This window comes from Salvelinus namaycush, unplaced genomic scaffold (genome assembly GCF_016432855.1).
Source record: "Salvelinus namaycush isolate Seneca unplaced genomic scaffold, SaNama_1.0 Scaffold26, whole genome shotgun sequence".
NCBI classification, from domain to species: domain Eukaryota; kingdom Metazoa; phylum Chordata; class Actinopteri; order Salmoniformes; family Salmonidae; genus Salvelinus; species Salvelinus namaycush.
The window spans coordinates 387,898-459,986 of NW_024059452.1; the positions used below are offsets into that span (position 1 = coordinate 387,898).

At 41.6% G+C, this 72,089-nt stretch overlaps 2 protein-coding genes, 1 long non-coding RNA gene and 1 pseudogene across 3 annotated transcripts; all 4 read left to right on the forward strand.

The window, feature by feature from the left end:
- Window positions 1–15,618: 15,618 nt before the first annotated feature.
- Window positions 15,619–16,846, forward strand: LOC120039199 (zinc finger protein 135-like; the record flags this gene model as incomplete). Its single annotated transcript, XM_038984693.1, has 1 exon — window positions 15,619–16,846. A coding segment is annotated over one exon (1,071 nt), but the record flags the coding sequence as incomplete, so codon positions are not given.
- A 4,141-nt stretch (window positions 16,847–20,987) lies between these two features.
- Window positions 20,988–24,416, forward strand: LOC120039201. Its single transcript, XR_005475329.1, has 3 exons — window positions 20,988–21,039; window positions 23,694–23,777; window positions 24,368–24,416. It is a non-coding gene; the product is annotated as an uncharacterized LOC120039201 (long non-coding RNA).
- Window positions 24,417–26,928: 2,512 nt separating this feature from the next.
- Window positions 26,929–29,929, forward strand: LOC120039208 (annotated as a pseudogene).
- A 16,403-nt stretch (window positions 29,930–46,332) lies between these two features.
- On the forward strand, window positions 46,333–58,475 carry LOC120039209 (zinc finger protein OZF-like). The gene is made up of 2 exons (XM_038984699.1): window positions 46,333–46,431; window positions 57,121–58,475. The coding sequence occupies exons 1-2, from the start codon at window positions 46,333–46,335 to the stop codon at window positions 58,255–58,257; spliced, it is 1,236 nt and encodes a 411-aa protein (XP_038840627.1). The 3' UTR covers window positions 58,258–58,475.
- Window positions 58,476–72,089: the final 13,614 nt, after the last annotated feature.

A 72,089-nucleotide genomic window follows, 5' to 3' on the forward strand; every position in this document is an offset into this window, starting at 1 on the left:
TGTTATGTATAATAAGGAGAGGATGTACTAATTTTTGTATTCAAAAATCATTTTGATGCACTATGAGAGAAAGAGGCGACGATTCGCAGAACATATGGGCTCTACAAATATTTTATTTATTTTTGGATGCAGATGCAGGATGCAGAGAGTGAATTCTGCTTAATTAAAACTACCTGATCTCCAAAGTCCACGTCTATAGTCTCAATCAACCACACACAACGCAGAGTTACAGCCGTGTAGTACAGCACCGGTTACATTGGTGCCTTCTAGACCCGGATTCATCGTTGATCGACGTCAGCTCAATCACAGCGGCGAGGCTGCTCTAGAGACTACTTATATCATTGAGGTACTCTTGCCGCCTTGTGGCAAAAAGAGGAACTACAGTCTATTTCCTGTTTAGTTTTTTCTTACAACGATGTATTGAGAGCGCTGTTTATAGTTAACCAACCTAGAAGTGTGTTCATCAACAGTCATTTTAACGTAACTTTTAGTGGTTTAGTGGCATGGAATCTTATAATGGTGATGAACCCAAATCCACTGCTGGGAGGGGGAGGTTTTTCTCATACTCTGATCAAACCCCTGTAAAGCATGTAAGTGCAGGAGGTTCCCCCATGTTTTGCTCTGCAAAAAAATGTGGATGAAAGCCCTTCATCGAGTGTTAATCCAAACGCCCCTGTAGATGGTCTAGCTGAGCCGGTCACTCAGCTAGCCCGGGAAACAGGGAGCTCCATTAGGGAAGAACTACAGAGGGGCAGCTCCAGTACTTATGAGCCACCAGTAAGTACAGAGAAGAGGAACCTCCAACATATATATACATATCCAACATCCAACAAAAGGAACCTCCAACATATAGAGGAGATAGTACAGACAAATGCTCCATTCATGAATGGGAGGAGTTGATGAGAATATTCTGCACCATGCTACTGTGATCCTAGCTGCTCCTGTACCATCCTACTGTGACCCGATCTGCATCATCCTACTGTGACCCTATCTGCACCATCCTACTGTGACCCTTTCTGCACCATGCTACTGTGACCCTATCTGCACCATGCTACTGTGACCCTATCTGCTCCATGCTACTGTGACCCTATCTGCTCCATGCTACTGTGATCCTATCTGCACCATGCTACTGTGACCCTATCTGCACCATGCTACTGTGACCCTATCTGCACCATGCTACTGTGACCCTATCTGCACCATGCTACTGTGACCCTATCTGCACCATGCTACTGTGACCCTATCTGCACCATGCTACTGTGACCCTATCTGCACCATGCTACTGTGACCCTATCTGCACCATGCTACTGTGACCCTATCTGCACCATGCTACTGTGACCCTATCTGCACCATGCTACTGTGACCCTATCTGCACCATGCTACTGTGACCCTATCTGCTCCATGCTACTGTGACCCTATCTGCTCCATGCTACTGTGACCCTATCTGCTCCATGCTACTGTGACCCTATCTGCACCATGCTACTGTGACCCTATCTGCACCATGCTACTGTGACCCTATCTGCACCATGCTACTGTGACCCTATCTGCACCATGCTACTGTGACCCTATCTGCACCATGCTACTGTGACCCTATCTGCACCATGCTACTGTGACCCTATCTGCACCATGCAACTGTGACCCTATCTGCACCATGCTACTGTGACCCTATCTGCACCATGCTACTGTGACCCTATCTGCACCATGCTACTGTGACCCTATCTGCACCATGCTACTGTGACCCTATCTGCACCATGCTACTGTGACCCTATCTGCACCATGCTACTGTGACCCTATCTGCACCATGCTACTGTGACCCTATCTGCACCATGCTACTGTGACCTTATCTGCACCATGCTACTGTGACCCTATCTGCACCATGCTACTGTGACCCTATCTGCACCATGCTACTGTGACCCTATCTGCACCATGCTACTGTGACCCTATCTGCACCATGCTACTGTGACCCTATCTGCACCATGCTACTGTGACCCTATCTGCACCATGCTACTGTGACCCTATCTGCACCATGCTACTGTGACCCTATCTGCACCATGCTACTGTGACCCTATCTGCACCATGCTACTGTGACCCTATCTGCACCATGCTACTGTGACCTTATCTGCACCATGCTACTGTGACCTTATCTGCACCATGCTACTGTGACCCTATTTGCACCATGCTACTGTGACCCTATCTGCACCATGCTACTGTGACCCTATCTGCACCATGCTACTGTGACCCTATCTGCACCATGCTACTGTGACCCTATCTGCACCATGCTACTGTGACCCTATCTGCACCATGCTACTCTGACCCTATCTGCACCATGCTACTCTGACCCTATCTGCACCATGCTACTCTGACCCTATCTGCACCATGCTACTCTGACCCTATCTGCACCATGCTACTGTGACCCTATCTGCACCATGCTACTGTGACCCTATCTGCACCATGCTACTGTGACCCTATCTGCACCATGCTACTGTGACCCTATCTGCACCATGCTACTGTGACCCTATCTGCACCATGCTACTGTGACCCTATCTGCACCATGCTACTGTGACCCTATCTGCACCATGCTACTGTGACCCTATCTGCACCATGCTACTGTGACCCTATCTGCACCATGCTACTGTGACCCTATCTGCACCATGCTACTGTGACCCTATCTGCACCATGCTACTGTGACCCTATCTGCACCATGCTACTGTGACCCTATCTGCACCATGCTACTGTGACCCTATCTGCACCATGCTACTGTGACCCTATCTGCACCATGCTACTGTGACCCTATCTGCACCATCCTACTGTGACCTTATCTGCTCCATGCTACTGTGACCCTATCTGCTCCTACATCATGCCAATGACCTGGGAGAACAGGACACCACCCTGTAACTCTTTTGAAGTCCGATCTCGTACATTCAAGTACTTCTCTGCTGCTGCTGCCACCACATCTATTTTCTGTGATTTACATTCCATTTCCGCGGTACAGTTGATAAGCATTGCTATGAACGCTAAGCCAACCTTACTGAAGCATATCACTCATTGACCTACAGTATCCCTCTGTACTGGTACAGATCTACTACTCACAGGGATCCTCTCAGAATCCCTCACCCTTGATACATCCTCTACTTTCTTCACTGCCTCAGCATATGACACCTTCTGCACTACTCTGACCCTGGACCGATGCACTAACTTCTTCTTCTCTGATATAATGACGTTCACACAAAATGTGAAGTCCAATCCAAATCACATCCCATACTCTGACCACCTCAACCTACTTCTCTTGCACCGGACACTTCAGATCCCCTCGCAACATGATCACCCCTACAGTTGGCACACAACTTTATACACTGAAACGACACAATCCTCTGTCCCATGCCCTCCGGCCCACGTCCCATCATGTACTGTCAATGGAGACAAGTTGTTTTTTGTTGTTTTTTGTTGTTGTTGTAAGGAGCCAAACTTCCGATGCGTTCAGGTCATGTTCATGTCACGTGACACTCACACATAATGTAGACGTAGTGTTCATGTCACGTGACACTCACACATAATGTAGACGTAGTGTTCATGTCACGTGACACTCACACATAATGTAGACGTAGTGTTCATGTCACGTGACACTCACACATAATGTAGACGTAGTGTTCATGTCACGTGACACGGACACATAATGTAGACGTAGTGTTCATGTCACGTGACACTCACACATAATGTAGACGTAGTGTTCATGTCACGTGACACTCACACATAATGTAGACGTAGTGTTCATGTCGTCACATGTTAGTTTAGATAAACAGCCCTGTCCTTAACACAGCCTCCATTTACCCTCGCCTTATGCCCTTGGGGGAATCCCCACGGCCATCTTTGCCGTCGTTCTAAACAATTAGCCAATCAAGAGAAGTTGTCAATGTAAGGCCCTCAGCCCTCGTTTCTGAACGAGTGTGTTCACACCGGGGCCTGTTCACTCCGGGGCCTGAAACCACCCATAATTCAGTTCACGTTGATTGTACATCCGCTAAGAAAAGTCTCCTTAAGCTTAAAACCAACATCAATATGGAGAAATACAAGTGTAAGTAAAAACTAATGGAAATACAGTGCATTCGGAAAGTATTCAGACCCCTTGACTATTCCACGTTCTGATTAAATTGAATTGATGAGCGAAAAAAACAAACAATCTACACATAATACCCCATAATGACAAAGCAAAAACAGGTTTTTTGAATTTTTTTCAAATGTATAAAAAAAAAGACAATATCACATTTACAGTATTCAGACCTTTCAGTCAGTACTTGTATGAAGCACCTCTGGCAGCAATTACAGCCTTGAGTCTTCTTGGGTATGACGCTACAAGCTTGGCACACCTGTATTTGGGGAGTTTCTCACATTCTTCTTCGCAGATCCTCTCAAGCTCTGTCAGTTTGGATGAGGAGCATCGCTGCACAGTTATTTTCAGGTCTCTCCAGAGATGTTCGATCGGGTTCAAGTCCGGGCTCTGGCTAGATAATAATAGATAACTCTCTGTTATTATCTATGCATAGTCACTTTAATAACTCTACCTACATGTACATATTACCTCAATTACCTCGACTAACCGGTGCCCCCGCACATTGACTGTGTACCGGTACCCCTTGTATATAGCCTCAATTGTTATTTTACTGCTGCTCTTTAATTATTTGTTACTTTTATTTCTTTAGGTATTTTAGTTCCTCCTAATGCAAGACAATGCTAGACCTCATGTGGCTGGCCCACCGCCAGTTCCTGCAAGAGGAAGGCATTGATGCTATGGACTGGCCCGCCCGTTCCCCAGACCTGAATCCAATTGAGCACATCTGGGACATCATGTCTCGCTCCATCCACCAACGCCACGTTGCACCACAGACTGTCCAGGAGTTGGCGGATACTTTAGTCCAGGTCTGGGAGGAGATCCCTCAGGAGACCATCCGCCACCTCATCAGGAGCCTGCCCAGGCGTTGTAGGGAGGTCATACAGGCACGTGGAGGCCACACACACTACTGAGCTTCATTTTGACTTGTTTTAAGGACATTACATCAAAGTTGGATCAGCCTGTAGTGTGGTTTTCCACTTTAATTTTGAGTGTGACTCCAAATCCAGACCTCCATGGGTTGATAAATTTGATTTCCATTGATAATTTTTGTGTGATTTTGTTGTCAGCACATTCAACTATGTAAAGAAAAAAGTCTTTAATAAGAATAGTTCATTCATTCAGATCTAGGATGTGTTATTTTAGTGTTCCCTTTATTTTTTTGAGCAGTGTATAAGGAACAAACATAACATGGTGTCAGAAGTGGGATTCTCTCACCGCCAGAGGTCTACCACAAGACAATCCACATGATCTTCGAGCACATTCCAGGAGTGGAGACTATGATGGATGACATCATCGTCTGGGGGTCCACAAAAGAAGAACACGATGCGAGAGTGAGGCAAGTGCTGGACCTGACACGGAAAGTCAACCTAAAACTAAACAAGGACAAATGCGAGTTTGGTGTGAAAACACTTACCTTCGTGGGATATGTACTTTCAGAGGACGGAGTCAAACCAGACCCGAGGAAAACATCAGCCATCAACAACATGGAGCGCCTGAAGAACAAGGACAATGTGAGACGCTTCATGGGCATGATCACCTACCTTGCAAAGTTCATACCTCAACTGTCAGCACAGTCCGCTCCACTCAGATGTCTCCTGGAACAGAAAAAGGAATGGGAATGGTCCCATGAACAGGAAAACTGCTTCAAAAACATAAAGAAGACAATCCCAGAAGAGCCAGTGCTCAGGTTCTATGATCCAGAGAAAAGCACAAAGATTTCTGCAGACGCGTCACAGTTTGGCCTGGGAGCAGTTCTTCTGCAACAGCATGACGACACATGGCAACCCGTCGCTTATGCGTCCAGAGCCTTGACAGGCGCAGAGACAAGGTATGCACAAATAGAGAAAGAACTACTGGCAAGCACATACGCTTGCGAAAGGTTTCACCAATACGTCTACGGACGAGACTTCGAAGTAGAAACCGACCACAAACCATTGGTGTCAATCATGTCTAAGCCACTGAATGATTGTCCAATGAGAATCCAGAGAATGTTGATCAGACTGCAAAAGTATGATGTGAAGATGATCTATACCCTGGGAAAGTTCATGTTCGCCGCCGACACTCTTTCTCGAGCAGTCGTCAAGAAGAAGAGCTTCGACACACAGAAAAACACTGAGATTCAGGCCTACGTCGACATGATCGTGGCATCACTTCCTGTGTCTTCTGAGAGAATGAAGCAGATCAAAAGAGAGACCGCAGCTGACCAAACAATGACAGAGTTGAAAGAAACAACACTGATAGGATGGCCTGCACAGAAAAACAACTGTCCAAGGAGAATACAGGATTACTGGATGTGCAGAGCAGAGCTCACCGTTGTGGATGACATAGTGTTCAAAGGCAACAAGATTGTCATTCCCATGACACTACGCAAAGAAATGCTACAGAAAATACATGAGGGCCACTTGGGTGAGGAAAAATGCAAACGAGGAGCATGAGAAGTAATGTACTGGCCAAGAATGAACCAGGAAATCAGCCAGACCACTGCTTCATGTGAACTGTGTTTGACCTACAGGCCAAAGCAGCAAGCAGAGCCGCTAATGCCTCATCCAGTACCCAACAGACCCTACTACAAAGTTGGAGTTGACCTTTTTGACTGCAATGGCAAAAGTTACATTGTTGTTACCGACTACTACTCAAACTACCCTGAAGTAGCAACACTGCCAACTACCTCCAGCAAAGCTGTAATCACCTACCTGAAATCAGTCTTTGCAAGACATGGGGTTGCGTATGAACTGTACTCGGACAATGGCCCGCAGTTTTCAAGTTCTGAATTCCGATCGTTCGCTGACGACTGGGGATTCCGACACAACACCTCCAGCCCCAACTACCCAAGGTCCAACGGCTTAGCAGAGAGTTCAGTCAAAATTGTCAATGGTCTGATAAAAAAAGGCACACGATGGAAAGGAGGATTTCCTAAAAAATCTGATCTACCGCAGCGCACCGCTGCAGAACTGACTTTCACCTGCACAAATGTTGATGGGACGTCGCATCAGAACCAACCTACCCATCCATGAGGACTTGGTAACACCCAGAGGTGCTCACAAAGTCAAACTCGCAAAGGAAAAACAGAAAGACAAACAAAAACAGCGACACGACAAAAGTGCAAGACACTTACCTGAACTGAAACCTGGAGATCATGTACAACTCCGAGACATCACTACAGGAACCTAGATGCAGCAAGGGTGTGTGCAGAGAGAAGTTGCACCGCGATCCTATGAGATCCGAACGGAGCATGGATCACAACTGAGACGAAACAGAGTGGATCTAAGGCTGAAGCCATTCACTCAAGGGACTGAGGATCATCAGGAGGATACTGCAGAAGCGTCAAATGCCTTTAGAAATGGACAATTCAGTCAGAACACCCTGACTGACAATGAACGCTGTCCAACTGTTTCAGGAAGCACTTCAGCAGAATGACCAAAAAGCACTGTCAGAGCCCCTGAAAGGCTGATTAAGAATTGTTAAAAAAATACTAAAAAATACAAAAAGGGGCACCTGGACTGAATGTTTTGTTAATGTGAAAAAAAATAGACCCACAATAGATTATTGTTGGACAGACTATATTTAGTTGAAAAACTATTTTATTTTTAAGGAATAAAAATTGGGGGAAAGAAATGTGTGTTATTGAAAATTGCATGTTATGCAGGTTGAGTAAACAAATGTGATGTGACGTGTGTAGTTACATAGAAAGTAGTTTTCTCTTTAAAGGAAAGAAGATGTGTTGTTACGTGTTAATAACATTTAGACTACGTTACCCAGCAGGCTATGCGGGCACGGGAGATGGTTAAAGAATGCCTTGCATGGCTAAACATGGAGTTTTCTAGCTGAAGTATATGTTCATTAAAAGTAGTTAAACCTACGCCCCGGTTTGTCATTATATAAAGAACAAACATAACATACAGCAGGTCTCCTACAGGGCGGGAAGTAGTTGAAGGAACGAGGGGAGCTGTGGAAGCTATGGCAGTGGATGCCCCGCAGCCTGTAGAGATTCAGGAAGTAGTTCTCCAGTTGAGAGATACTGATACAATGATTGTAACGAAGGTGGATTGTGTGGCATTTATTACGCAGGTGATTAATTGTAGTGCCCAAACGAACAAAACGTTTAAGAAACTGGATATAATTGTATGTGCGGCTGAAAGGTTTTTGTAATTTACAGCCGAAGTATTTCAGGGAATCCTGACTGAAGACATTCCTCACTCCCAGGCCCCTGAGACTGTATATGGATGTGATTTGGATTGGACTGTGACAGAAGGAGTGAGAGAGTTTTTTGATTGATCTATTTTCGTATTTTGTCTGATGTCGTTTCCCCCGCTTTTCTGGAATGGACATTACTGTTTCCCCCGCAGTTCACTAACTGTACAGTAGGTGGACACATACACATTATATGTGTGTCAACGAAACAGGAACTTCCGGGCAAGCGCAAGCCATTCTTCAGAATAAAGAAAGCGCCAGAACTCTTGATGTTACTATGATACCTTTTGTCTCCGTTTTAAATGTATGGCTACGGGTATATAATAGCGTGTTCAAACGTTGGAAAGAACATGTCATAACATTCTATGTAACAAATCGGTATCAGCACGTTTGGTGAAGGTTTTAATTGTATGTGGGTTTTTTTCTGTCAAACCGAGTGAGTGAAGAACGTTATAAAACTTTTATAAGTCACGTAAGTTAGCTACATTCTTTGGGTTTGTCTGAGTGAATGTACGAGATCTCGTCAAGTAAACTAAATAAACAACATTTATTTGAGATTTCTGAGTTCGTTTGACGTGTTATTGGTTTTGTATAGACGTCATTGGCGTCAACGGACTTCAGTGCAAGCAGTGCGGGTGCATGAGAGAGTGAGACAATTTCACTGTTGCACTACTGGTGTGTGTGAGCGTGTTGGAGTGTCAGTGTAGATAGAATATGTGAGTGTCCATATAGCCAGTGCAAACAGATAAGTAATTAACGGGGTCAATGCAAGTAGTCTGGGTAGCCATTTGATTAACCGTTCAGCAGTCTGATGTCTTGGGGGGTGAAGCTGTTCAGGAGCCTTTTGGTCGCAGACTTGACTTGGCGCTGAATGTATCAGTTGTCTACGTGTGTACTAATATTCAGACACATTCCGTTATTTCTATATTTATCTATAAATGTTAATATGGTGTGAACTGGAAATACAATTGGTTTCTGATTAAAATAATACAGTGAGGACAAGGTTATTCAGGAAAATAGCACAACGTACTGCCTAAAACATACTGCAACCTTGTAATAGTTGGTTTTTGAGTCATTTATTTTAATTTAGGATATCTATAGGTTAAGTGCACTAATGTTGTGTAATTTAAAGTTTGCACTTTGTCTAATAGGAAATTATTTAATGTTTTGTCAATGCTTAGCTACCTGATCTATTGAAATTATATCATTAATAATATATATATTTAGAGAATAAAGAAAGTGCCAGAACTGTCAAGAAAATAACTTTTGTGTCCGTTTGTCTTTATTACTACAGGCCGACTCAGATTAAGTCTGAGGCCGGTAACATCAACAGTGAGGACAAACCCATCCTGCCACTCTCCTTCCACACTGAGTCCAAACCTACAGTCACTTGGTCCTGATTGTGACAGTGGAGCCCAGTTTGCACTGCAGGATCCAGAGATGGCATCAGTGAAGCTGGAGGACTGCAGTCAAACACTGGAGCTGAATGTCAACATTAAAGATGAAGAAGAAGAGGAAGAGAAGATTAGTACAACTGTTAGTCATGGTAAGAGCAGGTTCTCTCTATAAGTTATCTTCATAAATTAGACCTCCATAAGTTATGACCCAGTCTATTGCTAGGTTGAATTCTGTAATTCTGACATCACACATCCCTGAAAACCTCAAGACTTCACAGCGAGGCAAAACATTTTAAAACTTGTAACGCCTGCCTTTGCCCACACATTGTCTCAAAAACGTTGAAAATGTTTAATACCCAATCACCAAGTTAGGCATACCTCATTTCAAAATAGGCCATGGCATCATCAATGTCAATATTGAATTATAATTTGTTTGCTGCACAGAATATCAGATCTCAACAACGATTGGAGAAGTGATGAACATAACCAGTAGACTAACACATCCTGATGATTTATATCTGATACATATATATTTAATATTTTATATATCAAGTTGTAGAAACATCTCAAGGATGATCAATGGAAACAGGATGCACCTGAGCTCAATTCAAAAGTTTGGGGTCACTTAACACCAGTCTCAACGTCAACAGTGAAGAGGCGACTCCGGGATGCTGGCCTTCTAGGCAGAGTTGCAAAGGCCAGTTTTATTGCTTCTTTAATGAGCAGCACAGTTTTCAGCTGTACTAACAAATTCAAAAAGGGTTTTCTAATGATCAATTACCCTTTTAAAATGATCAACTTGGATTAGCTAACACAACATGCCATTGGATCACAGGAGTGATGGTTGCTGATAATGGGCCTCTATACGCCTATGTAGATATTCCATAAAATATCTGCCGTTTCCAGCTACAATAGTCATTTACAACAATAACAATGTCTTCACTGTATTTCTGATCAATTTGATGTTATTTTAATGGACAATCAATGTGCTTTTCTTTCAAAACAAGGACATTTCTAAGTGACCCCAAACGTTTGAACAGTAGTGGATATTTAATATTTTTTATATATCAAGTTGTAGAAACATCTCAAGGATGATCAATGGAAACAGGATGCATCTGAACTCAATTTTGAGTCTCTTGTTTTTCTGTTTTTTATTTTTATAAATTTGCAAAAATGTCTAAAACCTGTTTTCACTTTGTCATTATGGGGTATTGTGTGTAGATTGCTGAGGATATATTTTATTTAATTTTAGAATAAGGCTGTAACAAAACAACATGTGGAAAAAGTCAAGGGTTCTGAATACTTTCCGTGGGCACTGTCAGACCCCTTCCCATTTCTTCCATTTTGGTACGTTACAGCCTTATTCTAAAATTGATTACATGTTTTTCCTCGTCAATCTACACACAATACCCCATAATGACAAAGCCAAAACAGGTTTTTAGAAATTCTTGCAAATGTAAAAAAAATAATTGATAAGAATTGCTTATTTACATACATTTTCAGGCCCTTTGCTATGAGATGATCCTTGAGATGTTTCTACAACTTGGAGTCCACCTGTGGTAAATTCAATTGATTGGACATGATTTGGACAGGCACACACCTGTCTATGTAAGGTCCCACAGTTGACAGTGCATGTCAGAGTAAACACCAAGTCATGAGGTGGAAGGATTTGTCCGTAGAGCTCCGTGACAGGATTGTGTCGGCACAGATCTGGGGACCGGTACCAAAACATTTCTGCAGCATTAAAGGTCCCCAAGAACACAGAGGCCTCCATCATTCTACAATGGAAGAAGTTTGGAACCACCAAGACTCTTCCTAGAGCTGGCCACCCGGGCAAACTGAGCAATCGGGGGAGAAGGGCCTTGGTCAGGGAGGTAACCAAGAACTCGATGATCACTCTGACAGAGCTCCAGAGTTCCTCTATGGAGATGAGAGAATCTTCCAGAAGGAAAACCATCTCTGCAGGACTCCACTAATCATGCCTTTATGGTAGAGTGCCCAGACGGAAGCCACTGCCTAGTAAAAGGCACATGACAGTCCGCTTGGAGTTTGCCAAAAGGCACCTAAAGGACTCTGACCATGAGAAACAAGATTCTCTGGTCTGATGCAACCAAGATTGAACTCTTTGGCCTGAATGCCAAGTGTCATGTCTGGAACTAACCTGGCACCATCCCTACGGTGAAGCATGGTGGTGGCAGCAGCTTGCTGTGGGGATGTTTTTCAGCGGCAGGGACTGGGTGACTAGTCAGGATCAAGGGACAGATGAACGTAGCAAAGTATAGAGAGATCCTTGATGAAAACCAACTTGAGAGCGCTCGGGACCTCAGACTGGGGTGAAGGTTCACCTTCCAACAGTACAACGACCCTAAGCACACAGCCAAGACAACGTGGGAGTGGCTTCGGTACAAGTCTCAATGTCATTGAGTGGCCCAGCCAGAGCCCGGACTTGAACCCGATCAAACATCTCTGGAGAGACCTGAAAATAGCTTTGCAGAGACGCTCCCCATCCAACCTGGCAGAGCTTGAGAGGATCTGCAGAGAATGGGAGAAACTCCCCAAATACAGGTGTGCCAAGCTTGTAGCTTCATACCCGACAAGACTCAAGGCTGTAATCGCTGCCAGAGGTGCTTCAACTAACTATTGTGTAAAGGGTCTGAATACGTACGTAAATGTAATATTTCAGTTATTTCTAAAAACCTGTTTTTGCCCTGTCATTATGGGGTATTGCGATGTCATTATGGGGTATTGTGATGCCATTATGGGGTATTGCGATGTCATTATGGGGTATTGTGATGCCATTATGGGGTATTGTGATGCCATTATGGGGTATTGTGATGCCATTATGGGGTATTGTTTGTAGATTGCTGAGAAGAAAAAAAACGATTTAATCAATTTTAGAATAAGGCTGTAATGTAACAAAACGTGGAAAAAATCAAGGGGTCTGAATACTTTTCGAATAAATTGTAGATCTTATTTCATGCTACTGAGACTTGGATGGCACCAGTATTGCCAGCATTTGTTTTATTCACTGGGTTATCTGGAGTGATCAGAGAGTAGACTAGGGAAGTGGAGTAGACAAACTGCCAGTGTTTTTGAAGTTATATGAAATGAGTCTGTGTAGTTACTAACTCTTGTGATAGTGAGTGGAGGATGATATAGCTCATCATTTTCACGACTTTTGCCTCTTTTTAGTTTTTGACTCCTACCCAGTTTTAGAATCGTTTTTTCCCCATTCCCATACAGCCTACTGAAATGAATACATACACTACCGTTGAAAAATCTAGGGTCACTTAGAAATGTCCTTGTTCTTGATAGAAAATTACTTTTTTTCCCTCCATTAAAATAACATCAAATTGATAATTAATACAGTAGACATTGTTAATGTTGTAAATGACTATTGTAGCTGGAAACGGGGGATTTTTTTTATTGGAATATCTACATAGGTGTACAGAAGCCCATTATCAGCAACCATCACTCCTGTGATCCAATGGCATGTTGTGTTAGCTAATCCAAGTTGATCATTTTAAAAGGCTAATTGATCATTAGAAAACCCTTTTGCAATTATGTTAGCACAGCTGAAAACTGTGGTTCTGATTAAAGAAGCAATAAAACTGGCCATCTTTAGACTAGTTGAGTTTCTGGGTCATTTGTCGGTTCGATTACAAGCTCAAAATGGCCAGAAACAAAGACCTTTCTTCTGAAACTCGTCAGTCTATTCTTGTTCTGAGAAATGAAGGCTATTCCAGGCGAGAAATTGCCACGAAACTGAAGATCTCGTACAACGCTGTGTACTACTCCCTTCAAAGAACATCGCAAACTGGCTTTAACCAGAATAGAAAATGGAGTGGGAGGCCCCGGTGCACAACTGGGCAAGAGGACAAGTACATTAGTGTCTAGTTTGAGAAGCAGACGTCTCACAAGTCCTCAACTGGCAGCTTCATTAAATAGTACACGCAATACAACAGTCTCAACGTCAATTGTGAAGAGGCAACTCCGGGATGCTGGCCTTCTAGACACTATTCTGGTTAGAGAATGTTTGCGCTGTTCTCTGAAGGGAGTAGTACACAGCGTTGTACGAGATCTTCAGCCGTTTCCAGCTACAATGGTCATTTACAACATTAACAATGTCTACACTGTATTTCTGATCAATTTGACATTATTTGAATGGACAAAAAATGTGCTTTTCTTTCAAGAACAAGGACATTTGTAAGTGACCCCAATCTTTAGAATTCATTAATTTATTTCACCACTAATGGTAGTGTATTTATTTGTATATATTTTTTTTTAAATTACCTTTATTTAACTTCCTTAGCATACTGGTTATTGTCCTGAATTTCAGATGACTGATGTGCCCAAAGTAAACTGCCTGTAAACTGCCCAGAAGCTAGGATATGCATATACTAGATAGCATTGGATAGAAAACACTCTGAAGTTTCTAAAACTGTTAAAATAATGTCTGTGGGTATAAAAGAACTGATATGGCAGGCGAAAACCTTAAGGAAAATCCATCCGGATTTTTTTGTTGTTGAGGTCACAGGTTTTTTTCAATGCTTGCCAATGGGATATACAAATAGATAGGACCCAGATTGCAGTTCCTATGGCTTCCACTAGATGTCAACAGTCCTTAGAAAGGGTTTCAGGCTTGTTTTTTGAAAAATTAACAAGTATTTGTAGTTTTTCCAAGGTGTCCCCCATTTAGAAAAGTAGTCATGTTGCGCGCATCAACGAGAGTGCACTCTTCGTTATTTATTTTCGCTATTGAACAGACTATTCTCCGTCTTAAATATGATTGTTTATTTAGATATTAGAATACCTGAGGATTAATTAGAAACATCGTTTGACTTGTTTGGACGAACTTTTCCGGTCACTTTTTGGATTGGTTTGTGTGCATGTTGAACGAGTGAATTACTGAATCCAGCGCGCCATCTAAACTGACATTTTTGGGATATAATGAAAGACTTTATCGAACAAAACGACCATTCATTGTGTTGCTGGGACCCTTGGGATTGCAATCAGAGGAAGATCTTCAAAGGTAAGTAATTTATTTAATTGCTGTCTGTGATTTTGTGACGCCTGTGCTGGTTGAAAAATTATTTTGCCATGGGGCGCTGTCCTCAGATAATCGCATGGTATGCTTTCTCCGTAAAGCCTTTTTGAAATCTGACAATGCAGTTGGATTAACAAGAAGCTTTTAAATGATGTAAGACACTTGTATTTTCATGAATGTTTAATATTTCGATTTTTGTATTTTGAATTTCGCGCTCTGCAATTTCACCGGGTGTTGTCGTAGGTGTCCCACTAGCGTTTGGACATGCGCCCAAACAGGTTAACTAGGCAAGTCAGTTAAGAACAAATTCTTATTTTCAATGACTGCCTAGGAACAGTGGGTTAACTGCCTTATTCAGGGGCAGAACGACAGATTTTTACCTTGTCAGCTCGGGGATTTGATCTTGCAACCTTTCGGTTGCTCTAGCTACCCGATATGACCAGAAGAGGAATGGTCACCGCTCTGAGCCTGGTTCCTCTCTACGTTTCTTCCTAGGTTCCTTCTTTCTAGAGAGTTTGTGGCCACTGCTTCTACATCTGCATTGCTTGCTCTTTGTGGATTTTAGGCTGGGTTTCTGTTCAGCACTTTGTGACAACTACTGATGTAGAAAGGGCTTCATAAACTACATTTCATTGACATGTATATCACACCAACTGACTGGTTCTTCTGATTTTCACACAGGATACCATGTTGAGACATTCTCTACATCCAGAGAGCAACAGCAGGAAGATCACAGAGCTACGAGGTCTCACCACTGCCCACATTGTGAGGAGATTTTCCCATTTCTATCAAAGCTAAAAATACACCTAAGAAAACACACAGGAGAGAAACCTTATTCCTGCTCTGACTGTGTGGCGAGTTTCTCTCAACTTTCCGACTTAAAATCACATGAACGTATACATACAGGGGAGAAGCCTTACGTCTGCCCTGACTGTGGAAAACGTTTTAAAACATACGCTCAGCTAAAAGTTCATCAGAGAACACACACAGGAGAGAAGCCGTACGTCTGCCCTGACTGTGGAACTAGTTTCTCTACACTTTCCAACTTAAAAACACATGAACGTATACACACAGGAGAGAAGCCTTACGTCTGCCCTGACTGTGGAACTAGTTTCTCTCACCCTTCCACCTTAAAATCACATGAACGTATACACACAGGAGAGAAGCCTTTCTTCTGCTCTGACTGTGGGGCGAGTTTCTCTCAACGTACCAACTTAAAAAGACACCAACGTAAACACACAGGAGAGAAGCCTTACGTCTGCTCTGACTGTGGAAAATGTTTTAAAACATTATATGAGCTAAAATCTCATCAGAGAACACACACAGGAGAGAAGCCTTACGTCTGCCCTGACTGTGGAACTAGTTTCTCTCACCCTTCCACCTTAAAATCACATGAACGTATACATACAGGGGAGAAGGCATACTCCTGCTCTGAATGTGGAAAATGTTTTAAAACAGCAACTGAGCTAAAACTTCACCAGAGAACACACACAGGAGAGAAGCCTTTCTTCTGCCCTGACTGTGGAACTAGTTTCTCTCATATTTCCAACTTAAAATCACATGCACGTATACATACAGGGGAGAAGGCATACTCCTGCTCTGAATGTGGAAAATGTTTTAAAACAGCAACTGAGCTAAAACTTCACCAGAGAACACACACAGGAGAGAAGCCTTACTTCTGCTCTGACTGTGGAATTAGTTTCTCTCAACTTTCCAACTTAAAAATACATGAACGTATACACACAGGAGAGAAGCCTTACTTCTGCTCTGACTGTGGAATTAGTTTCTCTCAACTTTCCAACTTAAAAACACACCAACATATACACACAGGAGAGAAGCCTTACTTCTGCTCTGACTGTGTAAAATGCTTCAAAACATCAACTCAGCTAAAAGGTCATAAGAGAACACACACAGGGGAGAAAAAAGTTAATCAGAGAACACAGGCCTGAGAGAAGCCTGCTTACGTCTGCTCTGACTTTTGGGTGAGTTTCTCTCACCATAGAAACTTAACACACCAATGTATAGACTATAGACGTCGAGCCAAAGGCTGCGTGTTTGAATCTCATCAAGGAGGACTTTAGCATTTAGCTAATTAGCAACTTTGCAACTTCTTACAAATTTTTAGCTATGTTAGCATGTTAGCTTAGCATGCAACTACTTAGCATGTTAGCTAACCTTTCCCCTAAACCCATTTAACTCTACCTTAAACCCCTCACCCCTAACCTAGCTAACGTTAGCAACAACAAATTGGAATTCGTAACATATCATACATATTACAAGTTCGTAACATATTGTATGAATAGCAATGCGTAACATAACATATGAATTGTAATTCTTAACATCTGATATGTCCTACAAGTCGTATTATACTGAACAACAATCTAAACGCAACAATTTCAAAGATTTACAGTTCGTATAAGGATGTCAGTCAATTGAAATAAATGAGGCCCTAATCTATGGATTTCACATGACTGGGCAGGGGCTCAGCCATGGGTGGGACTTTGGAGAGTATAGGCCCACTTGGGAGCCAGGCCCAGCCAATCAGGATGACTTTTTCCCCACAAAAGGTCTTTATTACAGACAGAAATACTACTCAGCCCCCTCCCAGACAATCCTGCAGGTGAAGAGGTCCTGGGCTGCCGTGGTTACATGTGATCTGCAGTTGTGAGGCCTGTTGGATGTACTGCCAAATTCTCTAAAAGGACTTTAGAGGTGTCTTATGGTAGAGATATAAATATTGAGTTCTCTGGCAACAGCTCTGGTGGACATTCCTGCATTCATCATGACAATTGCACATTCCCTAAACTTGAGACATATGTGACATTGTGTTGTGTGGCCTTTTATTGTCCCCCAGCACAAGGTGCACCTGTGTAATGATAATGCTGTTTTATCAGCATCTTGATATGCCACACCTATCAGGTGGATGGATTATCTTGACAAAGGCTGAAATGCTCATTAACAGGGATATAAACAAAGTTGTGCACAACATTTGAGAGACATTAGCTTTTTGTGCATATGGAACATTGCTGGATTTTTTTATTTCAGCTTATGAAACCAAGACTTTAAACATGTTTAGTTTATATTTTAGTTTATTTACTGTGATAGTCCAAACATACTAAATGGAGTGGCACTGGTGTTTTTTGTATAATATAAAACGTTTTGCTCTGAGACCAGATTGTCCCTCTGCAGTATTCTGTGGGAAGGAGCTAGTATACCCTTTTTAATTGTTTTTATTGAACCTTTGTTTAACTAGGCAAGTCAGTTAAGAACAAATTCTTATTTACAATGGTGGCCTAGGAACAGTGGGTTCAGATTTTTACCTTGTCAGCTCGGGGATTCGATCTAGCAACCTTTTGGTTACTGGCCCAATGCTCTAACCACTAGGCTACCTTCCACCCCTAACATGTATCAGATATAGATGGTGTGATGATCACTTTTCACCATTAGTTTGGGGGGGATTGTTTTACAACTTTATTTAATGATACACAGTTTATGAAATGAATACATGTGTTTATTCATTATCTTTAAAGCTAGATGAGTTATTTTAGTTACTGATCATGAATGTGTTTGGATAACTGCATTGAATCAAACTTTATTGATCTACCAATGAAAAATAAAGTTACATGAATATGTACTGGTCAACCTCTTCTTCTCTTTAGTATTCAGTTCTTCATATTAGATCTGACAGTATGAATGGTTCTTATGGTTGTATTCGGTTCTTCATATTAGATCTGACAGTATGAATGGTTCTTATGGTTGTATTCAGTTCTTCATATTAGATCTGACAGTATGAATGGTTCTTGTGGTTGTATTTAGTTCTTCATATTAGATCTGACAGTATGAATGGTTCTTATGGGCTGAGTGCCTGGAGTGTTTTTGTATGACTACAGTCAGGAGTTCTCTCTGACCCTGTGATGTCACCAGCACATTAAGTACATTCATCTTAAGATAGCCAGGTGAGACAACCACATATCACAGTAAATACATTTCTCCTCAATTAGTCAGTGTCACATTATTATTTGTATTTTGGGGGGGGGGGTATTCTTTAAAGACGTAGGGTTTCAGACCTTTTCGGGCAGATGGGCAGGGACTCTGCTGTCCTAGCATCAGAGGGAAGCTGGTGCCACCATTGGGGTGCCAGGACAGAGAAGTGCTTAGACTGGGCTGAGAGGGAGCTTGACCTCCTGTAGCAGTGGGACGGCCATGAGACCAGAGGTGGCAGAACTGAGTGCTCAGGTTGGGATACAGGGTTTGAGCATAGCCTGAAGGTAGAGATGGGGCTGTTCTTCTTGCTGCACCGTAAGTAAACACCATTGTCTTGTAGTGGATGTGAGCTTCGGCTGGAAGCCAGTGGAATGTACGGAGGAGCAGGGTGACATGGGGGAACTTGGGAAGGTTAAACACCCAGATGGACTGCAGTGTTCTAGATAAGTTCAGTGGCGACCCATCATTCAGGGCAGGTGAGCCACCTGTTTTGAGCCCCACAGTTTTAGCGATAATGTGAGGGAAAAAATGATCTGTTAGCAAAAAATGTTAAAAACCCCCCACATATAATTGAGTTATTGATAAAGCCGCATACAAACATGGTCTCTTTTTTGTTTTCTTGAGTAAGGCAGCTCCAAAATGCAGGTCTTTCAGCCTAGCTCATTGCTTTCTGTGGAGGTGGGGCAACCCAGCAGAAAATACGGAGCTTTGCGCCGTGATTTGCTCAGTGTTCTGTCATTCATGGGGACAATACAACACTGCCAAGCCTAAGGGTAGAACTTGAAAATTCAAGCCCCGTGGGTGCTGCCATAGAGTTACATTAGAAGTGCCCATCCAAGAAGGCTCAAGGTCATTGTACACAGATAAAATAACGTCAAATCATGTGATATCTACAGTCGCTTTGATTGGACTGATCATGTCAACATCATACTTTCAAAATCTGAGCTAGCAGTCATCATCATGAATCAAGTCGACAATCTACTGGCAAATCCTTTTTAGTCTTTGTCATATGAAGAGAAATAATGAGAAATTATAGATTAAACGTATCGGTTCTCATCGGCCATTGGACATAAACATTACAAAACAAGTTGGAAATTGCAAATTCAACAATGAGTGGTTTGTCAAGGAATCAGTGGCTAACTGCAAGCTTTGCAAAGCAATCATTAGCCTGCTATTCAGTGGAGTGGCTGTGTGGTCTCAAGTCTAAGATTAAGGGGCTCTTTTCCCAGTTTAAAATTGTAAACATTTAACATAACGTCTGAGGCTGCCAGAGGGAAGAATAATTGATGACAAACGAACGCTCAACACCCCTTGACTACGGCCGGTGTCAGTAAACTTCGGCAAAAAAAGCGTAATGAAATTGTTGCCTTTAGCTCAGTTAAAGTCACCAATGCTTTGGATAACATGAACACAGCCTAACCAGCTCTGCTAAGGCAAGTAAAATGGTCAGAGTTCTCTCATTTGTAGTGGAAGTAGCTAGCAAGCTAGCCAATGTTAACCAGTTAGCTTAAATGCTTGACTGCCGTTGTGAGGTCAGAACGCTTGAATCAACCCTACTCCTCCGCCAGAGCGTCCAGTGTGGCTCTGAACGCTCCGAGAGCGATACGAACTGACAATCTGACAACGCTCTGAATTTACGAACGCCCAAGCACACTCTGGCACTCCAGATTAAATTTAAGATCACACCCATCATTTACAAACAAAGCATTTGTGTTTAGTGAGTCCGCCAGATCAGATGCAGTAGGGATGCGTGAATTGAACAATTTTCCTGTCCTGCTAATCATTCAACATCTAACGAGTGCTTTTGGGTGTCAGGGAAAATGTATGGAGTAGAAAGTACATTATTTTCTTTCGGAATGTAGTGGAGTAAAAGTAGAAGTTGTCAAAAATATCAAAAGTAAAGTACATTTACCCCCAAAAACTACTTACGTAGTACTTAAAATATTTGTACTTAAGTACTTTACACCACTGATTGCAGTGAATACTGACTGAAGATGTTCCTCCCTACGAGGCCCATGAGACTGTGTAGGGATGTGATTTGAATAGGACTGTGACTGAAGGAGTGGGATGTTTTTATTTTTGTATTTTGTTTTGATGTCGTTGCTTCTGCAATGGACATGTATTTATTTCTACAGTTTACTAACCGTACAGTAGGTGGCGGTAGACACGTTATATTTGTGTAAATGTCAGTATACCAGAGAAGAAGATGACGATGTTGCACTGTCGTAGAGAGGGAACAGGAAGTTCCGGGTAGAAAACGACTGAACTGTGTTATGTTGATAGTGGTTGTGTCCGTTTCAACTGTATTATTGTAGGTATGTAATAGCACGTTTAAACTTTCTAATGTCGAAAGAATAAATAATATGCTAGGTAACAAATCAAATCCGTCAAGGTATTATCACGTTTGGTAAAGGTTTTAATTGTATGTGTTATTTTGGGGTCAAACCGAGTGAGTGAAGAACGTGATTAAAAAAGATTTTACAAGTCACTTAGGTAGACTTTGGGTTTGTCTGAGTGTATGTACATAATTTCGTCAAAGTAATTTCATAAAGATTCCACTTTTTTGAGTTCGTTTTAACACGTTCTTGGTTTTGTGTGAAATGTTGTTTATGAGCTGGTAAATAGCCTCGTCCGAACCGTCCTGATCTCGCGAGTTTACATACACTGTTTCGTTATTAATGTAAGCTCGCGAAATCAGGATGGTTCGGAAGTCAAATGGCGGCGTCAACGGTTTCGGTCGTCTCTCTAGGCCACAGGTGTCAAACTCATTCCACGGGGGGCCGAGTGTCTGCGGGTTTTCGCTCCTCCCTTGTACTTGATTGATGAATTAACATCACTAATTAGTTAGGAACTCCCCACACCTGGTTGTCTAGGGCTTTATTGAAAGGAAAAACCAAAAACCTGCAGACACTAGGCCCTCCATGGAATGAGTTTGACACCCCTGCTCTAGGCGTTTGCTCGTGGTGAAATGGCGACACGAGGCTGTGTGATGGAGTGTCAAAATAGAGGGAAGCTAACTGAAGTTATCCTTCACCATTTGGAGAGTGTGTCCAACTGCATGGAATGGCGTCGATTAATGCGGATGAATCGGAGCACGTATCAAACTCATTCCATGGAGGACCAAGTGTCTGCGGGTTTTCGCTCCACCCTTGTACTTGATTAATTAATTAATGTCACTAATTAGTAAGGAACTCCCCTCATCTGATTGTCTAGGTTTTAATTGAAAGGAAAAAAATAAAACCCGCGGAGACTCGGTCCTCAATGGAATGAGTTTGACACTCCTGAAACAATGGAAATGGAGAGAGTTTGAGAAGCAACAGCTGTGCTGGAATGCGATCAATGTGGGGGACAGTTGTGATGATACGGAGCGGGAGGATGAGGGCCTAGTATGTGAATGGTCTGTAGTGGAAGAACAGAGATAATGGTACTGGAAGCAGTGGTGCATGTAGTATAGAAACTCTAAAGAGGCCCAAGGTAGGGAGCTAGAGTAATAATGTGTCACAGTGGAAAGTTGGGATGGTGTTTGAGGAGACAACAGGGCCTCATTTACACCCTATCTGATAAACCAAGGCCATAAAAAGAGAGATGAAGTTAAGATGGTAGATTGTTAATATCATGTGCTAGTCAGGTTCAGCAAGGGAAGATTCTTCAATTGGAAAATCATAATGGGACGAAGCTCAGAAGCCATGACCCTGGAGCTTATGCTAAATTGAAAGGAGTAATCTGAGGTCCCAATATCTATGTCCATGGATGATATTGTTAAAGAACATGTGAAGGAGACAGTGGTTGAAGCCTAAAGGTTGATCAGTAGGAAAGAGGGTTAAAGAAGTGAAAGCTTATCAGTGCTGTTGAGGTTTGAGAAGGTTTTGTCTGGAAAAGTACAGAATAGGATTCCTTAGCTTCCATGTCAGAGAATTTGACCCAGCCTCATCAATCAACCAATCAAATGTATTTATAAAGCCCTTCTTACATCAGCTGATGTCACAAAGTGCTTTACAGAAACCCAGCCTAAAACCCTAAACAGCAAGGTGTAGAAGCACAGTGGCTAGGGAAACCTCTCTAAAAAGGCCAGAACCTAGGAAGAAACCTTGAGAGGAACCAGGCTATGAGGGGTGGCCAGACCTCTTCTGGCTGGAGATTATAACAGAAAATGGCCAAGATGTTCAAATGTTCATAGATGACAAGCAGTGTCAAATAATAATAATCACAGTGGTTGTCGAGGGTGCAACAGGTCAGCACCTCAGGAGTAAATGTCAGTTGGCTTTTCATAGCCGATCATTCAGAGTATCTCTACCGCTCCTGCTGTCTCTAGAGAGTTGAAAACAGCACGTCTGGTGAACAGGTCAGGCTTCCATAGCCGCAGGCAGAACAGTTGAAACTGGAGCAGCAACGGAGAATCATCACGGTGTTTTTAAATGCCAAAGAATGGGACATGTAGCTGTTGAGTGAAAATATGTGCCAAGTGGCTGGTCCTGTAGTAAGAGGACCTACTGTCAGACTGATGGAGCTTCCATGGCTGGTCCCGTAGTAAGAGGACCTACTGTCAGACTGATGGAGCTTCCATGGCTGGTCCCGTAGTAAGAGGACCTACTGTCAGAACTGGTCTTTCTACTAGTCCTGACATGGTTTCGAGGGCTGTTCAGAAATCTTGCACCCATAAATACGCTGTGACAAAGGATACTTTAATATTGAATAAAATATACTTCATAGCTTTCATTGGTAAGGTTATCAACAACTTGGATTGTGTAAAGCAGAAATACCAGGTTGAAAATTATCTTGTAAACTGCAGCAGAGTTGTTGGGGGTAACAGATGTTACTGTCGGTATGGTTTTTGATAAGCTGGATAACCTGGGGGTGGATTGTTTCAGCATGATATAGACCCCAATGTGGGGGTGTGGGAGGGTTTTTGGGGAAGGGGAGGGTGTGGTAGAAGTTAATAAGGATTTATTGGTTTATTTTCTTTGTACAGAATTAGACAGACATGGACCTTAAATGTTTGTTTGCGGACCGCCATGATACCATAGGAGGTCTGCATCAACGGACTTCAGTACAGGTAGTGCCTCATCAGAGAGAGAACATTTCAGTTGCTCTACAGTTTTGAAGCTGAATGTAATGATTATCAGTCCTTTACATGTGTACTAATATTCAGACACATTCAGTTGTTTCTATATTTATCTATAATTCAGGGTTTTCACACGGGGCTTCAAGTAAATAAATATTAGTGATTGAAAAAGTACTTAAGTCCTTGAATTTGACTTGCCACTGTACGATCCCTGATAATTCTTACTATGGTGTGAACGGGAAATACAATTGGTTTTTGTGAGTGAAATAATACAGTGAAGACAAGGTTATTCAGGAAAATAGTACATAGTGCTGCCTGAAACATACTGCAACCTTGTACTAAATGGTTTTTGACTCTTATGTGAATTTAGGAAATCTACTATAGATTAAGTGCTCTTATGTTGTGCAATTTAAAATGTGTACTTTGTGTCTAATGTGAATGAATGTTTTATCAAGGATTAGCTACCTGATCTACTGAAATTAGATAATTGAACAAGAAAAGAGAGAAAATATTTTTACAGAATAAAGTGCCAGAACTGTCAAGAAAATAACTTTAGTGTCCGTTTCTCTTTATTACTACAGGCCGACTCAGATTAAGTCTGAGGCCGGTAACATCAACAGTGAGGACAAACCCAGCCTGCCTCTCTCCTTCCACACTGAGTAGAAACCTACAGTCACTGGGTCCTGATTGTGACAGTGGAGCCCAGTTTGCACTGCAGGATTCAGAGATGGCATCAGTGAAGCTGGAAGACTGCAGTCAAACACTGGAGCTGAATGTCAACATTAAAGATGAAGAAGAAGAGGAGGAGAAGATTAGAACAACTGTTAGTCATGGTAAGAGCAGGTTCTCTCTATAAGTTATCTTCATAAATTAGACCTCCATAAGTTATGACCAGTCTATTGCTAGGTTGAATTCTGTAATTCTGACCTCACACATCCCTGAAAACCTCAAGACTTCACTGCGAGGCAAAACTTTGTAAAACTTGTACGCCTGCCTTTGCCCACACATTGTCTCAAGAACGTTGAAAATGTTTAATACCCTCAATCACCAAGTTAGGCATACCTCATTTCAACATAGGCCGTGGCATCATCACTGTCAATATTGAATTTTATTTCTTTGCGTTTTACCAGTGAAATGACCAAGCTGTTTCTGCATGCCAATCGTTCGATCTCAATCAATTTCATGGGATTATGCATTTAAATCTTCTTGAATTACTGTTTGGTAAGCAAATTAGAGCAGATGGTGTTAAATTATATAGACTTCCTGTATTTTGTTTTAATCAAAGCACATTCTGCCTAATGGCGCGCTGTTGAGTTTGAGACGATTCAGCAAACCATTCTAAAATCTCGTAAGAAATGAGGTGTTGTTTTTGTTGTAACAGTAATGTTATGCTATAATATTTGGTTATGTGGACTACTAATTAATCATTAGGTGATCGTCCAAGACATTGATCTACCTTTACTAAACAAACACCATTGTGGCGGCTCATCACTCTTGCAGCACTACACCCCTGCAGTCTGCTGCACCGAACTAGTGATTGATACTCACCTAGCCTACTCTTTTGTCTCACACAACATTTGGTGATGCAGAAACGAGAGAACATGTTTGGCTGTTTTTATGGAAATCTGGGAATATTTGGCCAAGGAAACATTTCTGGTTGGTCTCAAGGAATGTCACACAGGGAGACTTTTTAAAACAGGATTGAGTGAAGTAGCAGCTAATGCTCATGGAGAGCCTCACAATGATTATTATTAACCTTTATTTAACTAGGCAAGTCAGTTAAGAACAAATTATTATTTACAATGACGGCCTACACCGGCCAAACCCGGACGACACTTGGCCAACTGTGCGCCGCCCTATGGGACTCCCAATCACGGCCGGTTGTGATACAGCCTGGAATCTAACCAGGGTGTCTGTAGTGAGGCCTCTAGCACTGAGATGCAGTACCTTAGACAGCTGTGCCACTCGATAGCTCATAAGTATGATGAAATTCCATCATCTTTCAGTCTAATAGGGCTATTTACTTCCTTTTGTAGCTCTTCACCAGCTCTTGTATGTTTATTGTACATAAATATAAACACAACATGCAACAATTTCAATGATTTTACCGAGTTACAGTTCATATAAGGGGCGGCAGGTAGCCTGGTGGTTAGAGCGTTGGGCCAGTAACCGAAAAGTTGCTGGATCGAATCCCTGAGCTGACAAGGTAAAAATCTGTCGTTCTGCCCCTGGACAATGCAGTTAACCCACTGTTCCCCGGAAGGCCATCATTGTTAGTAAGAATTGTTCTTAACTGACTTGCCTAGTTAAATAAAGGTTAAATCTAATTTAAAAAAAATATATATATATATAATAAGGACATCAGTCAATTGAAATGAATTAGGCCCTAACCTGTAGATTGCACGTAACTGGGCAGGGGTGCAGCCATGGGTGGGCCTTGGAAGGCATAGGCCCACCCACTTGGCAGCCAGACCCACCTCAGGTCCTGGGCTGACGTTGTTCCACGTGGTCTACGATTGTGAGGCCGGTTGTACGTACTGCCAAATACTCTAATACGACGTTGGAGGCAGCTTATGGTAGAGGGACGCTGTGTACTACTCCCTTCACAGAACAGCGCAAACTGGCTTTAACCAGAATAGAAAGAGGAGTGGGAGGCCCCGGTGCACAACTGGGCAAGAGGACAAGTACATTAGTGTCTAGTTTGAGAAACAGACGTCTCACAAGTCCTCAACTGGCAGCTTAATTAAATAGTACACGCAAAACAACAGTCTCAACGTCAACTGTGAAGAGGTGACTCCGGGATGCTGGCCTTCTAGACACTATTCTGGTTAGAGCCAGTTTGCGCTGTTCTGTGAAGGGAGTAGTACACAGCGTTGTACGAGATCTTCAGCCGTTTCCAGCTACAATAGTCATTTACAACATTAACAATGTCTACACTGTATTTCTGATCAATTTGACATTATTTGAATGGACAAAAATATGTGCTTTTCTTTCAAAAACAAGGACATTTGTAAATGACTCCAATCTTTAGAATTTATTCATTTATTTCACCACTAGTGGTAGTGTATTTATTTGTATTATTATAAAAAAAATTACCTTTATTTAACTTCCTTAGCATTCTGGTTATTGTCCGGAATTCCGGATGACTGACGTGCCCAAAGTAAACTGCCTGTAAACTGGCCAGAAGCTAGGATATGCATATACTAGATAGCATTGGATAGAAAACACTTTGACGTTTCTAAAACTGTTAAAATAATGTCTGTGACTATAACAGAACTGATATGGCACGAAAATCCACCCGGAATGTTTATTTTTTGAGGTCACAGGTTTTTTCAGTGCTTGCCTATGGGATATACAAATAGATAGGACCCAGATTGCAGTTCCTATGGCTTCCACTAGATGTCAACAGTCTTTAGAATGGGTTTCAGGTATTTGTAGTTTTTCCAAGGTGTCCCCCATTAGAAAAGTAGTCATGTTGCGTGCATCAACGACAGTGCGCTCTTCGTTATTTATCTACGCTATTAAACACACTATTCTCTGTCTAAATATTAATGTTTACTTAGATATTAGAATACCTGAGGATTAATTAGAAACATCGTTTGACTTGTTTGGACAAACTTTACTGGTAACTTTTTGGATTCGTTTGTGTGCATGTTGAACGAGTGACTTACTGAATCAAGCGCGCCATCTAAACTGACATTTTTGGGATATGATGAAGGACTTTATCGAACAAAACGACCATTCGTTGTGTAGCTGGGACCCTTGGGATTGCAATCAGAGGAAGATCTTCAGAGGTAAGTGATTTATTTAATTGCTGTCTGTGATTTTGTGACGCCTGTGCTGGTTGAAAAAGTATTTTGACGTGGGGCGCTGTCCTCAGATAATTGCATGGTATGCTTTCTCTGTAAAGCCTTTTTCAAATCTGAAAACGCAGTTGGATTAACAAGAAGCTTTTAAATTATGTAAGACACTTGTATTTTCATGAATGTTTAATATTACGATTTTTGTATTTTGAATTTTGCGCTCTGCAATTTCACCGGATGTGGTCGTAGGTGTCCCACTAGCGTTTGGACATGCGCCCAAACAGGTTAACGAGGCAATTCAGTTAGGAACAAATTCTTATTTTCAATGACGGCCTAGAAACAGTGGGTTAACTGCCTTAGTCAGGGGAGAACAACAGATTTTTACCTTGTCAGCCCTGGGATTCAATCTTGCAACTCTTCGGTTGCTCTAACCACTAGGCTACCTGTCAACCGGTATGGCCAGAAGAGGACTGGTCACCGCTCTGAGCCTGGTTCCTCTCTCGGTTTCTTCCTAGGTTCCTGCTGTCTAGGGAGTTTTTTTTGTGGCCACTGTGCTTCTACATCTGCATTGCTTGCTCTTTGGGGATTTTAGGCTGGGTTTCTGTTCAGCACTTTGTGACAACTACTGATGTAAAAAGGGCTTCATAAACTACATTTGATTGACATGTATATCACACCAACTGACTGGTTCTTCTGATTTTCACACAGGATACCATGTTGAGACATTCTCTACATCCAGAGAGCAAAAGCAGGAAGATCAGAGAGCTAAGAGGTCTTATCACTGCCCACATTGTGAAGAGATTTTCCCGTTTCTATCAAAGCTAAAAATACACCTAAAAATACACACAGGAGAGAAGCCTTACTCCTGCTCTGACTGTGGAAAATGCTTCAAAACATCAATGGTGCTAAAACTTCATCAGAGAACACACACAGGAGAGAAGCGTTATTCCTGCTCTGACTGTGTAAAACGTTTTAAAACATAAAATGAGCTAAAAGCTCATCAGAGAACACACACAGGAGAGAAGCCTTACGTCTGCTCTGACTGTGGAACTAGTTTCTCTCAACTTTCCCACTTAAAATCACATGAACGTAGACATACAGGTGAAAAGCCTTACGTCTGCTCTGACTGTGGGGCGAGTTTCTCTCGTCTGGGCACCTTAAAAACACACCAACGTATACACACAGGAGAGAAGCCTTACTCCTGCTCTGACTGTGGAAAATGCTTCACAACGTCAACTGATCTAAAAGTTCATCAGAGAACACATACAGGAGAGAAGCCTTACTCCTGCTCTGACTGTGGAAAATGTTTTAAAACATCAAAAGAGCTAAAAGTTCATCAGAGAACACACACAGGAGAGAAGCCTTTCGTCTGCTCTGACTGTGGGAAATGCTTCACAACATCAACTGATCTAAAATTTCATCAGAGAACACACACAGGAGAGAAGCCTTACTCCTGCTCTGACTGTGGAAAATGTTTTAAAACATCAAATAAGCTTAAAGTTCATCAGAGAACACACACAGGAGAGAAGCCTTACGTCTGCTCTGACTGTGGAACTAGTTTCTCTCAACTTTCCAACTTAAAATCACATGAACGTATACATACAGGAGACAAGCCATACTCCTGCTCTGACTGTGGAAAATGCTTCAAAACATCAACTGTGCTAACAGTTCATCAGAGAACAGACACAGGAGAGAAGCCTTATTCCTGCTCTGACTGTGGAAAATGTTTTAAAACATCAAATAAGCTTAAAGTTCATCAGAGAACACACACAGGAGAGAAGCCTTACGTCTGCTCTGACTGTGGAACTAGTTTCTCGCAACTTTCCAACTTAAAATCACACCAACGTATACATACAGGGGAGAAGCCATACTCCTGCTCTGACTGTGGAAAATGCTTCAAAACATCAACTAAGCTAGAAGTTCATCGGAGAACACGTACAGGAGAAAAGCCTTACTCCTGTTCTGACTGTGGGGTGAGTTTCTCTCGACTGGATACCTTAAAAACACAACAACATATACATAAAAGAGAGAAGCCATACCCCTGCTCTGTTTGTGTAAAATGCTTCAAAAATCAACCGAGCTAATAGTTCATCAGAGAACACACACAGGAGAGAAGCCTTATTACTGCTCTGACTGTGTAAAATGCTTCACAACATCAACTAAGCTAGAAGTTCATCAGAGAACACACACAGGAGAGAAGCCTTACTCCTGCTCTGTGGAAGGGTGGGCGTGTAACTCAAACTTCTAGCCAAAGGCTGCTGTGTTTAGAATCTCGTCAAGGAGGACTTTAGCATTTTAGCTAATTAGCAACTTTGCAACTACTTACTACCTTTTAGCTATTACTTAGCATGTTAGCTTAGCATGCAACTACTTAGTATGTTAGCTAACCTTTCCCCTAAAACCATTTAACCCCTCACCCAGCTAACGTTAGCAACAACAAATTGGAATTCGTAACATATCATACATATTACAAGTCCGTAACATATTGTATGAATAGCAATGCGTAAAATAACATAAAAATTGTAATTCGTAACATACGATACGTCCTACAAGTCGTATTATACTTAACAACAATCTAAACGCAACAATTTCAAAGATTTATAGTTCGTATAAGGAAATCAGTCATTTTAAATAAATGAGTCCCTAATCTATGGATTTCACATGACTGGGCAGGGGCTCAGCCATGGGTGGGACTTGGGAGGGCATAGACTCACTTGGGAGCCAGGCCCATCCAATCAGCATGAGTTTTTCCCCACCAAATGTCTTGATTACAGACAGAAATACTACTCAGCCCCCTCCCAGACAATCCTGCAGGTGAAGAGGTCCTGGGCTGCCGTGGTTACATGTGATCTGCAGTTGTGAGGCCGGTTGGATGTACTGCCAAATTCTCTAAAAGGACGTTAGAGGTGACTTATGGTAGAGATATAAATATTGAATTCTTTCCTGCAGTCATCATGACAATTGCACATTCCCTGAACTTGAGACATCTGTGACATTGTGTTGTGTGGCCTTTTATTGTCCCCCAGCACAAGGTGCACCTGGGTAATGATAATGCTGTTTTATCAGCATCTTAATATGCCACACCTGTCAGGTGGATGGATTATATTGACAAAGGCTGAAATGCTCACTAACAGGGATATAAACAAAGTTGTGCACAAGATTTGAGAGACATTAGCTTTTTCTGCATATGGAACATTGCTGGAATGTTTCATTTCATCTCATGAAAACAACACTTTACATGTTTAGTTTATATTTTCATTAAGTTTATATTGTTAGGCCAATGTAATGTAACCTAACATACTAAATGGAGTGGCACGGATGTTCTTATAATACGTTTTGCTCTGAGACCAGGTTGTCCCTCTGCAGTATTCTGTGGGAATGAGCTAGTAGACACTTCTTAAAAAAACACAAGAACTTTTGAACTAGGCAAGTCTGTTAAGAACAAATTCTCATTTACAATGATGGCCTAGGAACAGTGGGTTAACTGCCTTGTTCAGATGCAGAATAACAGATTTTTACCTTGTCTCCTCGGGGATTCGATCTAGCAACCTTTTGGTTACTGGCCCAACGCTCTAACCACTAGGCTACCTTCCGCCCCTAACATGTATCAGATAGAGATGGTGTGATGATCACTTTTCATCACTAGTTTGGGGGGATTGTTTTACAACTTTATTTAATGAGACACAGTTTATGAAATGAATACGTGTTTATTAATTGTCTTTAAAACTAGATGAGTTATTTTAGTTACTATTCATGAATGTGTTTGGATAACTGCATTGAAGCAAACTTTATTGATCTGCCAATGAAAAATAAAGTTACATGAATATGTACTTGTCAACCTCTTCTTCTCTTTAGTATTCAGTTCTTCATATTAGATCAAACAGTATGATTGGTTCTTATGGTTGTATTCAGTTCTTCATATTAGATCTGACAGTATGAATGGTTCTTATGGTTGTATTCAGTTCTTCATATTAGATCTGACAGTATGAATGGTTCTTGTGGGCCTAGTGCCGGGAGTGTTTTTGTATGACTACAGTCAGGAGTTCTCTCTGACCCTGTGTTGTCACCAGTACATTAAGTACATTCATCTTAAGATAGCCAGGTGAGACAACCACATATCACAGTAAATACATTTCTCCTCAATTAGTCAGTGTCACATTATTATTATTATTTGTATTAGTATTTTGAGGGGATACTCTTTAAAGACGTAGGGTTTCAGACCTTTTCGGGCAGATGGGCAGGGACTCTGCTGTCTTAGCATCAGAGGGAAGCTGGTGCCAGGACAGAGAAGTGCTTTGACTGGGCTGAGAGGGAGCTTGACCTCCTGTAGCAGTGGGACGGCCATGAGACCAGGGGTGGCAGAACTGAGTGCTCGGGTTGGGATACAGGGTTTGAGCATAGCCTGAAGGTAGAGATGGGGCTGTTCTTCTTGCTGCACCGTAAGTAAACACCATTGTCTTGTAGTGGATGTGAGCTTCGACTGGAAGCCAGTGGAATGTACGGAGGAGCAGGGTAACATGGGGGAACTTGGGAAGGTTAAACACCCAGATGGACTGCAGTGTTCTAGATAAGTTCAGTGGCGACCCATCATTCAGGGCAGGTGAGCCACCTGTTTTGAGCCCCACAGTTTTAGCGATAATGTGAGGTAAAAAATGATCTGTTTGCAAAAAATGTTAAAAACCCCCCACATATAATTGAGTTATTAATAAAGCCGCATACAAACATGGTCTCTTTTTTATTTTCTTGAGTAAGGCAGCTCCAAAATGCAGGTGTTTCAGCCTAGCTCAGTGCTTTCTGTTGAGATGGGGCAAGCCAGCAGAAAATACGGAGCTTTGCGCCGTGATTGGCTCAGTGTTCTGTCATTCATGGGGACAATACAACACTGCCAAGCCTAAGGGTAGAACTTGGAAATTCAAGCCCCGTGGGTGCTGCCATAGAGTTACATTAGAAGTGCCCATCCAAGAAGGCTCAAGGTCATTGTACACAGATAAAATAACGTCAAATCATGTGATATCTACAGTCGCTTTGATTGGACTGATCATGTCAACATCATACTTTCAAAATCTGAGCTAGCAGTCATCATCATGAATCAAGTCGACAATCTACTGGCAAATCCTTTTTAATCTTTGTCATATGAAGAGAAATAATGAGAAATTATAGATTAAACGTATCGGTTCTCATCGGCCATTGGACATAAACATTACAAAACAAGTTGGAAATTGCAAATTCAACAATGAGTGGTTTGTCAAGGAATCAGTGGCTAACTGCAAGCTTTGCAAAGCAATCATTAGCCTGCTATTCAGTTGAGTGGCTGTGTGGTCCCAAGTCTAAGATTAAGGGGCTCTTTTCCTAGTTTAAAATTGTAAACATTCAACATTGGCCGTGCTGGCAATGAAGCTTGATTTGTGCCGCGCTCAAAACAACTTAACTCGGTACTGCAACATCTGACTTGAGTGAGTTCAAGACAACTGGGAACTCGGGGGGAAAAACAAGCTACGACTGAGAAAATAGGTTTTAAACTTTCATCCAACTCGGAATTGTGAATTGGGAACTCGGGCCTCTTTCTACAGCTACGACCTGAAGATCACTGACGTCATATTTTTTTTTGCTGAGTTCCCAGTTGTCTTGAAAGCACCATAAATCCAGAGAATGCCAGAGTTTGATGATAGAGTTTGATGACAAAATATGCCCACAAAGGACTGCAGTGCCTCCTTCTTGTTCAAGTGAGCACAACACAAGAAGTTGAGTCCAAAAATGTCTTGTCTGCTGCTGCATAAATCAAGTAACATGCCAGGGAGATGTGTATACTGTAGCTAAGAAAGTAATACTAAGTGTTTGTTGTGTTTTAAGATGTCAGTAGCCCATGTGCCTCACCCTAATAATTTGGTCTATTTTCACCTATTAATTTTGCCCACTGTTCTGACTTGGTGGTTCACATGTAGCCTATAACCTGTTTTATAGGAATATAATCATTGAATATTGTAAGGGTTTTCATTGTCTGCTTATATGCCCCTTTATTTATCCTACGGTTCTGACTTGGTGTACAATGCACTGTAAGAACGACCCATGTTCTGAATTCTGTTTCTTTGCATTTCAAAAGGGCTGTACAATAGGTATATTGACTGTCCATCCTAGCTCGCTCATTAATGTCTTAATCGAAATTACAGATGGCCTCTTATCCGCTTTTCGTCCCCTTATGCCATAGTTTGTACATCTCAATTGTCAGTAGAAATCACATTTGTTTAAGTAAGCCAGCCATGTTTTTTTTAAAGCAGTAAATGAGGCTGAATGAACTTTTCGATGCCAGACAAGGCTCTGTTGATAGCCAGGTGTAGCAGTGGTAAGTTGTTGGGTCAGCTTTATGTGGGACCTAGCAGTTTGTGGGCACCGTTATTGTGCAATTAATGTATTGTTTAGTATTGTGTTGTGTAGTGGCTTTGCTGGCATGCATCCCACTTTTTAATTTAATCATTATTAAACTAGTCAAGTCAGTTAAGAACAAATTCTTATTTACAATGACAGCCAACCCTGGCCAAACCCGGACGATGCTGGGCCAATTGTGCGCTTCCCTATGGGACTCACAATCACAGCCGGATGTGATTCTGCCTGGATTCGAACCAGAGACTGTAGTGATGTCTCTTGCACTGAGATGCAGTTTCTTAGACAGCTGTGCCACTCAGGAGCCCTTAAAAGGTTTGCGCCCAACGTGGGGCAGGAGTTTGACGGCAGAAGCAGGGAGTCCGGCCAACAGAGATTTGAGAAATGTTTTGGTACTCTTCCCCAGATCTGTGCCTCGCCACAAACCTGTCTCGGAGCTCGACGGACAATTTCTTTGACCTCATTGCTTGGTTTTTGCTCTGACATGCACTGTCAACTGTGGGACCTTATATAGACAGGTGTGTTCCTGTTCCAATCATGTCCAATCATTTGAATTTACCACAGGTGGATTCCAGTCAAGTTGTAGAAACATCTCAAGGATGATCAATGGAAACAGGATGCACTTGAGCTCAATTTTGAGTCTGAGAGCAAAGGGTCTGAATACTTTTTATATTTTTTTATATATATTTTTCTTTTTATAAATTTGCTAAAAAATGTGCTTTGTCATTATGGGGTATTGTGTGTATATTGATGAGGGGTAAAAAATGCATTTAATCTATTTTTGAATAAGGCTGTAACTTAACAAAATGTGGAAAAAGTCAAGGGCTCTTATATAATGCCCTGCATATGCTTTAAACTACAGATGTAAGGTTCTGAAATGGTAAACACAATGACATAATGGAAAATGCATGTCCAATGGTTATCTCTGTATTAGTATTATCCACATTAAAACACCTAGGAAGAGCAGTGGTTATCTCTGTATTAGTATTATCTTTGTATTACCAACATTAAAACACCTAGGTAGAGCAGTGGTTCTCTCGGTATTAATATTATCTTTGTATTACCCACATTAAAACACCTAGGTAGATCAGAGAGGACAGAGCATGTGGCTTTGTAACACACAGGTGTTTCATCTCCACACTGGGATGATTTTAACAGTGCAACGCCACACAGGCCTCATGCCTCTCAGGTAGGAGAGTACCAGCAATAAATGAATAAAAAACACAAAACTAATAAAGGAGCACACAGTGACCAACAATATATCCCTGGTGACAATACTTTCAACTGGCTCAGCTCACTGTTACAATACAGCACCACCAAATTCCATTTATTAAGTAACCATCTGTCTTATGTAACCATAAAAACATAATATATCACACTGTTTTGAGAGTCCAGGATTTATTTTTACTATGTTACATCTAGTCTATGAGACGAGGCTGCACCTTGACCTACATTATAAACACGCAGATCAAGAGGTGTGTTTTCCCTTCAGCATCTGCATGTGGCATAAGCTCACCCACCTCACAGCTTGAATCTAAAATAGTTCATAACTTTGGCTGTCAGTGATGGGAAAAAATCGGACTCTTAAGGCAATTACTTGAATAATTCAATGGATTTTTTATTTACAAACTTGATAACCAAATTGTCTTTTAAAAAAAATGTGACTTCGCTATGGGGCCATCAATGGGAATTGGGCCCTTCTTCAGCTGAACTGCAGTACGGAAAATGCCCTCTGAGCACAGTGGAAAGCATGCTTATAGACTGGAAGCCTGACCCCTTGATCCGAGAAGGGTGTAATTGCAGACCGCAATTAGGGCCGTTCTCTGATATCGGGTGTTTCATGATATCAAGTTTACACCAATTGATGCTCCCCATTCGTCCGTGGCCATTTCTTTTGCGTTGGGGACAACAGTTGTTGACAAACGTAGCATTGTAGCTAAACCTAACCTTAACCTTTTTCCTAACCTTAACCTCAGTCTCCTAACCGCCACGTCAATTATCCTAACCTGCCACTAATTATCCTAACCTGCCACTTTAATTATCCTAACCTGTTATGTATGCTATGTGTATGCTATGTGCCTAGTTAAATAAATACTTTTTTCCCCCCATCAAATATTCTCCATCAGTTTCATAACACCGGAACTGACCAATGGCATATATCAATTGTTTTTATATCAGGGAACATCCACATCAAGAAACTGTACGGTAGGTCTCCTACTGGGAGGCGCAGGAAATAGTTGAAAGAGGGATTGGTGCTGAGGAAGCTATGGCAGTGGATGGCCAGCAACCTGTTGAGATTCATAATGTCGTTTACCAGTTGAAGGATACCGATTGTAAAGATTAATTGTATTTGCGGCTGAAAGGTTTTTGGGAGTTCAGGAATTGACATTGGAAGCATTGCAGGCAGTGGTGGAAAAAATACCCAATTGTCATACTTGAGTAAAAGTAAAGATACTTGAGTCCTTTCCTATCAAGGTAAAAGTGAAAGCCACCCAGTAAAATACTACTTGAGTAAAAGTCTAAAAGTATTTGGTTTCGACATATACATAAGTATCAAAAGTAAATGCAATTGCTAAAATATACTTAATCATCAAAAGTAAAAGAATAAATAATGTAATAAATAAAACCCTACTCCTCCGCCAGAGCGTCCAGTGTGGCTCTGAACGCTCCGAGAGCGATACGAACTGACAATCTGACAACGCTCTGAATTTACGAAGGCCCAAGCCCACTCTGCCACTCCAGATTGAATGTAAGATCACACCCATAATTTACTAACAAAGTATTTGTGATTAGTGAGTCCGCCAGATCAGATGCAGTAGGGATGCGTGAATTGAACAATTTTCCTGTCCTGCTAATCATTCAACATCTAACGAGAACTTTTGGGTGTCAGGGAAAATGTATGGAGTAGAAAGTACATTATTTTCTTAAGGAATGTAGTGGAGTAAAGTAGTTGTAAAAAATATCAAAAGTAACGTACAGATACCCCAAAAAACGACTTATGCAGTACCTAAAATAATTGTACTTAAGTACTTTACACCACTGATTGCAGGGAATACTGACTGAAGATGTTCCTCCCTACGAGGCCCATGAGACTGTAGGGATGTGATGTGAATTGGACTGTGACTGAAGATGTTCCTCCCTACGAGGCCCATGAGACTGTGTAGGGATGTGATTTGAATAGGACTGTGACTGAAGATGTTCCTCCCTACGAGGCCCATGAGACTGTGTAGGGATGTGATTTGAATAGGACTGTGACTGAAGATGTTCCTCCCTACGAGGCCCATGAGACTGTGTAGGGATATGATTTGAATAGGACTGTGACTGAAGATGTTCCTCCCTACGAGGCCCATGAGACTGTGTAGGGATGTGATTTGAATAGGACTGTGACTGAAGATGTTCCACCCTACGAGGCCCATGAGACTGTGTAGGGATGTGATTTGAATAGGACTGTGACTGAAGATGTTCCACCCTACGAGGCCCATGAGACTGTGTAGGGATGTGAATTGAATAGGACTGTGACTGAAGATGTTCCTCCCTACGAAGCCCATGAGACTGTAGGGATGTGAATTGAATAATACAGTGACTGAAGGAGTGGGATGTTTTCATTTATCTATTTATGAATTTTTTTTTATGTCGTTGTTTCCGCAATGGACATGTATTTCTTTCTACAGTTTACTAACCGTACAGTAGGTGGCGGCAGACACGTTATATTTATGTAAATGTCAGTATACCAGAGAAGAAGATGACGCTGTTGTACTGTCGTAGTGTGGAACAGGAAGTTCCGGGTAGAAAACGACTGAACTGTGTTATGTCGATAGTGGTTGTGTCCGTTTCAACTGTATCATTGTAGGTATGTAATAGCACGTTTAAAGTTTCTAATGTCAAAAGAATATATGATATGTAACAAATTCGTCAAGGTATTATCACGTTTGGTAAAGGTTTTAATTGTATGTGTTATTTTGGGGTCAAACCGAGTGATTGAAGAACGTGATTAAAAACAATTTTACAAGTCACATAGATAGACTTTGGGTTTGTCTGAGTGTATGTACATAATTTCGTCAACGTAATTTCATAAATATTCCACTTCTTTGAGTTCGTTTTAACACGTTCATGGTTTTGTGTAAAATTATGTTTATGAGCTGGTAAATAGCCTCGTCCGAACCATCCTGATCTCGCGAGTTTACATACACTGTTTCGTTAATGTAAGCTCGCGAGATCAGGATGGTTCGGACGATGCTCGTCAAATGGCGGCTTAAACGGTTTCGGTCGTCTCTCTAGGAGTTTGCTCGTGGTGAAATGGCGACATGAGGCTGTGTGATGGAGTGTCAAAATAGAGGGAAGCTAACTAAAGTTTCCCTTCACCATTTGGAGAGAGAAGTGTTGATAAAACATTTACTGGAGACAGGAGATCAAGTTGAGACATAGGACGAGGTGGATTATGGTTTAATTAAGGCAATTTATTCAAGGTATAGATATCTGGCAATTCGTGCAGCACGGCCCCTTTCTGTCTGATTCTTATGGAATCGTCGGAGAAGAGACCTCTAAACATGTTGTGCTGATTATATATGCAACAAGTAAAGTAGGTTGATCTTGTAGTCTGGCCTTCCGATTGGTCGATCTGGGTCGTAGGTAGTCTTGTTCGGCCTGATGTCGACGTTCCGTTGGCTCCCAACACAGTTCTTTGTCTTTTAGTCCCAACCCTGAACATAGTGTGTGTGTGGGGTTGTTTTAACAGATTCCTGTTCATGGGGGAGGGGTGTGTGTGTGGGTCTGTGGCTGTTATCTGATGAGAACAACATGTGTGGGGAAGAGAGGGGATGGGTGCCTGTTGTGTCAAGTATAGCTTGTGTTGAGAATTTTGTTATAACAAGTTTCCAGTATCTATTACAATTTCTTACAAATCCCCCTCTTCACGTCTTTATAGACGTGACATAAAAGTAAAAAACAAACCTATGGGATAAAATTTGTCAGAAGACAAATTTTTAATTCCCTCTCTTCACGTCTCACAAGAGACGTGACATAAAAGTAAAAAACAAACCTATGGGATAAAATTTGTCAGAAGACAAATTTTTAATTCCCTCTCTTCACGTCTCACAAGAGACGTGACATAAAAGTGTAAAAGACAAAGCTATGGGATAAAATTTGTCAGAAGACAAATTTTTAATTCCCTCTCTTCACGTCTCACAAGAGACGTGACATAAAAGTTTCTTAGTCCTCAAATAGATAGACAGGTCCAGCTTCCCCATCAGCAAGCAAGTGGAACATTTGGGCCCTTTCCTGATTAGGGTCTATGGCGGCAGTGATAACACGGCTAGCAAGCGTGCGCGCACATGGAATGCAACAGCATCCACAAAGTACAAGAATAGCCGCACAAACGGAAATAGATACCAGGACAGAGGAAACCAGCGTCTTATATTTACCAAAAGCATCCATCCATGAGTCCCACATAGAAGTGTCCACTCCAGAATGTTGTTTCATCTTACCATTAAGGGTACGAAGTCCCTCCAATGCTACAGTCAGACTCCCATCCGTAGCTGTGTTATTGGGAATGAAAGTGCAACACTGCTCACCAAACATGGCACAGACTCCCCCTCTTTCTGCCAGGAGCATGTCTACTGCAATACGATTTTGGAAGGTCATAAGAGAGGTTGCCGCCAATTGGCCATCCAAAGCCTCAAAGCCTTGTTGAGTCCAATTTCCTAGTTTCTGAACATTAAAATGAATGTAATTGATTCAGCCCACATTTTTATTAACTGTGCACCACCAACAAACAAAAGATTCAAACCCAGCTGCCACTTGGTCCACCAGTTTATATTCATCTGGCACCCCCTAGGGACACCAATAGCATCAATGTAAGTTGGGTCGTAAATGAGCAAGGACCAAAAAGGAGACCACTCCAATATCTACACCTGGAGTGGCCAATCACACATTAGTAACCAAAAAACGAGAATATGTTAAACCCTTAGGTCCATCCCTCTATACAACCTGTACCAGGTGGGCTCGTCGCCACCCGGGAACTTCAAACCTTCACAACAGGGAGGACAAACATCACTTTTTATTCATTCGACAACCTCTTCTACAGCCAACCAAGGGTCCTCCTCTGTCAGGCCCACTCTCCTGCGAAAGCTTGATTCCGTATCAGCCTCTCCAACTGGAGCATCAAGCAACGGCATCATACCAGAGGTCCTTGCCACATCTGTAACAGACTTCTTCGAACAAGGTATGATACAGGCAGCACAGCACATGAGCATAAGAAAACCAACAACAACTAGTCAGAAATCCAGTAACCATCATTGTAGTGTACTTACCAAACCAACCACACAGCCAGGGGAACAGTCCACTCTCCTCCACACCTGCAAGACCCTTCATCTCCACTGATAACCTTGCCAACCCACTCAGAGCTTTTGAAATGCTCCCATCCGGACTAGTATTGTTTAGGGACAAACGTGCAACACTGTTCTCCAATCATTTTACATACACCTCCCTGGTTGGCCAGAATCATGTCCAGTTCTAGTCTATTTTGTCTACTGGTTTGAGAGGTAGCATCCAATCGTTCAGCCATCCCCGTAAGTACTGTGTGGGTGTAGTTAACAAATCATTGTTGATTATAGTAGATATAATTGATCCAGGCATTCTGCTTAGCATCAACAATAGCTGGGCCAAAAATGGGCAATAAATGCCACAGGCCATCATTCCTGTTTGATGTCTGGTATTCGTGGGGGACCCCTATTGGGACCCCCACAGGTTGGTGTACATGTTATCTGTACCCTCGGACCAAGGAGCGTCACGGTTCTGCCGTCTCCTGTGTTGGTACCGAGTCTCTGTGTCATGTGCGGCTCCCAGAAGTTGGTTAGCTGTAACCTCAATAATAGGCAATGGTGTTTATCAGACTGGCCAAAACACATGTGCCCTGACAATCTCCTTTCAAAATGGGGTCAACCGCCTGGCAGGTCCACACATCCACCATACATCAGCAACACCTCTAGTTAATAGTGACATTAGTGATGCAGGCAGTAGTAGGGAGCCTCCCATAGTCTATACCTCTACCTGTACCAGTGATACAGCTGTAATATCCCCCATATGCCTTAACTCCCCACGGTGCCTTCTGGGGAGGGACTTCTGGGAACACAAGACTCAGAGTCTTACACAGGGTTGAATTTGGCTTAAGCTTTCCAATATGCACATCCAACCTTCCCCATTACTTAGGACAAATGGGTGAGCAGCCAGAATAGGTCTGGCATGTCCACATACGACACAGTCCTTTCTATTAAGTGTTTTGTAGGCCAACCACATATTCTCCCTTTCCTCATAACCAGTTTCAGTCCCCAATTGGTCACTATCTGAGATGTCTTTTACATTTATTACCTGTACCAGATTGGAGAGCTTAGGTGATGGCGTGGGACTTGGTCTTGAAGTGGTGGAGGAGGCCGGCTGAACCCTGGTCCGTTGGAACTGGTGGTGGCTCTGGCAGTACTGTGATGGTAACATCCCCATCGTATCCTAAACAGACAGCTCAGGACTTCAAGCAGTCCTGTAAAGCCCCATCCTCTCCCAGAGAACACATCACCAGCCAGAGATCAAGCAACACTTTCACTTCTATGAACGTACACAGTGAGGAAAAGTCGGGGGCAGGAAATTCTTCATTAAGGAGTTGACCCCCGAACTCTATTAGCAACGGTTCTTCTCCTTAACTCTGTGATCATTCGACAGTGTCAGTGTGTCTCACCCTCCAAATGCGATATGCCCCCAGATCTAGTGAATCACCTTCTCCTTTAATTCACCTGTAATGCATAAAATCTTGGACATACAGGTTTGGTTAACAAACAGTTTCTCATTTGTTCTATCTGATTATATATTTAACTTCTATGCCTATTTGTTAGCTAGAATTTTTTTGTTTTAAATTAGTTTTTTATCCAATAGGCCCCATCCTATCCTAAACCACAATGTACCCCTCCCCCATTTGATACCTGGCTCTGGCCAGGTATCAACCTTACCTACTCTAAATAATGACTTTAAAGTTTATGGTCAAGAGTTATAAACTCTATTATAATCATTTTAACTCAAAACTAGCATCCCAATGACCACAAATTCATTATTCTCACTACATCCCCCCGTGAGTGATCAAGTCACAGGAAAATGCAATGAAAAACAGGTCAAAAGGTTACACCTACATTCGTGTTCCATACCATATCTAGACATACCAAAATAACCCTTTATCTTAACAAAGTCCCTTGATAATGGAGCACCACTGGCGTCCATCCATGGAGCCAACACATAAGGTTGGCAACCCTCCCTCTCCTGGTGGGATAACCAGCCTCAGACAATTTTGTAGTTTAGTCAATGTAAGTTCCTTTCGCCATAATAAGACGTCCCGTCCTTTAGCATAACTCGACCAATCGGGACCCGTCTCAGCGACAAGGTTTTTCCAGGACCATTTATCTAAACCCCCCAATGTCATATACCAATGAAATCCGGTCTGCCATAATGTCTTGTCTTCAGCACTGTCCCTAGAACTTTCCAGCATTCCCCAGGGTACCGTGACAGTGGTGGTGGCGTTTATGGGGACACATAGGGTGGTACTTCCAACTCGGTCTGTAGTACAGGTATGGTTACTAGTTACAGTATGTCGTTTGTATATTTTGTGATTGTAGATGTGTGAAGTGGTGTTGGATGTGACATTAGTTTGGCTGGTGCGTGGGACAGGTGGATGTGCCAGGTGCTGTATTAGCCATGTGAAAGTTCCTAGGAAACTCCAGTGATTATAATGAAAATAACAAACAAGGGACCAGATATCCCCAATCTCGCCCAGGGCGGGAGATAACCCGTCCCCCGGCGAGATTCCTTAGTTCGTGTGACTGGGAGTCGTTCCCACCTTCTCACTACCTTAGGTTTCTGTGATTAGAATCGAATTCAGGTCGTTCAAATCGGCCCTGACCTCAGTCAAAGTTCTGGAAGGAGTTGGTGCTGGTGTGCAATGTGTAAGGTGGTGCCAAGGTGCGCCTGATTTACCTTTGACCTGGACTGAGTGTGAAGTAACCTCCTTCACTTCGTACGGTCCAGTCCACCTGGGTTCTAGCCACTTTCTTTTGTGGACTTTAACCCCACCCAGTCACCAATTCTTTACCTTCAGTGGTGGCGGATCTCCCGTCAGCTCCCCTTGGACCTTGTGAATCTGTGTGGAGAGAGCTGCAGAAAGTTCCGTCAATTTTCTGACAAATATCAGACATTACAATTTGTTGTACATCAAGGGCGGGCATATGACCTCCCTCCCTTGGTGGACCAGGCATGACTCTTCCAGCCATTATCTCATGAGGAGAGAGATGGGTGCCTGCACCTGGAGAGGCTCTCATGGCCATCAACGCCAGGGGCAGGGCTTCAACCCAAATCAACTTCAAACCTGCACATACATTTGATTGGCGCGTTTCACGAGGCTTTTGAGATTGTGGCCTGTACACTAACCCAAACTTGTGCACAATACCCAATCTTTCCTCCACCTGTCTCAGGTGTTGGTTACTAAAATGGGACCCGTTTATCGGATCGGATTTGCCTTGGAACTCCATACCTTGGTATGAGTTCGGTTTGCAGCCACTTAATGACCGATTTTGCATCCTCCCTTGCTGTTGGTATTGCCTCAACCCATTTAGAGAACCTGTCTACCATAACTAACAGGTACCTTTTTCCATTTGTCACATTGTCTTGCTCCATGTCAGTGTAATCTATTCTTCTGTCCTGAAAACAAGCGTTAGGGACTGGGTATGAACCCATGGGCGTTTGATATAGTTTATGGGAGTGCCCTTCGGATTTCTTCAATTGCCCACGTTCCTATTTTCAGCTCAGCCTCTGCTCTTTCTCTATGCTTTGTTCCTTCCTTCTTAAATAAGTGACTCTTATTCTTTTCAACTTCACTTTCTATCCCTTCCTTCACTGCTTCCTCTAATTCTTTCTCCATAGTGAGGAGTTGCCCTTTTGATGGGGCAACTCCACTAAGGTAACCTGCCTGTGTCCATTTCAGCCTCACATCCTCCCATACTTTTTTAAATGGTTTTATATTGTATTTTTCCCCCTGCTCTGTCTTTTATTCTCTGATCTAAGTATTCATTGAATTTGTGTTTGGGGACGATGGTCGTGGCCATTTTGTCGTTAAGCTATGTCTGGGTCTATTACTATCTTTGTATACTTTAGCCCGTCACTGATCGAAACCAGCGAAGTATCCTTGGCTCTAACACCGACCTATCTCGTGTCCGACCCGCGTGCACAAAGAATTTTATTACCGTGTATTCAATGAATTATTTTTTCGTTTTCCAACAATATTTCAGCTATATCCTTTTGGAACAATATATTAATATATTCACGCGCTCCTGATATAATTGGAATGACAATTTTAGGTACTTATATTCAAAAGTTATTATTGCTTTTCGCTTATTCAATTAATTAAATACTTTGGCAAAATATTTCAGAACTGTCCTTTTGGTACAATATATTAATGAATTCAAGCGCTCCTGATATAATTGGAATGACAATTATAGGATCTTTTATTCGAAAGTTATTATTGCTTTTAACTTTTTCGATTAATTTGAACTTTTTCGATTAATTAAATACTTTGCCAAAACATTTCAGAAATTTCCTTTTGGAACAATATACTAGTATATTCTAGCGCTTCTAAAATAATTGTCAAATTAATTCTAACCCTTAAGGATTTACCAACAGCACGAGAGGGAAAAATCAGGTCAACTTTCAGCGCGGCGGCTGGACCACGACCTAAACTTTTGACTCGGCGGTCCCTTTCAACACAGCCTCAATTTAGGATATCAGTAATTAGTAACAATCAGTCTCGTGGAACGTTCAACCACTCACATTAATTTGGAGAGTTTCGGGTTTAATACCTTCCACCATTAATCCCGAAATTTCAAGCTCAGACTTATTACTGATGCTTCTAGTGGGATGCCATCCCCGCTAGGCCCAGATTAGCTAATACAACTTGAACATACAATATCACAATAGATTCCTCACGGTAACACCTAGCTAAATAGCTATTGCCCGACTATATGAACCTAATTTTTAACTATGGATTCCTCACGGTAACCCCTAGCCGATCAATTATCAACTATGGCCCGACTATTTGAATCGAATTTCTTAAAATATGGATTCCTCACGGTAACCCCTAGCAGATCAACTATCCACTATGGCCCGACTATTTGAATCCGTATAAAGCTTATTCCTCACTGTACACCTATGTGACTAGTGCCAGACTATTTGAACAAGACTTGACCTATTATTACTCAGATATCTTTACACACATTTGCCTTCGGTTATTGACAGTTTTCACATAAAATTTAACAATAATCCATACTCAACTTCAGAAACACTGATCTTAATTTGGGTAATGACTATATAATATGCAGATTTCGATTAAACAGGATCTGCTTACCTTCTATTCGTCGAGCTCTCTGATCAGTATTCTGAGGCGAGTTGAACCACCGAAATGCTCTTGATTACAAGTCACCCCTCCTCTGGAATCTTTCTCCAACTTGTCTCCTCTCTGATCAACTTTTTATGGACCGAATTCAAAGGATTTTAACGAACCATCCTCTGCATACCAAGTTTGTTGATAAAACATTTACTGGAGACAGGAGATCAAGTTGAGACATAGGACGAGGTGGATTATGGTTTAATTAAGGCAATTTATTCAAGGTATAGATATCTGGCAAATCGTGCAGCACGGCCCCTTTCTGTCTGATTCTTATGGAATCGTCGGAGAAGAGGCCTCTAAACATGTTGTGCTGATTATATATGCAACAAGTAAAGTAGGTTGATCTTGTAGTCTGGCCTTCCGATTGGTCGTTCCGGGTCGTAGGTAGTCTTGTTCGGCCTGATGTCGACGTTCCGTTGGCTCCCAACACAGTTCTTTGTCTTTTAGTCCCAACCCTGAACATAGTGTGTGTGTGGGGTTGTTTTAACAGATTCCTGTTCATGGGGGAGGGGTATGTGTGTGGGTCTGTGGCTGTTATCTGATGAGAACAACATGTGTGGGGAAGAGAGGGGATGGGTGCCTGTTGTGTCAAGTATAGCTTGTGATGAGAATTTTGTTATAACAAGTTTCCAGTATCTATTACAATTTCTTACAGAAGCCAACTGCATGGAATGGCGTCGATTAATGCGGATGAATCGGAGCACGTGTCAAACTCATTCCATGGAGGACCAAGTATCTGGGGGTTTTCGCTCCACCCTTGTACTTGATTAATGAATTAAGGTCACTAATTATAAAGGAACTCCCCTCATCTGATTCTCTAGGTTTTAATTGAAAGGAAAAAAATAAAGCGCGCGGAAACTCGGCCCTCAATGGAATGAGTTTGACCCCTGAAAAAATGGAAATTGAGAGAGAGTTTGAGAAGCAACAGCTGTGCTGGAATGCGATCAATGTGGGGGACATTTCTGATGAAACGGAGTGGGAGGATGAGGGCCTAGTATGTGAATGGTCTGTAGTGGAAGAACAGAGATAATGATACTGGAAGCAGTGGTGCATGTAGTATAGAAACTCTAAAGAGACCCAAGGTAGGGAGCTAGAGTAATAATGTGTCACAGTGGAAAGTTGGGATGGTGTTTGAGGAGACCACAGGGCCTCATTTACACCCTATCTGATTAACCAAGGCCATAAAAGGAGAGGTGAAGTTAAATTGGGCTGCATCTGTGTAAATGAGAACTTGTTCTGAACTAGCCTACCTGGTTAAATAAAGGTGAAATAAAACATTTTAAAATGGCAGATTGTTAATATCATGTGCTAGTCAGGTTCAGCAAGGGAAGATTATTCAATTGGAAAATCATAATGGGACGAAGCTCAGAATCCATGACCCTGGAGCTTATGCTAAATTGAAGGGAGTAATCTGAGGTCCCAATATCTATGTCCATGGATGATATTGTTAAAGAACATGTGAAGGAGACAGAGTGGTTGAAGCCTAAAGGTTGATCAGTAGGAAAGAGGGTTAAAGAAGTGAAAGCTTATCGGTGCTGTTGAGGTTTGAGAAGGTTTTGTCTGGAAAAGTACAGAAAAGGATTCCTTAGCTTCAATGTCAGAGAATTTGACCCAGCCTCATCAATCAACCAATCAAATTTATTTATAAAGCCCTTCTTACATCAGCTGATGTCACAAAGTGCTTTACAGAAACCCAGCCTAAAACCCCAAACAGCAAGGTGTAGAAGCACAGTGGCTAGGAAAACCTCTCTAGAAAGGCCAGAACCTAGGAAGAAACCATGAGAGGAACCAGGCTATGAGGGGTGGCCAGACCTCTTCTGGCTGGAGATTATAACAGAACATGGCCAAGATGTTCAAATGTTCATAGATGACAAGCAGTGTCAAATAATAATAATCACAGTGGTTGTCGAGGGTGCAACAGGTCAGCACCTCAGGAGTAAATGTCAGTTGGCTTTTCATAGCCGATCATTCAGAGTATCTCTACCGCTCCTGCTGTCTCTAGAGAGTTGAAAACAGCACGTCTGGTGAACAGGTCAGGCTTCCATAGCCGCAGGCAGAACAGTTGAAACTGGAGCAGCAACGGAGAATCATCACGGTGTTTTTAAATGCCAAAGAATGGGACATGTAGCTGTTGAGTGAAAATATGTGCCAAGTGGCTGGTCCTGTAGTAAGAGGACCTACTGTCACACTGATGGAGCTTCCATGGCTGGTCCTGTAGTAAGAGGACCTACTGTCAGACTGATGGAGCTTCCATGGCTGGTCCTGTAGTAAGAGGACCTACTGTCAGACTGATGGAGCTTCCATGGCTGGTCCCGTAGTAAGAGGACCTACTGTCAGACTGATGGAGCTTCCATGGCTGGTCCCGTAGTAAGAGGACCTACTGTCAGAACTGGTCTTTCTACTAGTCCTGACATGGTTTCGAGGGCTGTTCAGAAATCTTGCACCCATAAATACGCTGTGACAAAGGATACTTTAATATTGAATAAAATATACTTCATAGCTTTCATTGGTAAGGTTATCAACACTTGGTTTGTGTAAAGCAGAAATACCAGGTTGAAAGTTATCTTGTAAACTGCAGCAGAGTTGTTGGGGGTAACAGATGTTACTGTCGGTATGGTTTTTGATAAGCTGCATAACCTGGGGGTGGATTATCTCAGCATGATATAGACCCCAATGTTTGCAAACACAGAAATGGATCTATTGATAAAGTTTATTGGGGGTGTGGGAGGGTTTTTGGGGAAGGGGAGGGTGTGGTAGAAGTTAATAAGGATTTATTGGTTTATTTTCTTTGTACAGAATTAGACAGACATGGACCTTAAATGTTTGTTTGCGGACCGCCATGATACCATAGGAGGTCTGCATCAACGGACTTCAGTACAGGTAGTGCCTCATCAGAGAGAGAACATTTCAGTTGCTCTACAGTTTTGAAGCTGAATGTAATGATTATCAGTCCTTTACATGTGTACTAATATTCAGACACATTCAGTTGTTTCTATATTTATCTATAATTCAGGGTTTTCACACGGGGCTTAAAGTAAATAAATATTAGTGCTTGAAAAAGTACTTAAATCCTTGAATTTGACTTGCCATTGTACGATCCCTGATAATTCTTACTATGGTGTGAACGGGAAATACAATTGGTTTTTGTGAGTGAAATAATACAGTGAAGACAAGGTTATTCAGGAAAATAGTACATAGTGCTGCCTGAAACATACTACAACCTTGTACTAAATGGTTTTTGACTCTTATGTGAATTTAGGAAATCTACTATAGATTAAGTGCTCTTATGTTGTGCAATTTAAAATGTGTACTTTGTGTCTAATGTGAATGAATGTTTTATCAAGGATTAGCTACCTGATCTACTGAAATGAGATAATTGAACAAGAAAAGAGAGAAAATATTTTTACAGAATAAAGTGCCAGAACTGTCAAGAAAATAACTTTAGTGTCCGTTTGTCTTTATTACTACAGGCCGACTCAGATTAAGTCTGAGGCCGGAAACATCAACAGTGAGGACAAACCCAGCCTGCCTCTCTCCTTCCACACTTAGTAGAAACCTACAGTCACTGGGTCCTGATTGTGACAGTGGAGCCCAGTTTGCACTGCAGGATTCAGAGATGGCATCAGTGAAGCTGGAAGACTGCAGTCAAACACTGGAGCTGAATGTCAACATTAAAGATGAAGAAGAAGAGGAGGAGAAGATTAGAACAACTGTTAGTCATGGTAAGAGCAGGTTCTCTCTATAAGTTATCTTCATAAATTAGACCTCCATAAGTTATGACCCAGTCTATTGCTAGGTTGAATTCTGTAATTCTGACATCACACATCCCTGAACAACTCAAGACTTCACTGCGAGGCAAAACTTTGTAAAACTTGTAACGCCTGCCTTTGCCCACACATTGTCTCAAGAACGTTGAAAATGTTTAATACCCTCAATCACCAAGTTAGGCATACCTCATTTCAAATTAGGCCATGACATCATCACTGTCAATATTGAATTATAATTCTTTGCGTTTTACCAGTGAAATGACCAAGCTGTTTCTGCATGCCAATTGTTCGATCTCAATCAATTTCATGGGAATATGCATTTAAATATTCTTGAATTACTGTTTGGTTAGCAAATTAGAGCAGATGGTGTTAAATTATATAGACTTCCTGTATTTTGTTTTAATCTAAGCACATTCTGCCTAATGGCGCGCTGTTGAGTTTGAGACGATTCAGCAAACCATTCTAAAATCTCGTAAGAAATGAGGTGTTGTTTTTGTTGTAACAGTAATGTTATGCTATAATATTTGGTTATGTGGACTACTAATTAATCAGTAGGTGATCGTCCAAGACATTGATCTACCTTTACTAAACAAACACCATTGTGGCGGCTCATCACTCTTGCAGCACTACACCCCTGCAGTCTGCTGCACCCAACTAGTGATTGATGCTCACCTAGCCTACTCTTTTGTCTCGCGCAACATTTGGTGATGCAGAAACGAGAGAACATGTTTTTTATGAAAATCTGGGAATATTTGGCCAAGGAAACATTTCTGGTTGGTCTCAAGGAATGTGACACAGGGAGACTTTTTAAAACAGGATTGAGTGAAGTAGCAGCTAATGCTCATGGAGAGCCTCACAATTATTACTATTAACCTTTATTTAACTAGGCAAGTCAGTTAAGAACAAATTATTATGTACAATGACGGCCTACACCGGCCAAACCCGGACAACACTTGGCCAACTGTGCGCCGCCCTATGGGACTCCCAATCACGGCCGGTTGTGATACAGCCTGGAATCTAACCAGGGTGTCTGTAGTGACGCCTCTAGCACTGAGATGCAGTGCCTTAGACCGCTGCGCCACTCGGGAGCTCATAAGTTTGATGAAATTCCATCATCTTTCAGTCTAATAGGGCTATTTACTTCCTTTTGTAGCTCATCACCAGCTTCTTGTATGTTTATTGTACATAAATATAAACACAACATGCAACAATTTCAACTATTTTTCTGAGTTACAGTTCATAAAAGGGGCGGCAGGTAGCCTAGTGGTTAGAGCGTTGGGCCAGTAACCGAAAGGTTGCTGGATCGAATCCCTGAGCTGACAAGGTAAAAATCTGTCGTTCTGCCCCTGAACAATGCAGTTAACCCACTGTTCCCCGGTAGGCCGTCATTGTAAATAAGATTTTGTTCTTAACTGACTTGCCTAGTTAAATAAACATTCAATGTAATAAAAAAATATATAATAAGGACATCAGTGAATTGAAATGAATTAGGCCCTAACCTGTAGATTTCACGTGACTGGGCAGGGGTGCAACCATGTGTGGGCCTTGGAAGGCATAGGTCCTTGGCAGCCAGACCCACCCAATGGGGAGCCAGGTCCAGCCAATCAGAATGAGTTTTTACCCACAAAAGGGCTTTATTACAGACATAAATATAATTCTCTGGCAACAGCTCTGGTCGACATTCCTGCAGTCAGCATGCCAATTGCACGCTCCCTCAAAACTTGAGACATCTGTGGCATTGTGTTGTGTAACAAAACTGTACATTTTTAAAGTGTCCTTTTATTGTCCTCAGCACAAGGTGCAGCTGTGTAATGATTATGCTGTCACACCTGTCAGGTGGATGGGTTATCTTGGCGAAGGAGAAATGCTCACTAACAGGGACGTAAACATATTTGTGCACACAATTTGAGAGAAATAGGCTTTTTGTGTGTATTGGAAAATTTCTGAGATTTTTTATTTCAGCTCATGAAACATGGGACCAACACTTTACATGTTGCGTTTATATTTTTTTCATTGTACAGTCGTGTCCAGAAGTTTTGAGAATGACACAAATATACATTTTCACAGAGTCTGCTGCCTCAGTTTGTGTGATGGCAATTTGCATATACTCCAGAATGTTATAAGGAGTGATCAGATGAATTGCAATTAATTGCAAAGTTCCTCTTTGCCATGCAAATGAACTGAATCCCCCAAAAACATTTCCACTGCGTTTCAGCCCTGCCACAAAAGGACCAGCTGACATCATGTCAGTGATTCTCTCGTGAGTGTTGACGAGGACAAGGCTGGAGATCACTCTGTCATGCTGATTGAGTTCGAATAACAGACTGGAAGCTTCAAAGGAGGGTGGTGCTTGGAATCATTGTTCTTCCTCTGTCAACCATGGTTACCTGGAAGGAATCACATACCGTCATCATTGCTTTGCACAAAAAGTGCTTCACAGGCAAGGATATTGCCGCCAGTAAGATTGCACCTAAATCAACCATTTATCGGATCATCAAGAACTTCAAGGAGAGCGGTTCAATTGTTGTGAAGAAGGCTTCAGGGCGCCCAAGAAAGTCCTGCAAGTGCCAGGACCGTCTCCTAAAGTTGATTCAGCTGCGGGATCGGGGCACCACCAGTACAGAGCATGCTCAGGAATGGCAGCAGGCAGGTGTGAGTGCATCTGCACGCACAGTGAGGCAAAGACTTTTGGAGGATGGCCTGGTATCAAGAAGGACAGCAAAGAAGCCACTTCTCTCCAGGAAAAACATCAGGGACAGACTGATATTCTGCAAAAGGTACAGGGATTGGACTGCTGAGGACTGGGGTAAAGTCATTTTCTCTGATGAATCCCCCTTCAGATTGTTTGGGGCATCCGGAAAAAACTTGTCCGGAGAAGACAAGGTGAACGCTACCATCAGTCCTGTGTCATGCCAACAGTAAAGCATCCTGAGACCATTCATGTGTGGGGTTGCTTCTCAGCCAAGGGAGTGGGCTCACTCACAATTTTGCCTAAGAACACAGCCATGAATAAAGAATGGTACCAACACATCCTCCGAGAGCAACTTCTCCCGACCATCCAGGAACAGTTTGGTGACGAACAATGCCTTTTCCAGCATGATGGAGCACCTTGCCATAAGGCAAAAGTGATAACTAAGTGGCTCGGGGAACAAAACATCGATATTTTGGGCCCATGGCCAGGAAACTCCCCTGGCCTTGTGGTCAATCCTCAAGAGGTGGTTGGACAAACAAAACCCACAAATTCTGACAAACTCCAAGCATTGATTATGGAAGAATGGGTTGCCATCAGTCAGGATGTGGCCCAGATGTTATTTGAAAGCATGCCAGGGCGGATTGCAGATGTCTTGAAAAAGAAGGGTCAACACTGCAAATATTGACTCTTTGCATCAGATTCATGTAATTGTCAATTAAAGCCTTTTACACTTGTAATTATACTTCAGTTTTCCATAGTAACATCTGACAAAAATATCTAAAGACACTGAAGCAGCAAACTTGGTGGAAATTAATATTTGTGTCATTCTCAAAACTTTTGGCCACAACTGTAGTTAGGCATAACTGTCCTCTCCATGTTCAGCTGGAATTTAGCCTGAAAAGGATTTGAGAAATATGATATAGGCCTACGTCTCGTTTTGCGCTGCACAGAATATCAGATCTCAACAATGATTGGAGAAGTGTTGAACATAACCAGTAGACTACCACATCCTGATGATTTATATCTGATACATATATATTTAATAATTTTATATATCAAGTTGTAGAAACACCTCAAGGATGATCAATGGAAACAGGATGCACCTGAGCTCAATTCAAAAGTTTGGGGTCACTTAACACCAGTCTCAACGTCAACAGTGAAGAGGCGACTCCGGCATGCTGGCCTTCTAGGCAGAGTAGCAAGGGCCAGTTTTATTGCTTCTTTAATCAGCACCACAGTTTTCAGCTGTGCTAACATAATTGCAAAAGGGTTTTGTAATGATCAATTAGCCTTTTAAAATGATAAACTTGGATTAGCTAACACAACATGCCTTTGGATCACAGGAGTGATGGTTGCTGATAATGGGCCTCTGTACGCCTATGTAGATATTCCATAAAATATCTGCCGTTTCCAGCTACAATAGTCATTTACAACAATAACAATGTCTTCACTGTATTTCTGATCCATTTGATGTTATTTTAATGGACAAACAATGTGCTTTTCTTTCAAAACAAGGACATTTCTAAGTGACCCCAAACGTTTGAACAGTAGTGTATATTTAATATGTTTTATATATCAAGTTGTAGAAACATCTCAAGGATGATCAATGGAAACAGGATGCATCTGAACTCAATTTTGAGTCTCTTGTTTTTTTTTTTAAATACATTTGCAAAAATTTCTAAACTTGTTTTCGCTTTGTCATTATGGGGTATTGTGTGTAGATTGCTGAGGATATTTTTTTATTTAATATTAGAATAAGGCTGTAACAAAACAAAATGTGGAAAAAGTCAAGGGTTCTGAATACTTTCCGTGGGCACTGTCAGACCCCTTCCCATTTTTCCCATTTTGGTACATTACAGCCTTATTCTAAAATGGATTACATGTTTTTCCTCGTCAATCTACACACAATACCCCATAATGACAAAGCCAAAACAGGTTTTTAGAAATTCTTGCAAATGTAAAAAAAAAAAAAAATGATAAGAATTGCTTATTTACGTAAGTTTCCAGACCAATTGCTATGAGATGATCCTTGAGATGTTTCTACAACTTGGAGTCCACCTGTGGTAAATTCAATTGATTGGATATGATTTGGACAGGCACACACCTGTCTATTTAAGGTCCCACAGTTGACAGTTCATGTCAGAGTAAAAACCAAGTCATGAGGTGGAAGGATTTGTCCGTAGAGCTCCGTGACAGGATTGTGTCGGCACAGATCTGGGGACCGGTACCAAAACATTTCTGCAGCATTAAAGGTCCCCAAGAACACAGAGGCCTCCATCATTCTACAATGGAAGAAGTTTGGAACCACCAAGACTCTTCCTAGAGCTGGCCACCCGGCCAAACTGAGCAATCGGGGGAGAAGGGCCTTGGTCAGGGAGGTAACCAAGAACCCGATGGTCACTCTGACAGAGCTCCAGAGTTCCTCTATGGAGATGAGAGAATCTTCCAGAAGGAAAACCATCTCTGCAGGTCTCCACTAATAATGACTTTATGGTAGAGTGCCCAGACGGAAGCCACTGCCTAGTAAAAGGCACATGACAGTCCGCTTGGAATTTGTCAAAAGGCACCTAAAGGACTCTGACCATGAGAAACAAGATTCTCTGGTCTGATGAAACCAAGATTGAACTCTTTGGCCTGAATGCCAAGCGTCATGTCTGGAACTAACCTGGCACCATCCCTACGGTGAAGGATGGTGGTGGCAGCAGCTTGCTGTGGGGATGTTTTTCAGCGGCAGGGACTAGGTGACTAGTCAGGATCAAGGGACAGATGAACGTAGCAAAGTATAGAGAGATCCTTGATGAAAACCTACTGAAGGTTCACCTTCCAACAGGACAATGACCCTAAGCACACAGCCAATACAACGTAGGAGTGGCTTCGGTACAAGTCTCTGAATGTCATTGAGTGGCGCAGCCAGAGCCCGGACTTGAACCCGATCAAACATCTCTGGAGAGACCTGGAAATAGCTTTGCAGAGACGCTCCCCATCCAGTCTGGCAGAGCTTGAGAGGATCTGCAGAGAAGAATGGGAGAAACTCCCCAAAAACAAGTGTTTCAAGCTTGTAGCTTCATACCCAAAAAGACTCAAAGGTGCTTCAACTAACTATTGTGTAAAGGGTCTGAATACTTATGTAAATGTCATATTTCAGTCATTATGGGGTATTGTGATGCCATTATGGGGTATTGTTTGTAGATTGATGAGAATATATATATTTTTTAATTTAACCAGCGCAAACTGGCTTTAACCAGAATAGTAAGAGGAGTGGGAGGCCCCGGTGCACAACTGGGCAAGAGGACACGTACATTAGTGTCTAGTTTGAGAAACAGACGTCTCACAAGTCCTCAACTGGCAGCTTAATTAAATAGTACACGCAAAACAACAGTCTCAAAGTCAACTGTGAAGAGGTGACTCCGGGATGCTGGCCTTCTAGACACTATTCTGGGTAGAGCCAGTTTGCGCTGTTCTGTGAAGGGAGTAGTACACAGCGTTGTACGAGATCTTTAGCCATTTCCAGCTACAATAGTCATTTACAACATTAACAATGTCTACACTGTATTTCTGATCAATTTGACATTATTTGAATGGACAAAAAATGTGCTTTTCTTTCAAAAACAAGGACATTTGTAAGTGACCCCAATCTTTAGAATTTATTCATTTATTTCACCACTAATGGTAGTGTATTTATTTTAATTTATTTTTTTAACCTTTTTTTAACTTTCTTAGCATACTGGTTATTGTCCGGAATTTCAGATGACTGACATGCCGAAAGTAAACTGCCTGTAAACTGCCCAAAAGCTAGGAGATGCATATACTTGATAGCATTGGATAGAAAACACTCTGAAGTTTCTAAAACTGTTAAAATAATGTCTGAGTATAACAGAACTGATATGGCAGGTGAAAACCTGAGGAAAATGTTTATTTTGAGGTCACAGGTTTTTTCAGTGCTTGCCTATGGGATATACAAATAGATAGGACCCAGATTGCAGTTCCTATGGCTTCCACTAGATATCACCAGTCTTTAGAATGGGTTTCAGGTATTTGTAGTTTTTCCAAGGTGTCCCCCATTAGAAAAGTAGTCATGTTGCGCGCATCGAGAGTGCGCTCTTCATTATTTATCTTAGCTATTAAACACACTATTCTCCGTCTTAAATATTATTGTTTATTTAGATATTAGAATACCTGAGGATTAATTGGAAACATTGTTTGACTTGTTTGGACGAACTTTACCGGTCACTTTTTGGATTGGTTTGTGTGCATGTTGAATGAGTGAATTACTGAATCAAACGCGCCATCTAAACTGACATTTTTGGGATATAATGAAGGACTTTATCGAACAAAACGACCATTCGTTGTGTAGCTGGGACCCTTGGGATTGCAATCAGAGGAAGATCTTCAAAGGTAAGTAATTTATTTAATTGCTGTCTGTGATTTTGTGACACCTGTGCTGGTTTAAAAAGTATTTTGATGTGGGGCGCTGTCCTCAGATAATCGCATGGTATGCTTTCTCCGTAAAGCCTTTTTGAAATCTGACAACGCAGTTGGATTAACAAGAAGCTTTTAAATGATGTAAGACACTTGTATTTTCATGAATGTTGAATATTACGATTTTTGTATTTTGAATTTCGCGCTCTCCAATTTCACCGGATGTTGTCGTAGGTGTCCCACTAGCGTTTGGACATGCACCCAAACAGGTTAACTAGGCAAGTCAGTTAGGAACAAACTCTTATTTTCAATGATGGCCTAGAGACAGTGGGTTAACTGCCTTATTCAGGGGAAGAACAACAGATTTTTACCTTGTCAGCTCAGGGATTCAATCTTGCAACTCTTCGGTTGCTCTAACCACTAGGCTACCTGTCAACTGGTATGGCTAGAAGACGATTGGTCACCGCTCTGAGCCTGGTTCCTCTCTCGGTTTCTTCCTAGGTTCCTGCTTTCTAGGGAGTTTTTTGTGGCCACTGTGCTTCTACATCTGCATTGCTTGCTCTTTGGGGATTTTAGGTTGGGTTTCTGTTAAGCACTTTGTGACAACTACTGATGTAAAAAGGGCTTCATAAACTACATTTGATTGACATGTATATCACACCAACTGAATGGTTCTTCTGATGTTCACACAGGACACCATGTTGAGACATTCTCTACATCCAGAGAGCAACAGCAGGAAGATCAGAGAGCTAAGAGGTCTCATCACTGCCCACATTGTGAAGACATTTTCCCATTTCTATCAAAGCTAAAAATACACCTAAAAATACACACAGGAGAGAAGCCTTACTCCTGCTCTGACTGTGGGGCGAGTTTCTCTAGTCTGGAAAACTTAAAAACACACCAACGTATACACACAGGAGAGAAGCCTTACTCCTGCTCTGACTGTGGAAAATGTTTTAAAACATCAAAAGAGCTAAAAGTTCATCAGAGAACACACACAGGAGAGAAGCCTTACGTCTGCTCTGACTGTGGAAAATGCTTCACAACATCAAGTCATCTAAAAGTTCATCAGAGAACACACACAGGAGAGAAGCCTTTCTTCTGCCCTGACTGTGGAAAAAGTTTTAAAACGTCAAATGGGCTAAAAGTTCATCAGAGAACACACACAGGAGAGAAGCCTTTCTTCTGCCCTGACTGTGGAACTAGTTTCTCTCAACTTTCCCACTTAAAAACACATGAACGTATACACACAGGAGAGAAGCCTTACTCCTGCTCTGACTGTGGAAAACGTTTTAAAAGATACGCTGAGCTAAAAGGTCATCAGAGAACACACACAGGAGAGAAGCCTTACGTCTGCCCTGACTGTGGGGCGAGTTTCTCTCTTCTGGGCACCTTAAAAGGACACCAACGTATACACACAGGAGAGAAGCCTTACGTCTGCCCTGACTGTGGAACTAGTTTCTCTCAACTTTCCCACTTAAAAATACATGAACGTATACACACATTAGAGAAGCCTTACGTCTGCTCTGACTGTGGAAAATGCTTCACAACATCAAGTCATCTAAAAGTTCATCAGAGAACACACACAGGAGAGAAGCCTTTCTTCTGCCCTGACTGTGGAAAAAGTTTTAAAACGTCAAATGGGCTAAAAGTTCATCAGAGAACACACACAGGAGAGAAGCCTTTCTTCTGCCCTGACTGTGGAACTAGTTTCTCTCAACTTTCCCACTTAAAAATACATGAACGTATACACACAGGAGAGAAGCCTTACTCCTGCTCTGACTGTGGAAAACGTTTTGAAAGATACGCTGAGCTAAAAGGTCATCAGAGAACACACACAGGAGAGAAGCCTTACTTCTGCTCTGACTGTGTAAAATGCTTCAAAACATCAACTCAGCTAAAAGGTCATAAGAGAACACACACAGGGGAGAAAAAAAGTTAATCAGAGAACACAGGCATGAGAGAAGCCTGCTTATGTCTGCTCTGACTTTTGGGTGAGTTTCTCTCACCATAGCAACTTAACACACCAATGTATAGACTATAGACGTCTAGCCAAAGGCTGCGTGTTTGAATCTCATCAAGGAGGACTTTAGCAATTTCGCTAATTAGCAACTTTGCAACTTCTTACTAATTTTTAGCTATGTTAGCATGTTAGCTTAGCATGCAACTACTTAGCATGTTAGCTAACCTTTCCCCTAAACCCATTTAACTCTACCTTAAACCCCTCACCCCTAACCTAGCTAACGTTAGCAACAACAAATTGGAATTAGTAACATATCATACATATTACAAGTTCGTAACATATTGTATGAATAGCAATGCGTAACATAACATATGAATTGTAATTCTTAACATCTGATATGTCCTACAAGTCGTATTATACTGAACAACAATCTAAACGCAACAATTTCAAAGATTTACAGTTCGTATAAGGATATCAGTCAATTATCAGTCAAATAAATATCAGTCAAATAAATGAGGCCCTAATCTATGGATTTCACATGACTGGGCAGGGGCTCAGGCTTGGGTGGGACTTTGGAGGGCATAGGCCCACTTGGGAGCCAGGCCCAACCAATCAGCATGAGTTTTTCCCCACAAAATGTATTTATTACAGACAGAAATACTACTCAGCCCCCTCCCAGACAATCCTGCAGGTGAAGAGGTCCTGGGCTGCCGTGGTTACATGTGATCTGCAGTTGTGAGGCCTGTTGGATGTACTGCCAAATTCTCTAAAAGGACTTTAGAGGTGTCTTATGGTAGAGATATAAATATTGAGTTCTCTGGCAACAGCTCTGGTGGACATTCCTGGATTCATCATGACAATTGCACATTCCCTAAACTTGAGACAAATGTGACATTGTGTTGTGTGGCCTTTTATTGTCCCCCAGCACAAGGTGCACCTGTGTAATGATAATGCTGTTTTATCAGCATCTTGATATGCCACACCTGTCAGGTGGATGGATTATCTTGACAAAGGCTGAAATGCTCATTAACAGGGATATAAACAAAGTTGTGCACAAGATTTGAGAGACATTAGCTTTTTGTGCATATGGAACATTGCTGGATTTTTTTATTTCAGCTCATGAAACCAACACTTTAAACATGTTTAGTTTATTTACTGTGATAGTCCAAACATACTAAATGAAGTGGCACTGATGTTTTTTGTATAATATAAAACGTTTTGCTCTGAGACCAGGTTGTCCCTCTGCAGTATTCTGTGGGAAGGAGCTAGTATACCCTTTTTAATTTTTTTTATTGAACCTTTGTTTAACTAGGCAAGTCAGTTAAGAACCAATTCTTATTTACAATGGTGGCCAAGGAACAGTGGGTTCAGATTTTTACCTTGTCAGATCGGGGATTTGATCTAGCAACCTTTTGGTTACTGGCCCAACGCTCTAACCACTAGGCTACCTTCCGCCCCTAACATGTATCAGATAGAGATGGTGTGATGATCACTTTTCACCATTAGTTTGGGGGGGAACTTTATTTAATGATACACAGCTTATGAAATGAATACATGTGTTTATTAATTGTCTTTAAAGCTACATTAGTTATTTTAGTTACTGATCATGAATGTGTTTGGATAACTGCATTGAAGCAAACTTGATTGATCTGCCAATGAAAAATAAAGTTACATGAATATGTACTGGTCAACCTCTTCTTCTCTTTAGTATTCAGTTCTTCATATTAGATCTGACAGTATGAATGGTTCTTATGGTTGTATTCAGTTCTTCATATTAGATCTGACAGTATGAATGGTTCTTATGGTTGTATTCAGTTCTTCATATTAGATCTGACAGTATGAATGGTTCTTATGGTTGTATTCAGTTCTTCATATTAGATCTGACAGTATGAATGGTTCTATTCAGTTCTTCATATTAGATCTGACAGTATGAATGGTTCTTATGGGCTGAGTGCCTGGAGTGTTTTTGTATGACTACAGTCAGGAGTTCTCTCTGACCCTGTGATGTCACCAGCACATTAAGTACATTCATCTTAAGATAGCCAGGTGGGACAACTACATATCACAGTAAATACATTTCTCCTCAATTAGTCAGTGTCACATTATTATTATTATTATTTGTATTAGTAGTATTAGTATTTTGGGGGGGTACTCTTTAAAGACGTAGGGTTTCAGACTTTTTCGGGCAGATGGGCAGGGACTCTGCTGTCCTAGCATCAGAGGGAACCTGGTGCCTCCATTGGGGTGCCAGGACAGAGAAGTGCTTTGACTGGGCTGAGATGGAGCTTGACCTCCTGTAGCAGTGGGACGGCCATGAGACCAGAGGTGGCAGAACTGAGTGCTCGGGCTGGGATCCAGGGTTTGAGCATAGCTTGAAGGTAGAGATGGGGCAGTTCCTCTTGCTGCACCGTAAGTAAACACCATTGTGTTGTAGTGGATGTGAGCTTTGGCTGGAAGCCAGTGGAATGTACGGAGGAGCAGGATGACATGGGGGAACTTGGGAAGGTTAAACACCCAGATGGACTGCAGTGTTCTAGATAAGTTCAGTGGCGACCCATCATTCAGGGCAGGTTGGCCACCTGTTTTGAGCCCCACAGTTTTAGCGATAAAGTGAGAAAAAATTATCTGTCTGCAAACAATGTAAAAAAAAAAAAAAACATTTATAATTGAGTAATTAATAAAGCCACATACAAACATGGTCTCTTTTATGTTTTCTTGAGTAAGGCAGCTCCAAAGTGCAGGTGTTTCAGCCTAGCTCCGTGCTTTCTGTGGAGGTGGGGCAAGCCAGCAGAAAATATGGAGCTTTGCGCCGTGATTGGCTCAGTGTTCTGTCATTCATGGGGACAATACGTCACTGCCAAGTCTAAGGGTAGAACTTGCAAATTTAAGCCCCTTGGGTGCTGCCATAGAGTTACATTAGAAGTACCCATCCAAGAAGGCTTAAGGTCATTGTCCACAGATAAAATAACGTCAAATCATGTGATATCTACAGTCGCTTTGATTGGACTGATCATGTCAACATCATACTTTCAAAATCTGAGCTAGCAGTCATCATCATGGATCAAGTCGACAATCTACTGGCAAATCCTTTATAATTTTTGTCATATGAAGAGAAATAATGAGAAATTATAGATAAAACGTATCGGTTCTCATCGGCCATTGGACATAAACATTACAAAACAAGTTGGAAATTGCAAATTTCTGCAATCATTAGCCTGCTATTCAGTGGAGTGGCTCTATGGTCCCAAGTCTAAGATTAAGGGGCTCTTTTCCTAGTTTAAAACTGTAAACAATCAACATTGGCCGTGCTGTCAATGAAGCTTGATTTGTGCCGCGCTCAAAACAACTTAACTCGGTTCTGAAAAATCTGACTTGAGTGAGTTCAAGACAACTGGGAACTTGGGGATAAACGAACTACGACTGAGAAAATACGTTTTGAACTCATCCAACTCGGAATTGTAAATTGGGAACTCGGGCCTCTTTCTACAGCTATGACCTGAAGATCACTGACGTCCTCATGATTCCATTTTTCTCTTTGAGTTGCCAGTTGTCTTGAAAGCACCATAAATCCAGAGAAAGCCAGACTTTGATGACAAAGTTTCATGACAAAATATGCCCATGAAGGACTGCCACCTTCCTGTTCAAGTGAGCACAACACAACAAGTTGAGTCAACCAATGTCTTGTATGCTGTTGCATAAATGATGTAACATGCCAGGGAGATGTGTATACTGTAGCTAAGAAAGTAATACTAAGTGTATGTTGTGTAGTAAGATGTTAGTAGCCCATGTGCCTCACCTTTGTAATTTGGTCTATTTTCACCTCTTAATTTTGCCCACTGTTCTGACTTGGTGGTTCACATGTAGCCTATAACCTGTTTTTGAGAAATGTAAGAATTTTAATTGTCTGCATATATGCCCCTTTATTTATCCTACGGTTCTGACTTGGTGTACAGGGAGAACACTGTAAGAACGGCCCATGTTCTGAATTTTGTCGCTGTGCATTTCAAAAGTGGTGAACAAATAGTTATATTGACTACGTCCGTTCTAGCTCGCTCATTAATGTCTTAATCGAAATTACGGTTTGCCTCTTATCCGCTTGTCGTCCCCTTATGCCATAGTTTGTACATATCAATTGTCATTTGTTTAAGCAAGTCAGCCATGTTTTTTTAGAAGACAGTAAATGAGGCTGAATGAACTGTTTCGTTGCCAGACCAGGCTCCGCTGATAGCCAGGTGTAGCAGTGGTAAGTTGTTTGGACTATGCTTTTCGGTCAGCTTTATGTAACAGTTTGTGGGCACCCTTTCTCTCTGTTATAGTGCAATTAATGTATTGTTTAGTAATGTGTTGTGTAATGGCTTTGCTGGCATGCATCCCACTTTTTAATTTAATCATTATTTAACTAGGCAAGTCAGTTAAAAAAACAATTACTATTTACAATGACTGCCAAACCCGGACGATGCTGGGCCAATTGTGCGCTTCCCTATGGCACTCCCAATCACGGTCGGATGTGATTTAGCCTGGATTCGAACCATGGACTGTAGTGATGCATCTTGCACTGAGATGCAGTGCCTTAGACCCCTACCCCTGTGCCACTCAGGAGCCCTTAAAAGGTTTGCGCCCAACGTGGGGCAGGAGTTTGACGGCACAAGCGGGGAGCCCAGGCAACAGAGATTTGAGAAATGTGTTGGTTCTCTTCTCCAGATCTGTGCCTCGCCACAAACCTGTCTCAAAGCTTGACGGACAATTTCTTCGACCTCAATCCTTGGTTTTTGCTCTGACATGCACTATCAACTGTGAGACCTTATATATACAGGTGTGTTCCTTTTCCAATCATGTCCAATCATTTGAATTTACCACATGTGGATTCCAGTCAAGTTGTAGAAACATCTCAAGGATGATCAATGGAAACATTATGCACTTGAGCTCAATTTGGAGTCTCAGAGCAGATGGTCTGAATACTTACCAAATAAGGTATAGATTTGCTAAAATTTCTAAAAACCTTTTCGGTTTATCATTATGGGCTATTGTGTTTATATTGACGAGGGGAAAAATGAATTTAATAAATTTTCGAATAAGGCTGTAACGTAACAAAATGTGGAAAAAGTCAAGGGCTCTTATATACTGCCCTGTGTATGCTTCAAACTACAGATGTAAGGTTCTGAAGTGGTAAACACAATGACATAATGGAAAATGCATGTCCAATGGTTATCTCTGTATTAGTATTACCAACATTAAAACACCTAGATAGAGCAGTGGTTATCTCTGTATTAGTATTACCAACATTAAAACACCTAGGTAGAGCAGTGGTTCTCTCGGTATTAGTATTATCTCTGTATTACCCACGTTAAAACACCTAGGTAGAGCAGTGGTTCTCTCTGTATTAGTATTATCTCTGTATTACCCACGTTAAAACACCTAGGTAGAGCAGTGGTTCTCTCTGTATTAGTATTATCTCTGTATTACCCACATTAAAACACCTAGGTAGAGCAGTGGTTCTCTCTGTATTAGTATTATCTCTGTATTACCCACATTAAAACACCTCGGTAGATCAGTGGTTATCTCTGTATTAGTATTATCTCTGTATTACCCACGTTAAAACACCTAGGTAGAGCAGTGGTTCTCTCTGTATTAGTATTATCTCTGTATTACCCACATTAAAACACCTCGGTAGATCAGTGGTTATCTCTGTATTAGTATTATCTCTGTATTACCCACGTTAAAACACCTAGGTAGAGCAGTGGTTCTCTCTGTATTAGTATTATCTCTGTATTACCCACATTAAAACACCTCGGTAGATCAGTGGTTATCTCTGTATTAGTATTATCTCTGTATTACCCACATTAAAACACCTAGGTAGATCAGTGGTTATCTCTGTATTAGTATTATCTCTGTATTACCCACATTAAAACACCTAGGTAGATCAGAGAGGACAGAGCATGTGGCTTTGTAACACACAGGTGTTTCATCTCCACACTGGGATGATTTTAACAGTGCAACGCCACACAGGCCTCATGCCTCTCAGGTAGGAGAGTACCAGAAATAAATGAATAAAAAACACAAAACTAATGAAGGAACACACAGTCACCAACAATATATCCCTGGCGTCAATACTTTCAACTTTCTCAGCTCGCTGTTACAGTACAGCACCACAAAATTCCATTTATTAAGTAACCATCTGTCTTATGTAACCAGAATAACTTACCTATCACACTATTTTGAGAGTACCGGATTTATATTTACTATGTTACATCTAGTCTATGAGATGAGGCTGCACCTTAACCTACATTATAAACACGCAGATCAAGAGGTGTGTTTTCCCTTCAACATCTGCATGTGGCATAAGCTCACCCACCTCACAGCATGAATCTAAAATAGTTAACTTTGGCTGTGAGTGATGGGAGCAAATCTGACTCAAGGCAATTACTTGAATAATTCAAAGGATGTTTTATTTACAAAGGTGATAACTAAATTGTCTTAAAAAAAAAAAAAGACTTCGCTATGGGGCCGTTAATGGGAATTTGGCCGTGCTTCAGCTGAACTGCAGTACGGAAAATGCCCTGTGAGCACAGTGGAAAGCATGCTTATAGACTGGAAGCCTGCCCCCTTGATCCGAGAAGGGTGTAATTGCAGACCGCAATTAGGGGCGTTCTCTGATATCGGGTGTTTCATGATATCAAGTTTACACCAATTGATGCTCCCCATTGGTCCGTGGCCGTTTCTTTTGCGTTGGGAAAACACTTGTTGACAATTGTAGCTAAGCCCAACCCTTTTCCTAACTTTAACCTCAGTCTCCTAATCGGCACGTTAGTTATCCAAACCTGCATGGTAAACAAATCCCTAACCCTCACCCTTTTCCTAACCTTAACCTCAGTCTCCTAACCTGCCATGCTAATTCACCTAACTGCCACTTTAATTATCCTAACCTGTTTTGTATGCTATGTGCCTAGTTAAATAAATACTTTAAATGTTTTTTTACAAATATTCTCCATCAGTTTCATAACACCGGAACTGACCAATGGCATTTATACATTTTTCTTGTATCAGGGAACATCCACATCAAGAAACTGTACAGTAGTTCTCCTACTGGGAGGCGCGGGAAATAGTTTAAAGAGCGATTGGTGCTGAGGAAGCTATGGCAGTGGATGCCCCGCAGCCGGTTGAGATTCATAACGTCGTTTACCAGTTGACGGATACCGATTGTAAATATTAATTGTACGTGCGGCTGAAAGGTTTTTGGGAGTTCAGGAATTGACTTTGGAAGCATTGCAGGCAGTGGTGAAAAAGTACCCAATTGTCATACTTGAGTAAAAGTAAAGATACTTGAGTCCTTTCCTATCAAGGTAAAAGTGAAAGCCACCCAGTTAAATACTACTTGAGTAAAAGTCTAAAAGTATTTGGTTTAACATATACATAAGTATCAAAAGTAAATGTAATTGCCAAAATATACTTATGTATCAAAAGTAAAAGTATAAATAATGTAATAAATAAAACCCTACTCCTCCGCCAGAGCGTCCAGTGTGGCTCTGAACGCTCCGAGAGCGATACGAACTGACAATCTGACAACGCTCTGAATTTACGAACGCCCAAGCACACTCTGGCACTCCAGATTGAATTTAAGATCACACCCATAATTTACTAACAAAGTATTTGTGTTTAGTGAGTCCGCCAGATCAGATGCAGTAGAGATGCGTGAACTGAACAATTTTCCTGTCCTGCTAATCATTCAAAATGTAACGAGTACTTTTGGGTGTCAGGGAAAATGTATGGAGTAGAAAGTACATTATTTTCTTTAGGAATGTAGTGGAGTAAAGTAGTTGTAAAAAATATCAAAAGTAAAGTACAGATACCCCAAAAAACGACTTATGCAGTACCTAAAATATTTGTACTTAAGTACTTTACACCACTGATTGCAGGGAATACTGACTGAAGATGTTCCTCCCTACGAGGCCCATGAGACTGTGTAGGGATGTGATTTGAATAGGACTGTGACTGAAGGAGTGGGATGTTTTTATTTATCTATTTATGATTTTTTTTTTATGTCGTTGTTTCCGCAATGGACATTTTTTTCTACAGTTTACTAACCGTACAGTAAGTGGCGGCAGACACGTTATATGTGTGTAAATGTCAGTATACCAGAGAAGAAGATGAGGCTGTTGTACTGTCGTAATGGGGAACAGGAAGTTCCGGGTAGAAAACGACAGAACTGTGTTATGTCGATAGTGGTTGTGTCCGTTTCAACTGTATCATTGTTGGTATGTAATAGCACGTTTAAACTTTCTAATGTCGAAAGAATATATAATATGCTAGGTAGCAAATCCGTCAAGGTATTATCACGTTTGGTAAAGGTTTTAATTGTATGTGTTATTTTGGGGTCTAACCGAGTGATTGAAGAACGTGATTAAAAACGATTTTACAAGTCACATAGATAGACTAGGTTTGTCTGAGTGTATGTACATAATTTCGTCAAAGTAATTTCATAAATATTCCACTTCTTTGAGTTCGTTTTAACACGTTCTTGGTTTTGTGTGAAATGTTGTTTATGAGCTGGTAAATAGCCTCGTCCGAACCATCCTGATCTCGCGAGTTTACATACACTGTTTTGTTAATGTCAGCTCGCGAGATCAGGATGGTTTGTACGAGGCTAGTCAAATGGCGGCTTAAACGGTTTCGGTCGTCTCTCTAGGAGTTTGCTCGTGGTGAAATGGCGACATGAGGCTCTGTGATGGAGTGTCAAAATAGAGGGAAGCTAACTAAAGTTTTCCTTCACCATTTGGAGAGAGAGGCCAACTGCATGGAATGGCGTCGATTAATGCGGATGAATCGGAGCACGTGTCAAACTCATAACAGGGAGGACCAAGTGTCTGCGGGTTTTCGCTCCACCCTTTTACTTGATTAATTAATTAAGGTAATTAATTAGAAAGGAACTCTCCTCATCTGATTGTCTAGGTTTTAATTGAAAGGAAAAAAATAAAGCCCGCGGAGACTCGGCCCTCAATGGAATGAGTTTGACACCTCTGAAAAAATGGAAATTGAGAGAGTTTGAGAAGCAACAGCTGTACTGGAATGCGATCAATTTGGGGGACAGTTGTGATGAAATGGAGCGGGAGGATGAGGGTCTAGTATGTGAATGGTCTGTAGTGGAAGAACAGAGATAATGATACTGGAAGCAGTGGTGCATGTAGTATAGAAACTCTAAAGAGGCCCAAGGTAGGGAGCTAGAGTAATAATGTGTCACAGTGGAAAGTTGGGATGGTGTTTGAGGAGACCACAGGGCCTCATTTACACCCTATCTGATTAACCAAGGCCATAAAAAGAGAGGTTAAGTTAAATTGGGCCGCATCTGTGTTAATGAGAACTTGTTCTGAACTAGTCTACCTGGTTAAATAATGGTGAAATAAAACATTTAAAATGGCAGATTGTTAATATCATGTGCTAGTCAGGTTCAGCAAGGGAAGATTATTCAATTGGAAAATCATAATGAGACGAAGCTCAGAAGCCATGACCCTGGAGCTTATGCTAAATTGAAAGGAGTAATCTGAGGTCCCGATATCTATGTCCATGGATGATATTGTTAAAGAACATGTGAAGGAGAGAGTGGTTGAAGCCTAAAGGTTGATCAGTAGGAAAGAGGGTTAAAGAAGTGAAAGCTTATCGTTGCTGTTGAGGTTTGAGACGGTTTTATCTGGAAAAGTACAGAATAGGATTCCTTAGCTTCAATGTCAGAGAATTTGACCCAGCCTCATCAATCAACCAATCAAATGTATTTATAAAGCCCTTCTTACATCAGCTGATGTCACAAAGTGCTTTACAGAAACCCAGCCTAAAACCCCAAACAGCAAGGTGTAGAAGCACAGTGGCTAGGAAAAACTCTCTAGAATGGCCAGAACCTAGGAAGAAACTTTGAGAGGAACCAGGCTATGAGGGGTGGCCAGACCTCTTCTGGCTGGAGATTATAACAGAACATGGCCAAGATGTTCAAATGTTCATAGATGACAAGCAGTGTCAAATAATAATAATCACAGTGGTTGTCGAGGGTGCAACAGGTCAGCACCTCAGGAGTAAATGTCAGTTGGCTTTTCATAGCCGATCATTCAGAGTATCTCTACTGCTCCTGCTGTCTCTAGAGAGTTGACAACAGCAGGTCTGGGACAGGTAGCACGTCCGGTGAACAGGTCAGGGTTCCATAGCAGAACAGTTGAAACTGGAGCAGCAAAGGTGAATCATCACAGTGTTTTTAAATGCCAAAGAATGGGACATGTAGCTGTTGAGTGAAAAGATGTGCCAAGAGTGGTGGGGAACATGATTACGGTGAATGTTGGAGCAATGTGACGGTTAAGTGTTGCAATTGTGTGGAGGACACACAGAGCAGCATTTGGTGGATGCCAGGTGCAGAGAGAGGCTCAGAGATATAGAATCCATCATGATGTATCATATGCAGAGGCTGTAAGACAGACTGGTGAAACTACAATGCAGACTGATGGAGCTTCCATGGTTGGTCCCGTAGTGAGAGGACCTTCTGTCAGACTGATGGAGCTTCCATGGCTGGTCCTGTAGTGAGAGGACCTACTGTCAGAACTGGTCTTTCTACTAGTCCTGACATGGTTTCGAGGCCTATTCAGAAATCTTGCAACCATAAATGCGCTGTGACAAAGGATACTTTAATATTGAATAATATGTACTTCATAGCTTTCATTGGTAAGGTTATCAACACTTGGATTGTGTAAAGCAGAAATACCAGGTTGAAAGTTATCTTGTAAACTCCAGCAGAGTTGTTGGGGGTAACAGATGTTACTGTCGGTATGGTTTTTGATAAGCTGGATAACCTGGGGGTGGATTGTCTCAGCATGATATAGACCCCAATGTTTGCAAACACAGAAATGGATCTATTGATAAAGTTTATTGGGGGTGTGGCAGGGTTTTTGGGGAAGGGGAGGGTGTGGTAGAAGTTAATAGGGATTTCTTGGTTTATTTTCTTAGTACAGAATTAGTCAGACATGAACCTTAAACATTTGTTTGCGGACCACCATGATACCATAGGAGGTCTGCATCAACGGACTTCAGTGCAGGTAGTGCCTCATCAGAGAGAGAACATTTCAGTTGCTCTACAGTTTTGAAGCTGAATGTAATGATTATCAGTCCTTTACATGTGTACTAATATTCAGACACATTCAGTTGTTTCTATATTTATCTATATTTCAGGGTTTGCACAAGGGGCTTCAAGTAAATAAATATTAGTGCTTGAAAAAGTACTTAAGTCCTTGAATTTGACTTGCCACTGTACGAACCCTGATAATTCTTACTATGGTGTGAGTGTAACGAATGTGAAATGGCTAGCTAGTTAGCGGGTACGCGCTAATAGCATTTCAATCGGTTACGTCACTTGCTCTGAGACCTGAAGTAGGGTTTCCCCTTGCTCTGCAAGGGCTGCGGCTTTTGTGGAGCGATGGGTGGGTGACTTCGTGGGTGACTCATGCTTCGTGGGTGACTGTTGTTGATGTGTGCAGAGGGTCCCTGGTTCGCGCCCGAGGTCGGGGCGAGGGGACGTACTAAAGTTATACTGTTACATGAACGGGAAATCAAATTGTTTTTTGTGAGTGAAATAATACAGTGAAGACAAGGTTATTCATAAAAATGTTTACATAGTGCTGCCTACAACATACTGTAATTTTGTACTAAATGGTTTTTGAGTCATTTATGCATTTATGTGAATTTAGGAAATCTACTATAGATTAAGTGCTCTGTTGTGTTTAAAATGTGTACTTTGTGTCTAATGTGAATGAATGTTTTGTCAAGGATTAGCTACCTGATCTACTGAAATGAGATAATTGAACAAGAAAAAAGAGAAAATATTTTTACAGAATAAAGTGCCAGAACTGTCAAGAAAATAACTTTTGTGTCCGTTTTGTCTTTATTACTACAGGCCGACTCAGATTAAGTCTGAGGCCAGTAACATCAACATCAACAAACCCAGCCTGCCACTCTCCTTCCACACTGAGTAGAAACCTACAGTCACTGGGTCCTGATTGTGACAGTGGAGCCCAGTTTGCACTGCAGGATCCAGAGATGGCATCAGTGAAGCTGGAGGACTGCAGTCAAACACTGGAGCTGAATGTCAACATTAAAGATGAAGAAGAAGAGGAGGAGAAGATTAGGACAACTGTTAGTCATGGTAAGAGCAGGTTCTATCTATAAGTTATCTTCATAAATTAGACCTCCATAAGTTATGACCCAGTCAATTGCTAGGTTGAATTCTGTAATTCTGACATCACACATCCCAGAACCTCAAGACTTCACTGACTTTAGCATTTTAGCTAATTAGTAACTTTGCAACTACTTACTACTTTTTAAGCTATTACTTAGCATGTTAGCTTAGCATGCAACTACTTAGCATGTTAGCTAACCTTTCCCCTAAACCCTTTAGGGGAACCTTTCCCCTTTCCCCTAAACCCTTTAGGGGAACCCCTAAACCCTTTTCCCCTAAACCTTTTCTACCTTAAACCCCTCACCCCTAACCTAGCTAACGTTAGCAACAACAAATTTGAATTCGTAACGTATCATACATATAACAAGTTCGTAACATATTGTATGAATAGCAATGCGTAAAATAACATACGAATTGTAATTCATAACATACGATACGTCCTTCAAGTCGTATTATACTGAACAACAATCTAAACGCAACAATTTCAAAGATTTACAGTTCGTATAAGGAAATCAGTCAATTGAAATAAATAAATGAGGCCCTAATCAATGGATTTCACATGACTGGGCAGGGGCTCAGCCATGGGTGGGACTTGAGGGCATAGGCCCACTTGGGAGCCAGGCCCAGCCAATCAGAATGAGTTTTTCCCCACAAAAGGTCTTTATTACAGACAGAAATACTACTCAGCCCCCCTCAGACAGGAGGTCCTGGGCTGCCGTGGTTACATGTGATCTGCAGTTGTGAGGCCGGTTGGATGTACTGCCAAATTCTTTAAAAGGACGTTAGAGGTGGCTTATGGTAGAGATATAAATATTGAGTTCTCTGGCAACAGCTCTGGTGGACATTCCTGCAGTCATCATGAGAATTGCACATTCCCTAAACTTGAGACATCTGTGATATTGTGTTGTGTGGCCTTTTATTGTCCCCCAGCACAAGGTGCACCTGTGTAACCAGCTTCTTGATATGCCACACCTGTCAGGTGGATGGATTATCTTGACAAAGGCTGAAATGCTCACTAACAGGGATATAAACAAATTTGTTAACAACATTTGAGAGAAATAACATTTTTGTGCAGATGGAACATTTCTGGAATATTTACTTCATCTCATGAAACCAACACTTTACATGTTTAGTTTATTTTTTAGTTCAACTTCTATTGGTAGGCCAATGTAATGTACTAAATGGAATGGCGCGGCTATTTTTGTAACATATAATACATTTTGCTCTGAGACCAGGTTGTCCCTCTGCAGTATTCTGTGGGAATGAGCCAGTAGACACTTTTTTTTAACCTTTATTGAACTAGGCAAGTCAGTTAAGAACCAATTCTTACTTACAATGCTGGTCTAGGAACAGTGGATTAACTGCCTTGTTCAGAGTCAGAACAACAGATTTTTACCTTGTCAGCTCGGGGATTCGATCTAGCAACCTTTTGGTTACTGGCCCAACGCTCTAACCACTAGGCTACCTTCCACCCCTAACATGTATCAGATAGAGATGGTGTGATGATCACTTTTCACCACTAGTTTGGGGGGATTGTTTTACAACTTTATTTAATGAGACACAGTTTATGAAATGAATACATGTTTATTAATTGTCTTTAAAACTAGAT

Excerpts from the sequence above, each read along its gene's own strand:
- LOC120039209 (XM_038984699.1), top strand. The coding sequence starts at position 46,333 with ATGGAAATTGAGAGAGAGTTTGAGAAGCAACAGCTGTGCTGGAATGCG. Across the intron at positions 46,432-57,120 it reads AGTGGGAGGATGAGGGCCTA|CTAAAAATACACCTAAAAAT; the intron begins GTATGTGAATGG and ends TTTCTATCAAAG.